The sequence below is a fragment of the Giraffa tippelskirchi genome, chromosome 9 (genome assembly GCF_054371585.1).
Source record: "Giraffa tippelskirchi isolate mGirTip1 chromosome 9, T2T-mGirTip1v1.2.pri, whole genome shotgun sequence".
In the NCBI taxonomy this organism is placed as follows: domain Eukaryota; kingdom Metazoa; phylum Chordata; class Mammalia; order Artiodactyla; family Giraffidae; genus Giraffa; species Giraffa tippelskirchi.
This window is the reverse complement of record NC_137283.1, coordinates 7,958,963-8,031,051: the sequence shown is the minus strand read 5'-3', so window position 1 is coordinate 8,031,051 and position 72,089 is coordinate 7,958,963.

Genomic DNA, 72,089 nt, shown 5'->3' with positions numbered 1-72,089 from the left:
GCTCTGGAGCAGGAATTACATCACAGATGGTCAGTCATTCACCACAGACTGTTCTCCAGTGGCGCAGGGATGAGTGGGTTTTTATGTCTACCAGGGGCGGTGGCCCCAGCGGCGGCAAACAACTCTCTAAAAGCAGGGGCAGCTGTGGGTCATTAGCAGCTGAAGTTCACAGCGGCTGGAAAAGTGTTGTTCTGGGCTCTGGGATCCCCAGTCAAGGGGGTCAGGGTGAGGCACCAACAGACCTGACATACCACCTGCAAGCTGACAACCTCGGGTTCCTATCTCTAGCCACATCTCTCCCAAGAACTCCAGACTCATAAACCCTATGGCCTGCCCAACATCTCCAGGTAACTGAAACTGAAACTGAATTTGCCCCACACCCAGCACCTGATCCAAAACCTGCTCCTTCTGCATCTTCCCTTCTCTGTGAATGCTGGATTCTGCTCATCCAGTTGCTCGACCTTGATCTCTCCTTCACTCCCTCTCCAGTCCATCAGCAAATCCTTTTGGATCTTCCTTCAAAATAGAAGGCAGAATTGGACTACTTCTTACTCTTCGAGAACCACCATCCTGATCCAAACCACAGTATTCTTTTTTTTTTTCCCTTTCTTTTTCTTTTTTTATTGTTTGCTTCCCTCAACTAGACTGGGAGCTCTAAAAAAGTATAGATTTTTTTCTGTTTCATTCACTGCTATGCCCCAGGTGCTGTTATACCTGTCAGTTAATAGTACATGACCTATAGGAGGCAATCAACAAACACTGTTAAACAAATGAATGAATGATACAGCTCAGCTTGGGGATCTATGAAATGAAATGGTTTGAGTCAATGACCTATGAATTTTCTTTCAAATATAACATCCTGAAATTTTAATCTGTTGATGGATTATTCAACTGATACTTAAATGACCTGTGAGGTTATTTCAAAACAAGATGTAAGAAAACCACAATATTCTTGCCTGGAATACTGCGGTGACTTCCCAAGTGGTCTCCTTGAGTTAAACTTTGTCCCCCCAAAGCTACCCGAGAGGTCCTGCTCAGGAGGAGGAACAGTATCCCTCCTCTGTTCCAATGACCCCGTCTCATGCAGAGGGAAGCCAAGGTCCTTAGAAACCATAATGCCCTGAGTAATCTGGGGTCTTACCCTCAACCCCCTCCCTTACTGCTGTAAGGACAGCCACACTGCCCTCGACACTTAGGGAGGCCTGGTCCGCACTCAAGGCCCTTGCACTTGCCATCTCCCCTGCCGGGAAGGCTGTTTCACCAGACGTCCTCATGCCTACACCTTTACTTCCATCCCATCTCAGCTTAAAAAATCACCTTCTCAGTGACAATTTCCCTCATCACCTCAAACCCTCCTACCCCCTCATCTCATACTCCTCTTCCCTGATATAACTTTTTAAAAATTTATTTTATTTAAATATAGTTGATTTACAGTGTTTTGTTAGCTTGTACCATAAAGCAAAGTGATTTTATACATATGTATATATTCTGTTTAGCATTCTTTTCCCTTATGGTTTATTACAGGATATCGACTATCATTCCCCTGAACTGTACAGTGGGATCTTGTTGTTTAATACTTATTCTATATATAATAGTTTGCATCTGGAAGTCCCAAACACTCCCTGATTTAACTTTTTTATCCTTTAGTATTTGTCACCATCTAAAATATTTAACTTAAATTCTTGCATATGGTCTGTTCCTTCCAATAGAATGTAGGCTTCTGGGAGGAGGGGATCTTTTGGGGTTCCCCCTATTACTAAAACTCCAGTTAATAAAACAGTGTCTGGCACAAAGAAGGGACTCAGTATATGTTCAACATATACTACATGAATATTGAATATATACTGAATGCATATATAGTGAATGCATGAATGAACAAATGAATGAAATATATAAATATATTTATACATCAGTTCAGTCACTCAGTTATGTCTATTTGCGACCCCATGGACTGCAGCACTCCAGGTTTCCCTGTCCATCACCAACTCCCAGGCCTTGCTCAAACTCACGTCCTTTGAGTCGGTGATGCCATCCAACCATATCATCCTCTGTTTTCCCCTTCTCCTCCCACCTTCAATCTTTCCCAGCATCAGGGTCTTTTCAAATGAGTCAGCTCTTCGCATGAGGTGGCCAAAGGATTGGTGTTTCAGCTTCAACATCAGTCCTTCCAATGAACAGCCAGGACTGCTTCACTTTGGGATGGACTGGTTTGAACTCCTTGCAGTCCAAGGGACTCTAAAGAGTCTTCTCCAACACCACAGTTCAAAAGAATCAATTCTTCGGCACTCAGCTTTCTTTATGTTCCAACTCTCACATCCATACATGACTACTGGGAAAACCATAGCTTTAACTAGACGGACCTTTGTTGACAAAGTGACGTCTCTGCTTCTTAATATGCTGCCTAGGTTTGTCAAAGCTTTCTTCCAAGGAGTAAGCATCTTTTAATTTCATGGCTGCAATCACCATCTGCAGTGATTTTGGAGCCCAAGAAAACAAAGTCTGTCACTGTTTCTATTGTTTCCCCATCTACTTGCAATGAAGTGATGGGACCGGATGCCATGATCTTAGTTTTCTGAATGTTGCATTTTAAGCCAACTTTTTCACACTCCTCTTTCACTTTTATCATGAGGCTCTTTAGTTCTTCTTCACTTTCTGCCATAAGGGTGGTGTCATCTGCATATCTTAGGTTATTGATATTTCTCCCGGCAATCTTGATTCCAGCTTGTGCTTCATCCAGTCCAGCATTTCGCATGATGAACTCTGCATATAAGTTAAATAAACTGGGTGACAATATACAGCTTTGACGTACTCCTTTCCCAATTTGGAACCAGTCTGTTGTTCCATGTCCAGTTCTAACTGTTGCTTCTTGACCTGAATACAGATTTCTCAGGAGGCAGGTAAGGTGGTCTTGTATTTCCATCTCTTTAAGAATTTTCCACAGTTTGCTGTGATCCACACAGTCAAAGGCTTTGGCACAGTCAATAAAGCAGATGTAGATGTTTTTCTGGAACTCTCTTGCTTTTTTGATGATCCAGCGGATACTGGCAATTTGATCTCTGGTTTCTCTGCCTTTCCTAAATCCAGTTTGAACATCTGGAAGTTCACAGTTCATGTACTGTTTCTGACCTTTATTGTGCCCATTTTACATGAAATGTTACCTTGGTATCTCTGATTATCTTGGAGAGATCTCTAGTCTTTCCTGTTCTATTGTGTTCCTCTATTTCTTTGCATTGATCACTGAGGAAGGCTTTCTTATCTCTCCTTGCTATTCTTTGGAACTCTGCATTCAAATGTGTATATCTTTCCTTTTCTCCTTTGCCTTTAGCTTCTCTTCTTTTCTCCGCTATTTGTAAGGCCTCTTCAGACAACCATTTTGCCTTTTTGCATTTCTTTTTGTTGGGGATGGTCTTAATACACATAACATATTTAGAGAAACTATACCAATGGAGAGGGACTTCCCAAGTGGCACTAGTGGTAAAGAACCTGCTTGCCAATGCAGGACACATAAGAGATGCAGCTTCGACTCCTGGGTCAGGAAGATCCCCTGGGGGAGGTCATGGTAACCCACTCCAGGATTCTTCCCTGGAGAATCCCATGGACAGAGGAGCCTGGCAGGCTACAGTTCATAGGTCGCAAAGAGTCAGACATGACTGAAGCAACTTAGCACACAACATGCATACCAGTGAAAGGGTTTCCCTGGTGGCTCAGATGGTAAAGAATCTGCCTGCAATGAAGAAGACCTGGGTTTGATCCCTGGGTTGGGAAGATCCCCAGGAGAAGGGCATGGCAACCCACTCCAGGGCTGTTGTCCATAGGATCACAAACAGTTGGACACACCTGAGCAACTGACACTTTCACTTCCATACTAATAGAACTGTGAATAATTTTTTAATCTTCTTAGTTTAACTCTCTCTTAGGATTGTTCTAGATTTTCCACATTCAACTTTTATTACATACATAATTTTAATATTTGTTTATACTATTTTTAGAAATAATTCTATCCCAGAAAGACTTGCTTTCTAATGTTTATCACTGTTGTTTCAGCTGCTAAGTTGTGTCTGACTCTTTGTGACCCCATGGACTATAGCCTGAGAGGTTCCTCTGTCCATGGCATTTCCCAGGCAAGAATACTGGAGTGGGTTGCCCCTTCCTTCTCCAGGGGATCTTCCTGACCCAGCAATCGAACCTGCATCACCTACATTGACAGGCGGGTTCTTTACCACTCAGTCACCAGGAACTAATTAGCCAGAAATCCTCATCCCCAAAACAGTGGCCCCTGTGACATGCCAAATATCAGATTAGCCTGTTTCGCCCTCAGCTCTTGGGAATCCAGAGTGATCAGCATGAAGCTGATGGGTGGGAGATGGCGGAGAGGAGATGGCCTTGGGGCAGCAGGGGTAATTCCTCTCCCAGGTCCTTGTAGGAATCCATCACAGAAGATCACTGTCCTCACCAGCATCTTCACCTAAAAACATGTTAGAGGGACGTCCCTGGATGTCCAGTGGTTAAGACTTCACCTTCCCATGCAGGGGTGCAGGTTTGATCCCGGGTCAGGGACCTAAGATCCCACATGTCTGGTGACCAAAAACACCAAAACACAAACAACAGAAACCATGTAGTAACAAACTCAATAAAGACTTTAAAAAATTATCTGCATCAAAAAAAAAAAAACTTAAAAAAAATAAAAATAAAAATATGCTAGAAAAACAAATTATTGGTTCTCACACCAAACCTATGGAATCAAACCCTGGGGAAAGACCCCAGGAGCCAGGGTTGAACAAACGCTACAGGTGGTTCCGATGCAAACTCAGCAGTGAGGTCACCACATCTCACTCACCCAAAACCGGACTACAGGCTGGAACAGGAGGGTGGGAAAGAATGTGGGGTCAACACGGGTGAGGGAAGATGAGGAGAGGAAGCGTCTTCCTTGGTTCCGGCAGGGAAAATATGGCAACTGCTTGAAATGTGATAGATTTGTCAAAAGTACATGAAAACGCCTCAAGGATCAGCCCAAGTCTGTGTTGTGCTCACACAGTGTACACTGTGCCTGGCACAGAGCCTAGAGCCTATTAAATATTTGTGACTGAATTAAAAGTGAATGTATGAATAAATTAGCCCTATAAATTATGTAACATGACATGGTTTCATTTGTGCTATAATGATAAAAATTGCAAATCTGTCTTCAGGATTGGAAATGACAACCCAGAAAACCTCTTGCCACCTTCTTGCCAAGGTGGCTGCCCCTGGGACATCCAAACCTTCAGGGCCTCCTCCATATCTTCAATCCTGAGATGCCTGAAGACCAGGTTGCCAGATAAAACTCAGGGTATCCAGTTAAATCTGAATTTCAGATAAACAATGAGTCATTTTCTAGGGTAAGCAAATCTTGAATACTGCCTAGGACATGCTTATTCTAAAAAAATTATTTGTTGTTCATCTGAAATTCAAATTTAACTGGGCATCCTGTATTTTTATTTGCTCAACTTGGCATCTCTACCATGGACTCAACTGTTTCCCTGGAGCAAGCCAAGGAAAGCTTCTCCATACCCTGTCATTTGTGGGAACAGGGTCCTGCTGCTTCTTTCTTGGAAAGGTCCAGGATATCTCCCAAGGCTCAAAGCTTTGCTCACTTGGATAATAGGCCTATGTCTTTATTCTATTTGCTTTGACTCTTTGTAAAATAGATGGGGGAAAAATGGAAACAGTGACAGACTTTATTTTCTTGGGCTCCAAAATCACTGAGGATGGTGACTGCAGTCACAAAATTAAAAGACGCTTGCTCCTTGGAAGAAATGCTATGATAAACCTAGACAGCATATTAAAAAGCAGAGACAATACTTTGCCAACAAAGGTCTGTATAGCCAAAGCTATGGTTTTTCCAGTAGTCAGGTACAGATGAGAGAGTTGGCCCATAAAGAAGGCTGAGCACTGAAGAACTGATGCTTTCAAACTGTGGTTCTGGAGAAGACTCTTTAGAGTCCCTTGGACAGCAAGGAGGTCAAATCAGTCAATCCTAAAGGAAATCAACCTGAACATTCATTGGAAGGACTCATGCTGAAGCTGAAACTCCAATATTCTGACCACCTGATGCAAGGAGCTGACTCAATGGGCAGGAGTTTAAGCAAACTCAGGGAGATAGTAAAGGACAGGGAAGCCTGGCATGCTGCAGTCCACAGGGTGGCAAAGAGTCGGCCACAAGTTAGTGACTGAACAACAACAACAACAAATATAACATCATCCCTACCTCCAGCTTCCCATCCTCCTTTTTTTAAAAAATCAGAGTATAAATGCTTTTTTAACACTGTTTCAGTTTCTGGTGTGCAGCAATGTGAATCAGCCATATGAATACATATATCCCTCCCTCTTGGAACTCCCTCCCACCACACCATCTCACTCCTCTACAGCATCACAAAGCACCAAGATGAGCTCCTCTGTATACAGCGGCTTCACACTAGCTAGCTATTTCACTCTTGGTAGTGTATACATGTCAATACCACCTTCTCAATTTATCCCCCACCTCAGGGTCCACACGTCCATTCCCTACTTCTGTGTCTCTATTCCTGCTGTGCAAACAGGTTCATCTGCACCACCTTTTTAGATTCCACATACACACATTAATACATGGTATTTGTTTTTCCCTTTCTGACTTACTTCACTCCGTATGACAGTCTAGAGGTCCAGCCACATCTCTACAAAGAGTGAAAGAGCCAATTTCACTCTTTTTTTTATGACTGAGTAATATTCCGTTATATATATATCTACCACATCTTCTTTACCCAATCATCTGTCAATGCACATTTAGGTTGTTTCCAGGTCCCATCTTCCTTTAACTCCCTCTTGCCTTTTGAGACTCATTACCTCTCAGTGGAAACCTTCCCTGGAAAGCACACAGACACACACATGGAGAGTCTGCATAAAACTCTTCCCTTTGCATGTACAAGCCTCCATCCTAGCAACTGCCCTTCTCAGGTGGGAAGCAAGTGCAGATGCCTCTGCCTCTTTCACTGAGCACCTGTGTTTATCACTCCATTCCCAATACTCTGTCCCATACCTGGCTTTCAAAAGGTGTTTGATAAGTAACTGAATAAGTGAAGGTATAGTAACCTCTTTGGGAAAACACATCCAGTTCTTTTGAATGCAATCAGGAAATAGTGGGAAGGGGACTTCCCTGGTAGTCCAGTTGCTAAGACTCGGAGCTCCCAATGCAGGGGGCTTGCGTTCCATCCCTGGTCAGGGAACAGATCCCATATGCTGCAACTAAAACCTGGTGCAGCCAAATAAATAAATATTTTTCTAAACTAATAAAAAAAGAACTTGTGGGAAGAGAGGAGTCCTTACAGGTGTCTTGCCTTGTAAATCTCTCTCCCTCAGGACAAGTCAGTGGCCTCCAAGCCAGGGACTCACCCAGAGGACACACAGGTCCTCGCACGGAGCCCAGGGTCTAGGAAAGCACCTGGCAGACAGATATCCCTGACCAGTCAGACAGTGGACCTGAGACCAGGCCACTAACCTTGGCCATGCTCACGGGCCAGCAGCTTTGCCAAGGCATTCTCAGAACTGGCCTTGAACTTCCTGGGGGTTTTCTCCCCCCTGTTCATAGGTATTGCAACTCACTGTACATTTAGTCTAACCTACTGCCCATTAGACAAGGAGTCAGGTCCTGCTCTTCACTCAGCCTCCTCTCAACCCCCAGCTGGGGAGGGCATCTCTGTTGGATGGTATCCTGAACATTCATTGGAAGGACTGATGCTGAAGCTGAAGCTCCGATACTTTGGCCACCTGATGCAAAGAACTGACTCATTGGAAAAGACCCTGATGCTGGGAAAGATTGAAGGCAGGAGGAGAAGGGGACGACAGAGGATGAGATGGTTGGATGGCATCACTGACTCGATGCACACAAGTTTGAGCAAGCTCCAGGAGTTGGTGATGGACATGGAAGCCTGGTGTGCTGCAGTCTATGGGGTTGCAAAGAGTCAGACACAACTGAGCGGCTAAACAGCAACAAACCTGGGTCTCCCACCTACTTGCTTGGTGGGTCCTGAGAACCTGTGCTTTAAGCCAGTCCATGAAACATTCCCTGGTGAAAGCCTCGGAAAACAGCAAAAAACAAAGCCCATCTGCAAGTGAAGAACTATTCATTTGACAGCAACAGCAATACTAGGTCACAGGACTGGTCGTTAAATCACTGAACATGTACATCCAGTGCCGAAAATAAAAGCGCACTTCTGAAACATTTATGGCTGAGATTTAAAACTCCTGGAACTGAGACATTCAGAGGTGAGTGTCCCAGGACATTCTTCAGCCTGGCTCCGAGGCCTCAGCTTAGAACCAAGGAAGGTAGCTTTCATCTCTCTCCTGGTGATACCCAGGAAAGAAATGTGTCTGGAGGGGTGACAGAGCAATTCATGTGGCTTCAAGATGAGGCTGGAGAATGCAGACACATTTTGCTTCCTCGTCTAAGCTTTGACTATTAATTCTCATCTGCAGAGAAGAGGAAAGGTCTAGTTATCCAGCCGGCTCACCCGCTTCTGTGTCTACACCAGGTTTAGAATGTGGTGTCAGTGACACATGGGCCTCCCAGTGGCTCAGCAGTAAAGAATTTGTCTGCCAAGGCAGGAGACGCAGGTTCGATCTGGGTTGGGAAGATTTCCTGGAGAGGGGAGTGGCTACCCACTCCAGTATTCTTGCCTGGAAAATCCCAAGGACAAGAGCCTGGAGGGCTACAGTCCATGGGGTCCCAAAGAGTCAGGCACAACTTAGCGACTGGGCACACGTGCCCGCACATCAGTGACATGGTCTTGCCACCGAGAGTGGATCCCATTGGAATTGAGGGAAAATACTCTGCACTCTTTTTAGATGAGTTGGCCCCAAGATTAAGCACCATGAGAGCCACTTCCTAGTTGCCATTTCTTCCTCTGGTGGTGGCCCACCATCTCCTTTTCCTTGGCACTGTCTTCCTTTCTCCTTTCACTGGTTGACATATGCAAATCATCTAAGTCCAAAATTCACTTGCTCTGAGATGCAGGACAAGAGAAGATGAACTCGAGTAACACCATTGATGGCAAGATATCCAACAAAGCCTTCCAAGGCTAGCATTGCCAAAAATAGATGGACTCAGGAAGGGGAACCAGAGGGACCTAGACCTCTGACTGCAACTCAAAAGCCTCTGGCCTCTCACAGTCATCCCATGGATTCCTGTGGTTGGACAGGACCTAAAGCTAGTAGAACACAGAGGATTCATCAAGAGATGAATCCTTTTCTTTCTTCCCCAATTCTTGCTCAGAATGTGCAGTAGCGAAACTAGCGGCAGCATATGCCCTACCCTCCATGTATACCATCACCAGGACACCCAAGAAGCTCCTAAGGATCTCCTAGTTGTACGAATCCTTCCTTTCTCTTCTCCATACAATTTTAAGACCTAAAAAGGACATAGCTTCTAAAGACAAGTGCAGGTGGGTTGTGGGTCTGGGGAAAGAAATCTCTCAGGCCACGTCCTGCTCTGAAGGTGGAAATGTCCCATCTTGGAGTCGAAAGCAGACACAGGCCACGTGCCCTCTCATAGAAGCTTCCTCTCCAGCAAGAGCCAGAGGGAAATTCGGTGGCACTTGCTGATGCGTGTAAACCTCCACAAATGACTCAACCCCCAAAAGACAATTTCACTAGAGGCACTTTTTTTTTTTACCCCTAATTAACTATAAAATTGCTTCAAATCTCCATTTCACATTCACTCAAGGATAAGCATTCCTCTTATTCCAGATTTTGGGAACAGAGTGTCAGTCTGCTCACAAATCTAGGCTGTACCTTTCAGATGTCAGAGCTTCAGAGAAGAGAAACACCACCTGTCTCTCATCCCCAGACAGTCCCCTGCATCCCTCTCCCCTTCCTCTTGCTCAGATGAGATGTGCAATGTACCCTCCCGTCCACCAGGGAGATATTCTTTAGCTCCTTCAGAAGATGGGGCAGGGGACTTCCCTGGCAGTCCAGTGGTTAGGACTCTGAGATTTCACTGCAGGGGTCATGGGCTCAATCCTTAGTCAGGGAACTGACCTTAAGATGCCACAAGCCATGTGACCAAAAATATGAGAGGGGAGGTAATATTCAGGGAGCACTGGTGATGCACCAATCACCGTGCTGGTACCATCACTCCCCTATGTCACTCAGTGCCACACAACACCAAGAGGTGTGGCTTATTGTCCCATTTTACAGGTGAGGAAACTGAGACAGACAGGTCCAGTACTGCCAGCTCACAGTGGTCAAGCCAGATGCTGATCTCAGGCTGGGGTGTGAAGAAGTCCTCTCCTGGAAGGCTCACAACTTGTTTGGTGATTTTCAAAAACTCACTTAAACTCCCTGCGGGAACGATTAATATTATCAGTTCTCCTAAATTGGAATAATCTTGTCTGTTCATCCTCTCCCTGTTCCCCGTTTCCTGGTCCTGCAGTGCTACTGAATTAGATAATGTCTACAAAGCTCTCTAAGTTCCTTGAAGGGAAGTTTCGATAAACACAAGTTATTAACCTTCAAAGCACCCAGAGTTTTGAATGAAGAAGTTCTAAAAATTATCATAAAGTCCTGCTGGGGTTGGATAATGAAAGGCAGCTTTATTGAATTTTCAAACACTTCCTTTTCTGCCAGAGAGCAAAGGTGAACCCCTCCAGCCAGAGTGGGCTCGAATTCCAACACTCATCCCTGGCTCTTCTCTCTTCTCAAGTAAGGGAAAGTCAAGTGCCTCTTTCCAGAGCCTTCCACAGTGGTTACACGGAGATTCGGAGCAGCAGGTGCCTCAGGCTTCTGAACAATGTGGCTCCATCACTCTCCGGCTCTGCCTCCCCAGGTGCAGCTGAAATGATGCTGTGACAAGGCTTGATGGGAGAGGAGATGCCACCGCTGAGAAGTCAGGACCCAGAAACTCAGTATTCACAAGATGTCTACTCCTCAGCATCCCATCTCTCTCCTGCTGACAGTGTGGTTATCATGGGTCAGAGAAGGACCTAGCGTTGTCCACCCAAGCTGTGGTGAGTGGGGGCCAAGCTGTGCCTGTCCTCTGAGCTTGCACTGTGAGGGGGAGAAGGGGGAGACAGGAGGAGGGCTAACGGAGACTCCTCTAGGGATCCAGACAGCACGGGTGGCTCAGATTATGCAAACGCTGAGCAGGGAGCAGGAATGCAGGTGACGGAGGGGGGCTCCTGGCAAAGTCATCATCTCACATCAGTGATCCCCTACCACTTCCCTTTCCTTAGCCATCAGCTTGGTCCTGAGTTCACAATGCACCCATGTGGACAGTGGCTACTAGACATCTGCAAGAGCAGCCCAGCTCAGGACTGTGGGAGCTACAGAAGAGCCAGGCCACCTCCCCTACCTTCAAGGTCCCATCAAGCCAGCCAAGATCATCTTCTTGCGGTGAAAGTGTAAAGAAGGCAACTTGGATGTTCCTGGTGGTCCAGTAGTTGAGAATCCACCTGCCAATGTAGGGACACAGATTTGATCCCTGGTTCGGGAAGATTCCACATGCCAAAGGACAGCTAAGCCCGTGGGCCACAACTAACTGAACCAGCGCGCCTAGAGCCGTGCTCTGCAACAAGAGAAGCCACTGCCGTGAGAAGCCCATGGACTGCAACTACAGAGGAGCCCCCACTCACTGCAACCAGAGAGAGCTTGCACAGCATCAAAGACCCAGCATGGCCAAAAACAAATAAATAATTGTTTTTAACGGCACTCAATCATCACACCGGACTCAATAGGTCAGACCTACTTGCCCGGGACGCCAAAAATCTTTTTTATAACTAATTTTTATTGGAGTATCGTTCCAAGCATCTTATTTTCACAAAACCTATCTGCCCTCCTAGAAAAAATGGCAAAGGGCAGTTTTGTGGACCCATGTGTGAACGATTCTTGAAAAAACAGAATGAACAAAGACATCTCCTGTCTTTGGGAGAAATATAAATAGGAGAAGGGACTTAGCTGGGGGGAGGGGGAGAACTGAATTCAGTGGTCTGGGCTCTTTCCTGAAACACTGGTTTAAGTTCGGCAGAGATGACCATTTTTTTTTAATAATTTATTTATTTATTTATTATTGGCTACACTGGGTCTTCATCGATGTGCTCAGGGTTTCTCTAGTTGCAGTTAGTGAGGGCTACTCTTCACTGTGGGGCACAAGCTTCTCATGGCAGTGGCTTCTCTTGTTGCAGAGCGTGGCTCTAGACCCTCAGGCTTCAGCGGTTGTGGCTCCCAGTCTCTAGAGCACAGGCTCAATAGTTGTGGCACAGGGCTTAGTTGCTCTGTGGCGTGTGAGATCTTCATGGACCAGATCAAACCCATGCCCTATGCACTGGCAGGCAGATTCCTAACCACTGAGCTATCATGGAAGTCCAGAGATGACCACTTTTGAGGGCAGTATTTGGTCCCAGTTCCTTGAGCAAGACAAAGCTTTAAGAAAGTCTAAGGGTCCAAGGTTTTCCCTTGAGAAGCCATAACACTGCAGAGGTACAAATCCTCTACCAATCACAGCCCAACTAGACCTTCTCTGCTCCCCACCAAATGGGGCCCCCAGGCCCTGACACAGATGCATCCTCAGTGGCTCTAGAAAAGCTTCCTGGTCTCCAGCAAAAGCACAGATGCTTTAGAGACTGTGGCCCGAGAAGAAACTGGGGCCCGAGTCATTCTATCTGGGAAATGATTCTATCCCAAAGTCAAAGACCATTGTGACTAAACGCTTGTTGCTGTTGTTTAGTCGTTAAGTCACGTCTGAGTTGTCATGCAAACAGGACCATGCCATGTGGCTTCTAAAACAAATAACTTAGTTTCATTACCATTGTGATTATTATTCATCCTTGACTGTGCATGTAAAAACCTGAGAATTTTGACATCACACAGCTGTGGATCCAGATGTTTCTACACCTTGAGCAAGGTGCTGAGCCTCAGTTCCCTTCTGGGTAAAATGGGGGTAGTAATAGCACCTCTTTCAGGGTCACACTGTGAGGGTTTGACTTTGTTAACTGCATGGGAACCACCCAGCCCAGGGCACAGGGAGTGCACCCAATAAAGGACAGTCGCTCTTATCAGTGATGAAATAGCAAGCAAGCAATACTAACAGTGTGAGAGGAATCTGGAGGAGGGAGAAAATGCTAGCTGAGAAAGGATACCCATTCTCCTGTGAGAACAGCTTTTTCAGTCAGAAGAAAAGGATGACCAAAAACCAGAAAATGTGGTCACCTGGCTATGTGGAAGAGGAACCAGGCCAGAATGAAAAGGATGAAGAGGCAAGAGAAATGAAGTTGCCTCGCCAAAAGGACCTTGAACTCAGGTGGAAGGGTTGGGCCAGCTACAGGAGGCCACGGGAGGCCCCTGCGGAGGTCCAGACTTTGGGCCACCTGTGTTCATCCATGGAGAGAGACACACATCTTGGGATAAAAGGGCCCACCTCTGGGGCACCATCCCATCCCCCATCCTCTCTTCAACCCTCCTGTCAGGGGGAAGAGCCCAAAGAACTTTGTGCTCCCCAAGACTTATCTGGGGACAGGTAGGATGCTGGGCAGGTCCAAGGCCAGAGCTCCCAGCAGGAGTCTCAGAGATCACAAAACCCTTGAGTCACTGTTTGACCTAGAAATAATTGCCAGACAGCCTTTTCGACAGCACCAGCCCAGGGAGCGAGTGCCAGCTCTTCTCCACTAACTACACAGCTCACCTGGAAACCCTACTCCTGGAGAAGGAGCCCATTTTCCTCCACCTCCAATAAAGAAAAGCCTCTGCATGGGAAGAGAAATGTCCTGCAGACGAGGGTGCTCAGGAGGGGGCTGCCTTGATTAAAGCAGGTTGTTCTGCCAAGCAGCCTTGAATATGCTCTCTTGGTTTGGGGCTGTTAGTGCAGCGTGGAGGCAGCAGGCGACATGAATTGCCTTTTATCTAATTGGAAAACTCCCACCGAGTTTAGAAGTACTCATTTAGACAGGCAGATCAATAAAAGAAATGGGGAGCGGATGACCGTGGAGATGTTTGGGAACGAGCCGGGTCTCTGTACATCTGCTTAATAAAGATAAACTCATCCAGGTTGTGGTGCAAACCTGGGCTCCCCTCTTGGCTCCAAATGCCAGCATGTTCCATTTGTTTTCCACGAGCAGACGTTTCTCAGGAGCAATGGGCAAGAGACCCCTTCCCTCACCTTCTCTTCATCTGAGTTCAAGAGCTCTGTTGAAGGGAGGGCAGAAACAGAACGAGGGGCCTTAGAACTTAGACTAGGATTATTCTAGCATCTTCCCAAAATGGTGAGGGCTTTCCAGGTGGCACCAGTGGTAAAGAACCCACCCGCCAATGCAGGAGATGCAAGAGACCCAGGTTCAATCCCTGGGTTGTGAGGGTCCCCTGGAGGAGGAAATGGCACCCCACTCCAGTATTCTTGCCTGGAAAATTCCATGGACAGAGGAGCCTGGCAAGCTCTACAGTCCATGAGGCTGTAAAGTGTCAGACATGACTAAGCAACTAGGTACCCAAAACATGGTATTCCCTTGACCCAAACTCAAATGGAACAGAATAAAAAGCAGAGATCCACAGGAAAGGGATAGAAAAAAGAAAGGAGAGATGAGTGAGGAGAAAGATGAGGCTCTCTTGCCATTTCATATCATTTTATTGTGTATAAATCCCACTGCACAGTAATGAGTACTGTCTGAGCATCTGTGTTAAGAACTCCCCAGCTGAAACCTTCTTTCCCCTCCTCTCTCTCTTAGTCATCATTGAATTAGGAGCTCTGAAATGTCTTCTTCATTCCCACATCACCACCCTCATGACCTTTTATCCATCCTTGTCCTTGCTGTCAACCCCCTACCCTCATCCCCATTCTATACACAGGAGGCTGAAACCCCCATTTCAAACACAAGCTTTTGTTCCTGGCCACAGTATAGAAGCTGAGTCCCTTCAAAGGGAAAAATGCTGTGTGGCTGAAGGTCCAGAAATAGAAGGTGTGTGTGTGTGTGTGTGTACAGACGCGCATTTGTACGTGTACTGGTCTACAGGTATTTCACATATGCTAGGGGAAATGTGATGAAGCTGGGAACCCTGCTTTGAATTCCTGCATCCCTCCTCTGACTCCTGCAGAAGTTCCTCCCTTGGGCTGGGGCTGCAGGAAGGAACCTGCTGCCTCTCGGCTTTAACAAAGGACTTTCTCTTGCACTATCCCACTGCGAAGGCTCAGGCTCATACCTGGGCCACCGGTTGGTTGCCATGGAAATGACTGCAGAGTCACAAATAAGGCAGTATTATGTTCTCTCAGCAGGACCAGACGAAAGCTAGAAGCAAGAGAGAGAAAGAGGAAGAGGGAGACAGAGCTGGAGAGAAAGAAAGAATAAAAATACCTTCTATCAACAGCAAGCCAGAAGGGAAACACAAAGTGATGGAGTGAAAGGATGCTGCTTGAGAGAAAGCAGCCTTCAGACAGGACAGGGGGATGGTACTGCTTCCTTTAAGGGAGGGCTCTCATGTCACGAACAAGGGAGGAAACCCCATTCCAAAGGAGCTCATGCACCCCTCTCTCTTCTACTGGCTTTTTCTCTCCCTCTTCATTGGGTAATGTTGCAAAAAGCTAGAAAGGAAGGGTTAAGGGGAGACATACAGAATGAGGTAGGAGGTAAAAGGGGGTCTCAGGAGGTGAATCAAATCATTTCTCTTTTCCTCTCTCCCCACAAAGCAGAAAGACCCCACTCTGATTCTCAACAGAAAACTTCAAGGCTCTAGATCTGTGACCCTCTTATCCATACACCCTTCAGGATCTCAGCACTCTTATTAAGATTTTTCTCCTGAGCCCAGTGCCTCTGAAGAGAGAGGGATCCCATTGTCCTCCCAAGGTCACTTGTTCATTCAAATCTTCATCAGTTTCCTTGCTGTGGATGCAAGTGTGAGCATCAAGGCCTAGATTCAGACTCAAGGAGCTAATAAGAAGCACCAAGCTTATTCCAGCTAAACTACAAGACTTTGAATAAGGCAAGGAACTTTCAAATTCTCCCTTAGCCACTCTTTTTTTTTTTTTTAATGGATGTGTAAGTATACATTTCAACAGCACGATGCTTTCGACAAAACATAAAGAGGTTTCCTGTGATCTCTCAATCCATTATCAAACGAAGCAGATTTTCAACATTATTGCAATCTTAACACACTTTCTCCGAGCCTCATTCTTTTTGTGGTGGCCAGGACAGTTAGCTCTGCCTTAGTCGGGAGTCTAGAAAGACTGAGCAACTTCCTCTGTAATATTGTTTGAGTAGCAGTAAAAGTCTTGCCATCTAAAATGTTCTCCCCTATCAACTAATATAAGTGCCTAAAACCCCGCATTTGTGTAATCCCCGTCTGTCTTCAAAAGGTCTATTCAAAAAGCCAGAGGTTAGGACAATCTTCCCTAACTTTTCAGTAGGAACGTGTTTTCAGATTAGCTTCCCGAGTGGTGCTAGTGGTAAAGAACCAGCCTGCCAATGCAGGGGACTGTAAGAGATTCAGGTTCAATCCCTGAGTCAGGAAGATCCCCCAGAGGGGTGCATGGCAACCCACCACAGTATTCTTGCCTGGAGAATCAGAGGAGCCAGGCGGGCTACAGTCCATAGGGTCACAAAGAGTCAGACGTGATTGAAACAATTTAGCACAAGGAAATGGGGCATGGGATGCATAAATTCTGCTGCATACAACAGCTGACAGATAGGAGTATTTCTGTCCCCCATTATACGCATCAGAATTTATTCATCAGAATGCTCACATCTGCCCCTTGAGAGTCAAGGAAATGATAATATTTGTCCCTAAGGTATCAAGCTGCTCACTCCTGGGTCCTGCCAGGATGGGACCAGGAGCAGTTTCAGTCAACGTGGAAGCACCAAGAGTTTCCAAACAGCTGAAAGATCGTGAAGTTCTTTGCTCCTCTCTCTAAAGTTTCCCCGGCTTGACACAGTGACTCCAGACTCATTCAGGATCCCCACCCTAGTCTACTTATTTCCCTCCATTGTGGAGTGGGAGATAAAGTGGTGAGCGTTGATCTAACTCAAAAGGTCAACAGCAGGGTCTCAGGGAGGATCTGAGGCAGGCAGTCAGCAGCCAGCTTTACTAAGCCCTCGGTTAAGGTCTTAACTGAGCAACAGAAGCATAGAGAAATTACCTTTCTGATTGGAACTGGTAATAATTCGGTCAATCAAAAACTTAGCTAGGGACTTCCCTGGTGGTCCAGTGGTTAAGATTCCACACTCTCAATGCAGGGGGCCCAGGTTTGATCCCTGGTCAGGGAACTAGATCTTATATGCTGCAACCAAAGCTCACGAGTCACAGTGAAAGATCCCTTAGGCCACAACAAAGATCAAATATCCTGTGTGCTGCAACTAAGACCCAGCACAGCCAAATAAATAATTTTTTTTTTAAATCTTAGCTAAAAAAGGAATTGCTAAGAAGTGATACATAACACCCTAAATAGTTCATTGTAACTTAAAATATAAATGTGCTTTTTTCCTGCTAACTTTTAATGTGGAGCCAGGATGTTTTCTTTGAATATTAGAACACTGATAAAAGTTCTCCATCAATTTCTTCAAAAGCCACATTCACAATTCACAATTCTACAATTTCCAGTTTCCATTACTTTCAAGCAAAGTAAAATTTTAAGGACAATTATGAGGTAATCTGAACACACAATCCTTCCAAATTGCTTTGTATTTCTGCAGTCATTTATAGTTGTTTCACCCACACCCAATTCAATAGCAATTTTTTATCAACTCACATTTACTGAGTCTTTTCAAAGCATGCAGTTTTGTTTTCATAAAAATAGCTCTCTTTTCATACTCAATGTTCATTGGTTTACATAATATTTAATTAAATTATGGATTGATGTAGTGAATTGGTTGAGTCGAGGTTTGTTAAAACAGGCCCTACTGCTATTTTTTCTCTGAAGGCAAATTCTCCTCCTAAGAAGTTTGCCTGAAATTGACCTTTAAGGAAAATCACATTTTAAATATCAGAGGTCTATTATTATACATCGAGAACTCTTTGTGCAACAAATAAGAAAATAGTTTCTCAGGATACAAAAATAATTGAAGTAAGGTAGACCTCTGGCATGAGAAGAGATCACCAAAGCCTCTCCCTGAAAGCAACTAAAATACAGAACGCTAGTAACAGCTATTTCCGGACCCTGGACAGCAACTGAAAGCAAACAACAGGGATTGATTCATCAAAAATCAGTGCTTTTGGAGAACAGTTGGAATCTACAGCGTGTTTTCCCAGGGCTGATCCCATCAAGCTCCCTCACCCTCTTAGATCCGTTAGCATAATTAGTTCTAACAGGCGGAACAGACTGGATGACCAGCAGTTTCACTGCCAGAAAGGGATGGTTTAGTTTGGAGCTAAAGGTGAAAATCTGGTGCTTAGTGAATAACAGGCAGCAATCTCAGTGGTGACCAAACAAGAAAGGTCAGTCATTACAACAGCCTTTGGGGTGGTGATTCTATTTGGTGCAAACATCAGCCTAGGGGACTAGCCAGAAATTTAATAGGGAAATGCAAGAAGTGAGCACTCTCAGAGGTACCTTATAACCGTTCCACCTATCTCTGGCTGACCTGGAGTTGTGCAGGGGGGTGGGGGGGTGGGGGGGACCAGAGCGAGGCTTATGAAGAACAAAAGCCAGAGCATCCTTAACACAGCACACAGATACATCAGCATCAGGTAGAAACCTGTCTGGCTAAAAGTGTGTAAACACAGTCTCGGAAGAAGCACTTGCTGGCCACTAAATCATGCAGACACAAAAACAAGACCTGGGAAACCAAGCTTAAAAATAATATAGTAATATGTTAATTTATTGTTATACTCATACACGTTTTTTTAAGTGAGACAATACAGCCACATACCACAAATGAGACAGATTTCATAAGAAAGTTACTAAACAAACAAAAACCCTGAGGGGGAAAATTCAGAACCCAGTTTTCCTACTATATAGTACCTAAAATTTCAAGGTTTCAACAAAAAATGGTAAGACATAAAAAGAAATAGATAAGTGTGACCCACATGTAAGGAAAAAGCAGATAAAGATAAGGTATCTTTATTAATTTATATATATAATTAATTCACTATAAGTTATTAAATTATGGATTATGTGCTGTGGTGAGTGCTGCTGCTGCTGCTAAGTCACTTCAGTCGTGTCCGACTCTGTGTGACCCCATAGATGGCAGCCCATCAGGCTCCCCCATCCCTGGGATTCTCCAGGCGAGAACACTGGAGTGGGTTGCCATTTCCTTCTCCAATGCATTAAAGTGAAAAGTGAAAGTGATGTCACTCAGTCGTGTCCAACTCCTAGTGACCCCATGAACTGCAGCCTACCAGGCTCCTTCGTCCATGGGATTTTCCAGGCAAGAGTACTGGAGTGGGGTGCCATCACCTTCTCCCATGGTGAGTGAGGTGTCACCAAATAATAAAATGTAAACTTTTACTTGAAATTTAATTTTCAGCTTTATGTGAAATAGAATGGTGTGGATTCCTATAGTCGTACACATAATGTGAAGAATACTTTGAGCTGGATATCTGGAACTCTATAAACCCTGCAAGAAAATTAGAACAAAACCAACACTTTCTTTCCTTGTGAGTTTGTTATCCTGGTTTTTTTCAAGTATTTTTATTTCTGTACTTTCAAACTCTAGACCTAGATTTTTTTTATAACCTGACTGAAAGTCAAAGATATATACACACTCCTACAACGAGCCTCCCTTGGAAAACACAAGAAGATTAAACAGATTGTGAAATAAAAGCCCCATGTGTGCCAAACATGTGGGTGTATTCACTTCTTAATTTGGCATAACCAACACGATTTTGTCTAAGGCACAGTTTCAGTGTGGGGAAAATACCAACGAGAACGTCAAAGATACTCAGTACATTCTCATCAGTTGACTAATAGTATTTCTTATGCTTTCTGCTGCCTTCAATAGGAAGACTTCAACTTTCTTTAGAGCGTGTGTTGGCAAAGAAGAGAATATATTCTAATCACATCGATCAGAAGCTTTGAGACTGGAAGTGGGCATGCAGATAGTGCTTCAAGATCCAGTGCAAAGCTCAGGCCTCATCCACCCTGAAAGTCTCCCCAAGAGGCACAGTGGCTGACCAGTCTCTAGTTAGTTTCTCTCATTTTTTTTATTGGAGGATAATCTCCAATAACTATAAGCAGCTCATATAACTCAATATCAGAAAAACAAACATCCCAATTTTAAAAATGGGCAGAATACCTAAGCAGACATTTCTCCAAAGAAGACATACAGATAGTCAATAAACACGTGAAAAGCTGCTCAACATTTCTCATTATTAGAGAAACACATATCAAAACTACAATGAGGTATCACCTTGCACCATCAGTTTCTCTTTACTAACAGCCCCTGATGATGCCCTGTGGACCTGGCCCCACCCTGTCCCCTTCTACAGCATTCCTGCAGAGAATGACTCCCTACTCCTTCCAGAGTCTTGGGCACATGCACCAGTCCCCAGGCTGACTTCCTCACAAGCCTACCAGTTGTAGCATCCATCTACAACTGCTGAAAATTGAACTACAGTAGAGAAAAAGTTTCTCTTCTGTGATCTATGATGATTGATGAAGACTGTTCTAAAACACAAAACTGCCAAGCAAATGGTTAAGAACACACTCATTTGTAAGCAGATCAGGAACATCCATTTGAATTCCAAAAGTCAAAGTACTCACGTCAAATAAGTCCCATGGAACCGTTAAAGGAAGTCTGGCAGCTCTCTATCAGCCATCAGGAATGCCTGCAAGTTGGAAAATTCAACTTTTTAACAGATATCTCGTAGTTCAGAGTGTTGACCCAGGTGGGCCCTACCCACAGCTCTAGGAACCAGCTATGTGCCTCTGTACAGCCCCTAATATTCGGTGAAACAACCACCCCTCTGGGTAGAGAGCCACTAGGGCTAATAAAATAACTACACTGGTGGATGAGAGCCTACCCCCCGCCCTCCACACATGGGCTACCCAGTCTTCCACTTGCCAGCCTCATGAACCATTTAAGTCCAGCAAAGTGAAAAGTGAAAGTGAAAGCCGCGCGATCATGTCCGACTCCTTGCAACCCCAAGGACTATACAGTTCATGGAATTCTCCAGGCCATAATACTAGAATGGATAGCCTTTCCCTTCTCCAGGGGATTGTCCCAACCCAGGGATCGAACCCTGGTCTCCCGCATTGCAGGCGGATTCTTTACCAGCTGAGCCACAAGGGAAGCCCAAGGATACTGGAGTGGGTAGCCTATCCCTTCTTCAGCAGATCTTCCCAACCTAGGAATAGAACCAGGGTCTCCTGCATTGCAGGCGGATTCTTTACCATCTGAGCTATCAGGGAAGCCCTTAAGTCCAGGAAGCTCTCGGAAATCTCTTGAGCCGTCAGGCAAGCAGTCATCTCCAAGTGAAGAAAGTTTAAATATGCAACCTAGATCCATATTTTACTGAAATCTCCAGGTTCCACTCAGAGCCCTCCCGGTTCCCCGAAACCACTAAAGCAAATCCTAACAAACCCCAGGGCAATGACGCCTGGGTCACTTCATCCAAGTTTCTACCTTTGCTCCGCAAACCTTTGTGGTAGGGTGAATTTACATGGGCATTTTTAAAAGCAAATGTTTCATAATTTTCAGATGTCTTTACAATTCTCATTTCAAATATTCTGAGAAGAATAAATTGCATTCATTTGCAGATGGAAATTGTAAAAAGCTCTAACTGCTTGTTTATAGGATTCCCAGGAAGAAAGAGGTATGTCTGGGAGACAACCAGGCAGGAGGCCCATCCCTAGCCTCCTCCACTCCTGCCATGAGTTCGTTGATCAGGGATTGAACCAGGGACCCCTGCAATGGGAGCAAAGAGTCTTAGCCACAGGACCACCAGGGAATCACAGATTTTAATAGCCACAAAAAATTTCATTCTATGGACATCCTGTAGTAATTGACTTCATTTCATTACACAAGCAATATTTGGAGTACATATTTAAAAAGAGAAAAAAAGAAATAAGAATCACGCATTCTGCCAACACCAAGTTAGCATATTGGTAATTGCCTCTCTAGATTTTTTTAAGAACACAAAAGTACAAATAAAGATAAATGTGGATTCTACTGTATTTCTTACTTTGTCATCTTAACAACCACAACAATGTTGATCAGCTATACTCCAATATGAAATAAAAAGTTTAAAGGTAAAAAAATTAAAAATAATGTATACTAAATGCTTTTTGTTTCTGATACTTGTTTTTCTTTGCTATTATTTTAGTTAATTATCATATTTCATTGCATGGATAGACTATAATATCCTTTTTGAGATATTTAACTGGCTTCAATTAATAGCCACTATTAACAATGCTCCATCTTTATACATAAATCTTTATATGCATACTCGATTCATTTACCAATAAAAAATCCTAGAAATGATAGTGTCAAAGAATACTTTTCATTTGTTAAGTATTCTAGGTCATATTGCCCAACTGTCCTTCCAAAAAATGACTCTCAGACCTGCCATCAACAGTACTCAGGTGCTCACTTCCTCACCTCTTAAACAACTCTTAACATTATGTTCAAACATTTTTTCAATCTGATAGCCAAAATAAGGTCTTTCACTATTTGAAAGTGCATGTGTTTACCACAAAGATTGAGTTTTTTCAAACTTTTCTTATTATTAAAATCATCCAATTTGTTGTTAGGTTGTCCATCTTTTTCTTGTTAGATTATAGATCTCTTTTTAATTGAAAGACATTACCATTCTATCTTGTATATCATACTCTTTTGTCATTTGCCTGCTAAATTTTTATGGCTTCTTTTTTAGTATTTCTGTAATAAAAAATAAATTTCAGGACTTTGGGTTCTGGAAACTGGGTAGACTAAGGCCTTCTCCCAGCTCCACTCAATACAACCCGCATAGAAATTATAGCTCAAAAGAATAAAATTAAATATACAGCTTAAGTTAAAAGACAAGAGAAATTCCCTGGTGCCAAAAACAAAGGAGTAGGATAAAACCATGTGCCAATGTCATGACACTTGAGAGGCATGTCAAACTGAACACAGGCCTTAAGGATCTTGTGTTTTAATAGTTACATAAGAATGGGTGATAAGCTTTAAATCCACAGAAAGCAGAGAGCAAACCAGACCAGACCATGGAAAAACCGTTAACTTCATAAAACAGAAGACTGGCTCTTAAATGAAAATGCACTCTGTAGCAACTCTTTCACAATCGATCATCCATGGAACTGCCACAAGAAGGAAGAAAGAAAAAGTTTTGCTGAAAATATGCTCACAATCCAAAATTACAAACCACACTCACTATTCACTGTTACAGTATACAGAAAAAATGGGCGCAACTGAACTGGTGATAAAGAACAGTCTTAAAAGACTCCTGGATGATGATCTTTTAAATGATTAAAAAGATAGAAGAAATACAAATCTACAAAAATAGAAAAATATGAAAAAACTTATTGGCAAATGAACTTTTTGAAACTAAAATTTTACTGTACAAGATCAACATAAGATTAAACATAACCAAAAAGTTAATTAACTGGAGGAGAGAGAGATGAAGAAATTAATGAGACAAAGAGGCAGAAAATGTCTAATAGAACTTTTTAAAAGGAGAGTGGAAAATAAAAGTAGGGACTTCCCTGGCAGTCCAGTGGTTAAGACACTGAACTTCCACCGCAGGGCCTATGGGTTTGATTCCTGGTTGGAGAACTAAGATCTGACATGCCAGGTGGCAAAGCCAAAAAAGGAGAAAAAGTAATATGTGAAGAGATAATAGATGAGACTCTTCTAGAATTAATGGAAGACATGAATCTTCAGTTAAAATATAATGAGCTCTAAAAATGATACATTTTTAAAACCCTACCCATAGGCCCATATAATGATACTAGAACATCACAGTCAAAATGAAACACCATAAAAGAGACTTGAGGGGAAAAACAGATGATCTATAAGAACAAAGAACAATAATTAAACTGACAGCAGACTTCTCACCAGTGATAACTGAAGTGAGAACACAATAAACTAAAACTTTTAAATGACTAAGTGAAATTATCTATCACCCCAGAATTCCATATGCAGCTTATACATGCCTCAAGGAGGAGGGAGAAATAGTCACTTTCAGATAAAGACTGAGATTTACATATCATAACAGAAAAGTAAAAAAAGTAAAGTGAAAGTGTTAGTCGCTCGGTTGCATCTGACTCTTTGTGACTCCATGGACTAGACCGCCAGGCTCTTCTGTCCATGGAATTCTCCAGGCAAGAATACTGGTGCGATGCCTACTTCCACGGACATTATGGCTTAGTTTCTGTTGGCTGAGTTTACGCTGTGGTCCCACTATCTAGTCCTATCCAGTTCCATCTTTTAGGGAGCGGTCTTCATCACCTTCACTGACCCATTCCAGAATCTCTGGAGTTGTCCTTGAAATAGTCACTCAGTCGTGCCCAACTCTTTGTGACCCCATGGACTATAGCCCTCCAGGCTCTTCTGTTCATGGAATTCTCCAGGCAAGAATACTGGAGTGGGTAGCCATATCTATCAAAGGGAATAATACAGGGGGGAAAAATGAACCCTAAGACAAGAGTAGGAGGAAAGAAGCAAGGATAAGTAAGGAAACAGGTAAATAAATGAGTAAAATTATGCAAGCATTGAATGAAAAAATAAAAGGAGTAACAATAGTAAGGACTTATTTGGAGGACTGAAAACAAGTAGAACTAAAATTCTATAACAAAGAAACATGGGCATGGGGAAAGGAAAGATCAGAATTAAAATGTTCTAAAGTCCTTGAATTATTCAGGATAAGGTTATTGTTGTAGTTGTTTTAATTAACTATGCATGTTAAAAATTAAAGTGTAACCAATAAAAGAATAGAAATAGAATGAATAAATTTCAAAAACAGTTGAAGCTAAAAAGGGCAATAAAGAATATTTTATTAACCTAAAAGAAAACAGGGAAGAAAAACAGCAGAGAAAAAGCATGGTAAATAGAAAACAGAAAATAAGATGGTTGGTAAAACTTCAAATAGATTCATAACCTTATAAATTAATCAGATTAAATGTATTAAACAGAAATCTGCTGATTGAATTCTTATCCATTTGGCCATATGCTATTTACCAAAGACTCATCTGAAACATAATGACATATAAATGTTAGAAGTCTGTGAATGGGAAAAGATATGCCGGGCATATTTAACTAAAAGATGCTGGTGTAACAGCACGGGTATCATAAAAGGAAGACTAAACAAAAAAATACAGATATAGAGATATACTTATTTAGACACAGTCATCATTTACATAAGGATAAAAGGGGCAACTCACAAATAAGAATAATAACTCACACTTATGGAGCACTTACGATGTGCCAGCCTCTAAGTGTTTTTTAATTTCTTTTTAATTTATTTATTGATCTGGGCCAGGTCTTAGGATCTTCAGTCTTTGTTATGGCATACGGGATCTCTTTAGTTGCTGCATGCAGGATCTAGTGGCTAGACCAGGGATTGAACCTGAACCCCCTGCATCGGGAGTGTGGAGTTGTAGCGACTGGATGAGCGGAGTTCCTCTAAGCGCTTTTTATATGTATTAACTTATTTTATCTTCACAATGATCCCCAAAGCATTGCCCGTTATGCAGATGAGAATACTGAATTACAGGAAAAATCCAGAGCTAGTCAACAATATAGTCACCATTCAAACCCAGCCAGTCTGGCTCCAGGGTCTAAACTCTGCATTTTTTGCTAACAGCATGACTTCAAAACATATGAAGCACCCATTTACAGAACTGCAAAGAAAATTAGCAAATCCACAATCATAATAGAAAATTTAATATGCATGCCTCAGTATCTAATTAAGCTAATAAAAAATTAGTGAAGATATAGAACACAATTAAAATACTTGACTTACTGGCTCTATATAAGGCATCATTCCCAACAATTAGAGAATACATATTCTTTTCAAGCAGCATGAAACATTTATAAAAATAGATCACATGAAGGGTTGCAAAGCCATTCGCTCTATAAATCCCAGACAATGAAAAGCACAGAGGCCATGATCTCTAACTACAGTGAATTAAATTACAAATCAATACCAAAAAGATAACCCCAAATAACCCATATATCTGGAAATTCTGAAACACACGTTAAAGTATATTAATGGTAAAAGGACAAATTGCAATGTACATAATAAAATCTTTAGAAAAAATGATGACCAAAATACCGCATATCCAAAGTTACAGAAGTACTAAGAAAATGGTGATTTTATATTCTTAAAAGTCTATATTAGAAATAAAGGAAGGTTAGAAATTAATGAGCTTCATTGTGCAACTGGTTCCAAATTGGAAAAGGAGTATATCAAAGCTGTATATTGTCACCCTGCTTATATAACTTATGTGTAGAGTACATCATGCGAAATGCTGGACTGGATGAAGCACAAGCTGGAATCAAGATTGCCAGGAGAAATATCAATAACCTCAGATATGCAGATGACACCCCTTATGGCAAAAAGTAAAGAAAAACTAAAGAGCCTCTTAATGAAAGTGAAAGAGGAGAATGAAAAAGTTGGCTTAAAACTCAACATTCAGAAAACTAAGATCATGGCATCCGGTCCCATCACTTCATGGCAAATAGATGGGAAACACTGGAAACAGTGAGAGACTTTATTTTGGGGGGGTCCAAAATCACTGCAGATGGTGACTGCAACCATGAAATTAAAAGATGCCTGCTCCTTGGAAGAAAAGTTATGACCAACCTAGACAGCATATTAAAAAGCAGAGACATTACTTTGCCAACAAAGGTCCGTCTAGTCAAAGCTATGGTTTTCCCAGTAGTCATGTATGGATGTGAGGGTTGGACTATAAGGAAAGCTGAGAGCTGAAGAATTGATGCTTTTGAACTATGGTGTTGGAGAAGACTCTTGAGAGTCCCTTGGACTGCAAGGAGATCCAACCAGTCAATCCTAAAGGAAATCAGTCCTGAATATTCATTGGAAGGACTGATGCTGAAACTCCAATACTTTGACCACCTGATCCAAAGAACTGACTCATTTGAAAAGACCCTGATGCTGGGAAAGATTGAAGGCGGGAGGAGAAAGGGACAACAGAGGATGAGATGGTTGGATGGCATCACTGACTCAAAGGACCTGAGTTTGAGTAAACTCCAGGAGTTGATGACGGACAGGGAGGCGTGGCGTGCTGCAGTCCATGGGATCACAAAGAGTCGGACACGACTGAGCAACTGAACTGAACTGATTGTGCAACTGAAGATAGAAAAATTCAAGAAGCTATAAAGGAGGGCGAAATGATACAGTAAGAGTAACTGCTGCTGCTGCTGCTGCTAAGTCACTTCAGTTGTGTCCGACTCCGTGCGACCCCATAGATGGCAGCCCACCAGGCTCCCCCGTCCCTGGGATTCTCCAGGCAAGAATACTGGAATGGATTGCCATTTCTTTCTTCAGTGCATGAAAGTGAAAAGGGAAAGTGAAGTCGGTCAGTCGTGTCCGACTCTTAGCGACTCCATGGACTGCAGCCTACCAGGCTCCTCCATCCATGGGATTTTCCAGGCAAGAGTACTGGAGTAGGGTGCCATTGCCTTCTCCGTAAGAGTAACTAATACAATACAGAAAAAAAAAAAAAAAAAAAAAACCTCTCATAAGTTGTTTCTAGAAAGTTTTATAAAATTTGTCCTGAGGAAGAAGAGTACAATTCACTTCAAACCCAAAGCTGGGAGATCACTCACCACTGTGTGACCCATTGCCAGGTTCCTTAATCTCTCTGGGAGCAGTTTGTGCATCTATAAAATCAGTCAGTTAGGGACTTCTCTGGGGGTACAGTGGTTAAGACTCCACAACCCCAATGCAGGGGCCCTGGTTCAATCCCTGGTCAGGGAACTAGACCCCACATGCTGCTACTAAAGATCCCACATGCTGCAACTAAGACCCGGTGCAGTCAAATAAATAAAATAAATAACACAAATAAGAAAATAAAATTAGATCAACCCGGAAACTTTGCTCTTCCAATACTCACAGAGATTATTTACTAAGAAGAATATATATGGAGTTGCAAAGCAAATGGCTGTTGTAAGAGAAAAGTCTTTGGTCCTGATGCAAACGATCTGAAAAATATAACCAGAAAGTGAAGAAACACATCCTGTGGGCAGCTTCTCCCTTGGCGCCACCTGAGACTGAGCTAGGAAAATGTTAACAAATTCCCAACTGAGTGAGGAAACCACGTTTATTCAAAAAGCCTGCTCCTGGAGAATTCATAACTCCCAGCTGTAGAGGTTCTAAGACTATTGGGTCCATGTGAGTGTGAAATCTCAAATATATGGCAAGTTTAGGACATGCACAGTAAAGAATAAACACTCAAAAATATTATTCAATAAATGAACTAAGATGAATATGCAAGGTAATGCATGGAAGGAAGTGCTGATCCAGATTTCAGGATAAAGACAGTTTAATTAATCACTCAGTTCATTTGTTTAAAAAAAAAAAAAAGAAAGAAAAAGTTGGACTAAATACCTAAGAGCCTACGGCTTTAAATTAGATTAAATCGTAGCTGACAATGATGGATACATATCCTGATTAACTAGAAAAATGGACTTTGGTCTTTCCCATGTGCCTGTGGGTATTAGGGCAGGAAGGGGCCACAGACATCACAGGTAGTGCAAAAGTTTCTATGACCTCTCTGCCTAGAGAATGACAGATTAAGTAGAATCCACACTTTGAGAAAAAGACCCTGATCATGTGGACAGGTTATTTGAAAAGTGGAATGTGCTCTCTCTCTCTTATTTTTCAGTTGCAAGGATCTCTTCTTTATTTTATTTGAGTATGGTAGATTTATAATGTTGTGTTAGCTTCAGGTGTACAGCATACTGAATCCCAGTTACACATATATCCACTCTATTTTAGATTATTTTCCCATGTAGGCCATTATATAATATTAAGTAGGGTCCCCTGTGCTATACGTGCATACTCAATCACTAAGTCATGTCCAACTCTTTGCAACCCCATGGACTGTAGCCCGCCAGGCTCCTCTGTCCACGGGATTTTCCAGGCAAGAATATAGGTCCCCATTATGAGCACATCATAGCATCTAATTTGATCTGTGTTAAGTCAGGTTTGTGATAGGTCTTGTTTTTAAAGGAATGAGAAGGTAAATGTGTTCTAGTGGCACTGAAGTTAATCAATGCCCTGTTACACAGATTGGTGCACAGGTGTGCAAAAAGCTCCAAAATGGTCCATCTATAATCTTAAACTCATAGAATAATAACAACCATCAAAAAATGTAGGAACCTTGTAACTTCCCTGGTGGCCCAGTGGTAAAGACTCCATGCTTCCAATGTAGGAGGGCACAGGACAATCCCTGGTTGGGGAACTGAGATACCACATACCATGCAGTAAGGTCAAAATTTTTTTTTACTTTTTTTAAATAAATAAATACAGGAACCTATACAGAGCGAAAAGTGGGCTTCCTTCCCTTTGCAAAAACATGGGGAAGCCCAAGTCAACCCACAAAACTTCAGCTAAGGGGGCTCGTCTTCTGCATGACTCACACGCATGTCTTTCCAGGCGAGACCACTCCCCAGCTGTCAGTACTAACCACAGGGAGAGAAGCCCAGTTCCTTGTACCCTTAATATTTTCCCTATGTCAGCACTCCCCTCATTACGTGTGAGCTAATGTTAGAATGGAACATTTGGGGCAGATTGAGAAGAATAAATTTGACAGTTTTCAGTTTCCTGTCTAAGATCAGAACTGGAAAGTCAGAAAAAGTCTTCAGGGAAGAAGGCTCTGTAATTGTTTTAGAGATGGTGTGGCAGCCTCCTAGAGACTTAACTATTTAAGAGAACATCTCCTATCACTTCTATGAGGAATCTAAAATAAGACACAAGTGAACATATCTAAGAAACAGATTCAATGGACATAGAGAACAGATTCGTGGTTGCCAAAGGGGATTGGGGGGGAGGGATGGAGTCGAAGTTTAGCATTCGCAGAGGTAAACTAATATATATATATACACATATATATATTAATAGAATGGATAAACAACAAGGTCCTACTGTATAGCACAGGGAACTATATTCAATATCTTATAATAAACCATAATGAAAAAGAATGCATATAAATGCATATAACTAGTCACTTTGTTATGTGCCAGAAATTAACTTGTAAATTTAATGCAATAAAATTTTAAAACATAAATAAAACAGGCCTTGGTCGTGCCAAGCTTTCCTGAGCATTCAATCTACAAATGGGTCAGTTCATTTGGAACATTAAGCAGGGGCCAAAGCTTTGGGCATGCCACCCACCGCCCCTTCCAGAAGCCTGAGGACCAGCTGCTTCTTAGTGACATGGATCTTGGTTGAGAAATGGGTCCCTCTTTTCCTTTATGAGCTTGTCTCTCTCTTGCTTCCTGCCAGCTTTGCCAGCTCCTCGAGAGGAGGGCTCCCCTCTGTCCAGTGATATACCATCTCCTCTGAAATTCAGCCAGGCCAGCCAGAGAAAACAAGATCCAGGATTTCCTCATCCAAGGGAGAGAGAAGATAAGAACTTGAAATTTTTCTCCTTCAATAAAGCCCATAAGTCAACATTTGCCCTCAGTTCCCTTAACATCCCTTCAAAATGCTGGAAACTAACTTGAATTCATTTTTACAAGGCTCATCTTCTTACGCTAAGAAAAAAATTCAAGTGTGAAAACACAAAAGAAGGATGCTTGTTTGTGTCTCTGAGGCTCTCACTCAACCTTCCTCCCTCCCCACCCCTTTTATCTCCAGATGTGTGCTGGGCAGCCAGCGCAGCTCCAAATTCCACGGAGTCATGTATTTTTTAAATGTCGATTTTTAAAGGGCATCACTGCCAATGGTTTAGTCGCATTGTGGGCATTTAATTACGTAAATGAAGTACACTCAAAGAAATGCATGTTGGGCTTTTTTTGTTTGTTTCTTTCCACAACTCCACTTCAATCTGTATTTTTCCCCTTCTAATTGAAATTAATTTCCCTTGCTGTTTTGTGTTACAAAACACCTGGATGGGGTTATTATTCTGGAAAGGTAATTATAAAATCAGAAGGCTAAGCATGAGGCAGATTTCCTAAATTGCAGGTGGCAGTGGCAGCAAGTGCCGATGGAAGGGAAAACGTTCACAAATGCAGGTGAAATACTCTTGCAAAAAAGCCCCCATGGGCCTAGCAATGCCCCCAAATCAGTTGATCTCTGAAGGCTTCCATTGTGGACACACTGTCTCCCTGTAGGACTGATGTACGCATTCCCCCAACTGCGTGGAGGAGAGCTCCCAGCAGGCCACGCTCAGCTCTCAGGCCCCTGTGGTGACTGCTTTGCCCACGGTCACATATACTTTTGAGAGCAGCTGACTCCACTGGCCGATCCTTCTGAACCTTCTCATCCGATCTTGGGACAACTCTGAGGGGCTATCCCAGCTTCAGAGCTACCTGAGGCACCATCCTGAGGATCACTGATACTTCATCACAGCTCAGCTTCCCCCTCTGCCCACTTCTGCTCCTGCCCTTCCACAGGTGTGGATCCCAAGAGCACTTCCTAGAAATCCCCCTGCATCAGTCAGCAGCAGGGCAAGCTTCCCAGGGAGCCCTCTTTCCCCTGCAAAGAGGGGAGACAGAGATGGATTAAAAAAAACTGACCTGACATTCATGGCATCTTCCAATCAAGTCAGTCCACATTAATTCACTTATTCCATGGCTAAGAGTTTTTTAAGACCCATTAGTACCAGCTCACTAATGGCTGCTTACATTAGCCCCAGCCTAAAGTCCAAGAAAGAAACAGATGACAGCCCTGGGAAGTCATCAGGAAAAGGAAAGCTAATTGGTAGCATGTAAGAACAGCCTCAAAAGCATTCGCATCTTTTGACCCAATAAATCACACTTTTTATGGGACATGCTTGGATTCCATCTAGTTTCCCAAATTACTGGAGGCGGCTTACAAGAGTGCTTATTATTCAGCAAATCAAACTAAATAAATCAACAATTTGAGACAAAATAAAGACAACGTAAAGGCAGGAATAAGGTGAGTTTGCAAGAGTCGCTGTAAGAAGAGGCCAGATAAAGGTCTTTAGAGTCCCCCATCCCCATGCAGGCAATTCACACAGACAATACTAGACCAAACACAAAATGTACATCCTGCACTGAGATGAAAATAGCTCCTTCTCTAGATATCCTGCTATTAAATTCTCCATGGGTATACAGAAAATGAAAAAGCAACAAGTCTTTGGGAAACCTGATTGTGTATGAAGGACCTGGTGGATAACCAAGTCTGCTGAGGTTTTATGTTGTTGTTCCATCGCCCAGTCACATTCAACTCTTTGCAACTCCATGGACTGCAGCATGCCAGGCCTCTCTGTTCCTCACCATCTCCCGAAGTTTGCCCAAATCCATGTCCATGTCCCCGTTCACGGATCACTGCCTTATCGTGGTGAAGGGGCTTGCATAACTCGATGAAGCTATGAGCCATGCCATGAAGGGCCACCCGAGACACATGGGTCTTAGCAGAGAGCTCTGACACAGTGTGGTCTACTGGAGGAGGGAATGGCAAACCACTCCGGTATACTTGCCGTGAGATCCTCATGCACTGTATAAAAAGGACAAAAAGATACGAGGTTTTATGCCACTGCTAAAGACGATTTGACTGTGGGAAGAACTCTGGCTGGTTAAGCAACACCGTGTTGTGTATCATCAATGAAAACAAGATGGTGGCTGAGAGTGGCAGAGCTGCTCCAGAGACCGTGGCCTGAGGAAGGAAAGCTAGGAAAGCTAGGAAAAGGTGGAGCCCTCCTCTCCCCAGGGGGCTAAGAGCAACACGCCAAACACAACTCAGAGTCATTTTAAAGGAACCAGAACATAAACAATAAGGTCCTACTGCATAGCACAGGAACTAGATTCAATGATATCTCTTCAGTGATTATCCTATGATAAACCAGAACAGAAAGGAATATAAAAGAAAGAATGCATATATGTGTATCACTTTGCTGTACAGCACAGGGGTTGGCACAACATTGTAAATCAACTATTCTTCAATGAAATTTTTTCAAAAAAAAAATAAATAAATAGAGAGACCCAGAACAAGTTGGTCTAAGCTGTGGTGGCCCCACTCCATCCAAGAATAAAATGGAGAAATTCTAAAGGAGTGGAAGATCTGAACACATGTCTTAGCTCAGGCTGCTCTGACAAAATACCACACACTGGGTGCTTAAACAACAAACCTTTATTCTCACTGTTCTGAAGGCTGAAAAGTCTGAGATTTGGTTCCTGATGAGGGTCCCTTCCCTGGCTTGCACTGTATCCTCACGTGGAAGAGAAAACAGGCTGCCTTCTCTTCCCACAAGGGCACCAAACCCGTCATGAGGGCTCCACTCCCATGACCTGACATACACATAACCACCTCCCAAAGGCCTCACCTCCACATACCATCATACTGGCCGCTAGAGCTTCGACATGAGTTTTGGAGGGACACACGCATCGAGTCCATGATAACATCCTTCGAGCAATCCTAAAACACCAGGCCTTTGATAAGATTTGGGCGGCCGAGTTTCCAGTTACGTTTTCCGCCAAATAATTGGAGAGCAAATGCCATCTGTCTGGGCAGAGCCCTGGGCACTGACATCAGGAGACATGCGGGTGAGCTTGGAGATTCCAAGGAGAAGAGCATCTGGCTAAGAAAGGGCTCTCCCTTCTCCCAGTTTTCCCAGCATGAGAACGAATGGGCAAGCAGGGTCTTAATATATTCGGTCATGGAGTTCTATGTCACAGTGATTCTTGGTCTCAAAAAAGCTTTGTAAGCCAGAATTACAAATTGTTAAACATGGACTTTAATGTTATTTATTTAGTGCTATTGATTAAGAACTTTAAGGTTATTGATGTATCCTTTAAGAAATCCTCCTAATGTTATTTAATGTTATTGATTCAGAACTTTAATGTTATTGATGTTAAACATCAGCAAAGCACCTATAACCCATAGAATATTGAATTTTTACCTCTAGGAATATATCTTTTAAGAAATCGTCCTAAATGTCACAAAATAATGTACACAAAGACATTCATTACGGGTTATAATAATGATAATTTGGAAACAACTTGAATAACCTTCAACTGAGGAACACTTAAGTAAATAAAGTATTAGTAAGCAAGAATAGTCAATAACAAATATTAGTTACCAAGTATGCTATACTGTTTAGTAAAAAAAAAAAACTTACAATGAAAATTGCATTTACTGTAGAGATAAAATTGTTTTAAAAGTTAACAAAATCCATGCACATAACAATGATTAGAAGGAGGACTTCCCTCGTGGTCCAGCGGTTAGGACTCCACCCTCCCAATGCACAAGGCCAGGGTTCAATCTCTGGTCAAGAACTAATATCCTGCACGCCTCTCAATGTGGTCAAAAAAAAAGACTTAAAAAAATAAAATAAAATAATATCTATTCACAAAAGTCACCAAAAAATCATTTTAAAAAATGACTACAGGGATATATCTAAAAATGATGACAATGTTCAGAAACAATAATTATATATTTTTTAATTTCACATTATCTTTCTTAAACTTTTATTGCAAGAATATTTATATAATAAATTTTCAAGGAAAAAAAACAAAACCAGGAGTCCTGATGGATTCACATACTTTCCAAAACGGCATCCAGAATGGGGTATAAGGAGGAATTCGGGAATGACCCACTGATAGATTAGGGTCAGCTGCAGTGCCTCGCAAGGCCCACCCGCCTCAGTGAGAGGACCCACACTCAAGTGAGACCCGACCTCCTGACCAAGGGAAGGATTTTCCTTCCCAAAGAAACAACCCCAGGATTGGATTCGAGATTAACTGGTACTGGAGTCTCCATTTATTTCCTAAGCTAACGTCTGAATTGAACCACTGCTGCATTTCAATCTCACGAAAGCCTCTGTCTTCAGAGGGAAAAAAAAAAAATGCAGTCACTATAGAAGAAAAAATAATAAATGAAAAGGGCAAGTCCCACTTCCCCTGCATGAAATCTCACAGCAATTTCTGGGATGGAAGTGGCAATGTCTAATTCCCCCTGGGGAGCCTGAAACAGGGATGAAGTCCTTGTCCCTACAAAACACGAACTGCCTCCAGCTATGAGGATATATTTTCAAAACCAAATTTCAGAACCTATGCATTTGACGGTCAGGATGGAATATATGAAGCTGGAGCTATTCCAGGACTTCTGAACAACCAGGACTTCTGATTCATACAGCAAATAGCCCTTCCTTGGTGGTGATCCAAGCGCTGCCCTGTGGTGCTATATATGAAAAATCCAATAGCTGTATTTCTCTAAACTCTATAGAACATAAACAGACAAAACAGTTTTCCATTATTTCTAGGTATGAGACAATGAGTGGAAGGACTTAGATGCCAAAATGGCAGCACTTCTAAAATATTTTCATGATTGTGTAGATGATGCAACAGAAAGTTTGAGAGTTGTTAAAGGAAATCCTAGCTGAGGAGTTGTATTAGTCATAGCTATCATTACAGCGCTGTAAAGGGAATGGGGAACTTAGGAGATGCTTGAAATGCTTCCTTAGGGCTGAATTTCTGAGGCAAAGAGTTCTTTATGAACAAAATCTATCCCCCAGGCCTCCACCTTTTACATCCAGGGTTCCCCCGTGCATGCTTGCATACTCAGTCTCGTCCAACTCTTTGCAACCCTGTGGACTGTAGCCCACCAGTCTCCTCTGGATATGGAATTTTCCAGGCAATAATACTGGAGTGGGTTGCCATTTCTTCCTCCTGAGGATCTTCCCAACCCAGGTATTGAACCCATGTTCTTGCATTTCCTGCACTGGCAGGAAGATGCTTCACCACTGAGCCACCTGGAAAGGGTTCTCCTTCAATCAAACTATTGGCTCCAAAATCCTCTCCTAACCACTGAGAAGCCAGCCTTGGTTTTTGGATCTTTCTTGTGATGTCAATCCTCTGGGTAGGATATCAGTTTAAACTGCCACTATCCCCTTCGCATTCAAGATTTCTAAGAGGAAAAGAGGAGATATAATGAGAACACCAACTGTCTGCGAGGCTTGTGGACAGAGAATCACTGAGGCCACATAAAGGGTCCCATGGTGGGCAGGACTGGGACACTAACCAGGCTGGGTCTCACTCGTCACAAGCAGGGAAAGGATCTCTGGGCTTGCATTCATTACCCATCTCCACCAAGACTCTGTGTTGCTTCCTTCAAATCTGCCTCTGGGGCAAAGTAAATACAGGATGACTAACGGCTCAAATGGTAAAGAATCTGCCTGCAATGCAGGAGACGCAGGTTCAATCCTTGGGTCGAGAAGATCCCCTGGAGAAGGGAATGGCAATCCACTCCAGTATTCTTGCCTGGAGAAGTCCATGGACAGAGGAGCCGTGTGGGCTACAGTCCACGGGGTTGCAAAGAGTTGGAAACGACTGAGTGACCATTTCAAGAACAACTCCAAAGATTCTGGAATGGGTCAATGAAGGTGACGAGGACCCCGTTCTAAAAGATGGAGCTGGACAGGACTAGATGGTGGGACTAGCAGCATAAAAACTCAGCCAACAGAAACTAAACTGTAATGCCCGTGGAAGCAGGCATCACGCCTATTCACGCACCACTGTATCCAGAGCTCAGGGCCTGCTATGGAGAAGGGCCCCTGTGGAGCTACTGCATGAAAGGATAAGTCCTCTTGGCCTTCAGGGTCGGTTACAGCTTCCTTGTTGTCCCTGTGATCCCTGCACACCCTCAAGCAGTTCCTGCTGTTGCAGAATATAGATGCTCTTTGCAGAACACCAGTCTGCTTTGTTGCCCCAGTATTCTTTGGGGGATTGTAGAAACTCAAGTACTGTGACTCAGAGTTACAGGGAAAGGGTGAGAGTCCAGACCCTTCCCAAGCCCAACGGAGGACCTACAGACCCCAGAAGATAGAGGTGGTCCTGCCACAGCCCACCTCTCAAGGTTGCCCTCAAAATGTCCCCAAGGTTCTGATCTCCCATGGTCTCAAGTATCATCCCCGCAGCCACCATCCAGCAACCTGCCTGCACTCCACCAAAGTTCACACGACAAGACTTTGTCTTTCCTGTGTTTTTTCCAAATTTTTATAATAGGCTTGCACTGATTTCATAATGGGAAAACCCACTCTATTTTAAATTGTTTAAAATAAATTCAAGTTTTCTAAGGTGAAAGAGAAACTTTGCTCTAGCCTTACTGCTTCTGGCTGTGAATCCAGGGAGTTTATTTTGGTCCCATCAACACCCACTCCAAAGTCCCATATGGTCTGTGCATAAGTAAATACGTTCTACTTTTTTAAAGGGCCATACACAGTTTCACTCTGCATTTCAAATAGAAATATAAACTTCTCAGTTGTTGTAAGGGAAAGAAAAAAAAAAAAAAAACTACCCAGGATCCATAGAACTAACCCTTCCTTTCTTCCATGTTTCCTCCCAAGGACACTGAAATCATTTTTTCAAGGATTTGGCCATCCATTTATCGGAACTGCTTCACTCTGACCTCTGAAGTGCATACTCAGTCACTCGGTCATGTCCTACTCTTTGCAACCGCCTGCACTGTAGCCCACCAGGCTCCTCTGTCCATGGGATTCTCCAGCCAAGAATACTAGAGTGGATTGCCATTCCCCTCTCCATGGAATCTTCCCAACCCAGGGATCAAACCCGAGTCTCTTACGTCTCCTGCATTGGCAGGTGGATTCTTCACCATAGGCCTGGGAAGCCTGAGACAGCCACCCCCTATAGAAGCTGCCAAAACCTGTGAAATGTCCAGTATTTGCTCCCAGAGCTCCCCTTCCACACCTAGCCCCCTTGTGATGCCCCTTCATTATTTTTTGTGTTTGTTTTTTTTTTAAAGAAACTCCTCTCCTCTTTATTTTTTTTCCAGTGTTGAATCTTTTATGTTATTTTAATTTGGGGGGGCCTCATCGTGTGGCATGTGGGATCTCAGTACCCCAACTCGGGATTCAAACCTGCGCCCCCTGCTTTGGAAGCGTGCAGTCCTAACCACTGGGCCACAGGGAAGTCCCTCCCTCTTCATTCTTACATTCATGCAACAAATGATCCACTGCCAGCTCCTGGCCAGCCTCTGGGGATACAGTAAGGAACAAACTCATCAAAAAATTCTCCACCATGAAAAAGCCTGTGTCAGAGACAAAGGGAATTTCCCAGGGATAAATCCTCAGGGATATTCAAACAGGACAGCAGGCAGCTAGGCAAGACCCAGGTCTGTCTAAGGTGGCTGGGTGTTGGGAGGAACCCTTATCCAATAAGCTGAGTCTGTGAGGGAGAAATTTCAGGACCAGTGTCTCCCACCAGGGCCAGCATTCAGGACACAGGGTTTTGCCCACCGCGCCAGGCTGCCCTCCAGGCTAGCCAAGTCCAGGCTTAAGGCTCACACGAAGCAAGGATACCAACGCTTCATTCTTTAAAACATTCACAGTTTCTCTTCTAAAAGAATCATTAAGGGTCATGTGGAAAAGCAGAACTTGGCTTGAGTTCTTAACATTATCTTTATGATTTAATTGTTTTTCTTTTTATTCAATTAAGTAGAAGAAAAATCATACACATTTTAGCTCTTAGGGTATCCAAAATTACATTTGATATGGCCTTCGTTTCATATTAACTCTTAAGAGTGGAGGATTGTATGTCACCCTCCACTTTTAGGTATAAAATTGACGTCCCCAACTACTGACTATGTTATTTTAATTTTTTGGCCTCGCCAAGTGGCATGTGCGATCTTAGTTCCCCAACGGGGGATCGAACCCATGCCCCCTGCTTCCAAAAACAAAAAGCTTAATACTTCTCTGTTTGCCCTAACACATGCCCTCCCAGCTGAAGCTTTGCCTTTAGCCTGGCCCAGACAGCTGCCTATCTACCAGCCTGAAGTGAGAATTGTAAACCCTTCTTCTGCTCAGACTCCCTCCTCTCAGGAGCTTATATCCTGGCTGTTTTCATTTGCATGCAAATCTTAAATAAATAGCTTGCCTAGAATAAACTTGGCCTTTAAAACACACAGATATTCACACTTTTTCTCAGTCCCTCTGCCTCTCCCCTCTTCCTCTTCCTTCTCCTTCTCATCCTCCCCACATGCGTGCCTCCCACTCTGTGCCACCCTGTCCGTGAGCCATGGAAGAAGCATCCTCCAGACGCCTTGCCACCCTGCCCCTGCTCATCCACAGCAACTCTCCAGTTTCTCTCCGCCCTTCCGCAATTCAACTTCTCAACCCATGTGCTGCCTTTCTGGAGTTGCCACCAACTCACTCCTTACCACCCGCACGGTGGCCACCCCCCACTCCCACCACATCCAAGAAAGCAAGGCCATCTTGCTCCTTCAGTGGCCTCCTGGTCATTGAATCCAGCACCTCTACTCAACCCTGAAACTCTCTGATAATCCTGACACTACCTCCAGTCATGACAATAGCCACTGTTTACTGAGCTCTTACGTTCTCCATGGGATGTTAAGCCTTCTGTGTTCATTATCTTATTTACTCTTCAACAATTAAAGAGGACCTCAGGACACTCCTGGTGGTCCAGTGGTTAAGAATCTGCCTGCCAACGCAGGGGACACAAGTTCGATCCCCAGTCCAGGAACTAAGCCCATGCACCACAACTACTGAGCCTGCACTCTACAGCCCGTGCTCCACAACAAGAGAAGCCCATGCACCACAACTACTGAGCCTGCACTCTACAGCCCGTGCTCCACAACAAGAGAAGCCCATGCACCACAACTACTGAGCCTGCACTCTACAGCCCGTGCTCCACAACAAGAGAAGCCCAAGCACCATAACTAGAGAGTAACCTCCGCTTGCCACAAGTCCCACGTGCAACAGTGAAGACCCGGTGCAGCCAAAAATTTAAAAAAAAAAACTACAAAAGAGGGTCACTCCGTTGAGAGGTGAGGGTGTGTCTCCTTCCCCTGAATCGAGAGCTACTTTGGCCGATTGAACCCAGTGGGAGTACAGCTATGCCAGCTCTCAGCCCTTGACCTTGATAGACCGGCAGCCTCCGCTTTCTGTCTCCTGGAACTCTCACTCTTGGACCTCAGTGAGTCCACGAGGGAGCGAGCACACAGGCAGGGCCTCAGACCCCATGCCGAGGGGTGCCCAACCCACCCAGCCTCTCCAGCCAACCGGACACAGGACTCAAGTCTTCTGGAGCAGAGACACGTTGTCCCCACCTGACCCAGCCCAAACTGCAGATTCACAAACACAACAAATGACCATCAGCCTTTTAAGACATTAAGCTGTGAGTAACGTATGCCATGATAGATACAGAGCATAGAGGTTACTATCATATTACTTCTATTTTTTATGATTTTACCATTATTTACCACTGGAAGTGGAAGTGCTAGTCACTCAGTTGTATCTGACTCTTTGCGACCACGGACTGTAGCCTGCCAGGTTCCTCTGTTCGTGGGAATCTCCAAGCAAGAATACTGGAATGAGTAGCCATTCCCTTCTCCAGGGGATCTTCCCAACTGAGGGATAGAACCCAGATCTCCTGCATTGCAGGCAGATTCTTTACCATCTGAGCCACCAGGGAACTCCTTATTTATCACTACTCTTATTTATTTTATGCCGAGCAAACAGAACCTCAGAGATGTTCTGGTGGCTGCCCCAGGTTACAGAGCTGCCCCTCTCAACCGTTCAACCCCATCCTTGCACGAGCATGCTCCACTTTGAAGCTTTCCCTCTCTTCACCCGTCTTTCTTTGCTGGTATGCTGCTCTGTAGGGTGGGGATAGAGATGAATAGTGCCTGCCAGCTATTCCACACCAGGTACCACATAATCAGCAATGAACAAAAAGAGTTGCAGATAAACGTGTCTTCATCCTTGTTGATTGCATTCCATCATCTGGCCGTCTAATTCTAGGAAGAGACGATCCAGGTGCCAGTCCACTTGCCTCTGCTGACCAGTCAGGGAGCTCTCTCCACTTCCATTCTCAGCTTCATCCCCACCCTCCACTGCCAACCACCCACTGAACAGATCCCGTGAGGATGGTCAGGTCTCAATGCACAGACAAGAGTCTCTAAACTAAAGACATCGGTCCCAATCCTCGTCAGACTGGAGCCCGCCTCTCTGGCCCATTTCTCTCATTGGCAGTGCCAATCTTCCCATTTCCATGCATGAAAAGAAGGCAAGTTGGTCCTTATTAGTCATCTATTTTATAAGGACCTACTGTAGAGCACAGCAAACTGTACTTAATACTCTGTAATGGCCTATATGGGGAAAGAATCTAAAAGAGAGTGGATATATGTTTATGTGTAACTGATTCACTTTGCTGTACAGCAGAAGCTAACACAGCATTGTAAACCAAGTGTACTCCAACAGAAAGCAAAACAAAAACAAAATAAGAACAAACCAAAAGACAGAAGGCAAGTTGAGCTCTTACACCTTTTTAAGCCCTGATGTCCAGACACCAGGTCTGTTTTGCAGCTTTCTTTGCAAAGTCTATCCCTCTTCATCTCTCCATCTCATAAAAATGCCATGCTGCCTGGGCCATCATCACCCCCACCTGCAGTACCTAGGTCTCTGTCCCCCTCCTTCGGCCCCACTCGATTCTAGTTCTTTCACACAGTCACACAACTAGTCTCACTAAAATATAAGGTTCTTAGATTGCAGCTGTCTTCTAAAATCCCACAGGTTCAGGTTCAAAGTCCTCAGCTTAGTGCTGAAGTGACTCCACTCTGTGGGTCCATCTTACCTCCCCTGCCCGTGCTGGCCCTCACTACTGTTCAGCAGGTCCCTTCTGTATCCACCCACCCCCCCCAGCCACCAGCCCTGCAGAAGTCCCTCGTTCTTTGGCAGGATGCCCTCTCCCACCAAGACAAAGTTATGTTGGGGAGAAGGTAAGAGCTAGGGTGTAGCCCAAGATCCAGGACACCTGTCTGCCTCATTCATGAGGCTACCATCCACTCTGCACCTCCCTGATCAACCTGCCCTTGGACCTAGGGAATGTGGAGCGCCCAGGAGAATTCATTTTGCCATTTGGCTTATACCTCTTGTGTTGTTAACTACCTGGGCATCTACCTGGGCCACATGCACACATCTTATCTCTAATATCCAGAACACTAGAACTAGGCAAACAGCAGGTAGTCTATGTGAAATGAAATGAGACTTGAAATAGTCCATCCTAGTCTGCTGTCACCTCTATTCTTTCTTATCTGGAAATGTGAAATAAATCAATGGATATATATGCACCTGATTCAGACATAGATAACCGAGCAGGAATGAAGAGTTCTCTCTCCTACAAGGAAGAGGGAGTCAGTAATTAAGAACACTGACTCAACATCCTTAAATTTGCTGCTGTTGTACCCTCAGCATATATTTCTACCTCAATTTCCAATATGGTTGCCCTATGCCAGCTGACACATCTGCATCCCGTCCGACAGGAATGAGGGAAGGAAACACAAAGCATGCCCCTTCTCTTTCACTTACATCCCACTGGCCAGAACTTAGTCATATAGATATCTGTGATAGAGGCCAGAAAATGTAATCTTTATTTAAGGAAGTCATATGCCTAACTGAAAACTAAGGGCCTAGCACTAAGAAAGGAGGAGCAGATGTTATGCAAAAACTAGCATCTCTGCTACAGAATCCATTCCTCTCCTATAGAAATCACACAGTTTGTGAGGGAAATGAACAGCCCTCTATCTGTGCCACTAGAAAGACCTCCAATCCAGGAAATCCAACTAATCACATTGTATTCATAAATTTAATGAACATTTAATTATAGAATGCAAGAAGCACATAATAACTAGAGAATCAGACATGAGTCTTTCCCTCAAAAAGCTCACTTTCTTGTGGTTCTATCTGTACCAGCTAGCTATCACTGGACAACAAAATATCCCAGAACTAAGTTGTTTAAAACAATGCATATTTACTATTGTTCATGAGTCTACAGGTTAATGGTTCTGCAGATCTGAGTCAGGCTTATCTGAACTTGGCTACACTCACTTATGTATCTATAGTTGGCCGCTGAGGAAAGTTTTGTTGATCTTTGGTGGCCTCATCTGAAATGTTCAGACTGACTTGGTTCTAGTCCAAATTCTTCTGCATCCTCCAGCAAGCTAGTCTGGGCTTGACCACATGGGTGGAAGATAGAATCCAAAGAGGAACAGCTGACAGTACAAGAACTCTTGAGACCTAATGGTTCAAAACTGGCAGCCATTATTTCTACCAAACTGTACAGGCAAAGCATGTCATGAGGCCAGTCCAAATTCAGAGATGGGAAAATGGACTTTATCTCTCAATGAGAGGAGTTGCAAAATCACTTTACAAGGGGCGAAGACACAGAGAGAGGTGAGTAATAGGGAGCCTTTTTGCAATCTACCCCCAGAACTGTATTTCTTCATTGTAAAGGTCCTCCACCATAATAATGGAATTGAATCAAAAGACTTGTCTGCCCCTCTAGGAACCAACCCAACATCTGATTTTGTTTTTGTTTTAATCCATTCTGTCCTGTCCTGGAGTAGGAAATGACAACCCACTTCAGTATTCTTGCTTGGAAAACCCCATGGACAGAGGAGCCTGGCAGGCTACAGTCCAAGGGGTTGCAAAGAGTCGGACATGACTGAGCAACTAAGCACATATTCTGTCCTGTACATAAGAGTCACTAGAATTCTCAAGGGACTTGTAAAACAACAACGACAAAAAATTAAGAATCATTATTATATAGAATATGAACTCTTACACAGGAACAAAGTACACTAGAGTGGAACTAATGATTTCTTATGGAAGTCACTTAGATATTTCAACCAAGACACTAATGTTCCACCAGGGAACAGTTTTCAAGCTCATATATTTAATGCAAGCTTATTAAACATATTTTATTCATGTATACATATATATAAGTAACCATATTGGTACAACAGGACAAATGTACAATCAATATAAAAGCCAAAGGGATAAGCAGAAAATCAATCTTTTGTGCTAAACCTTGGCCTAAATAACCATGGATAAGATTCTGGAATAAAGAGGAACAAATGCCTAGTTTCAAGATATACTTTGTTACTTGACAAATACCATTGAAGTTGGCATCCATACTAAAACACCCATTCCAGTTTCAAGGCTGTTTCCAGTTTTCCCATTATCCATTCTAGTTTTCAAGGGATAATCATTTTTCCAAACAAACGATGCATAAACACTAAGATTAGAAGGCCCAGGACAACGCTCAGAGGAAATTTTTTCCCTGTTTCATTTATCATTTTTGATAAATACTCTACTATGAAAAAAAAAGTTGTTATTGTTTAGTCACTCAGTCACATCTGACCCTTTTGCAACCCCATGGACTGTAACCCACCAGGCTCCTCTAGTCCATGGGATTTTCTGAGCAAGAATACTGGAGTAGGTTGCCATTTCCATCTCTCCTGCATTGCAGGCAGATGTTTTGCTGCTGAGCCACCTGGGAAGCACCTCCTCACACAAATAAAAAGACAATATACAAATCTTTAACTTGGAAAGTGGCTTCCCTTGTAGCTCAGTCGGTAAACAATCTGCCTGCAATGTGGGAGACCTGTGTTCAATTTCTGGGTCGGAAAGATCCCCTGGAGAAGGAAATGGCAACCCACTCCAGTATTCTTCCCTGGAGAGTCCCCATGGACAGAGGATCCTGGCGGGCTACAGTCCATGGGGTCACAAGAGTCGGACACGACTTAGTGACTAAACCACCACCAAACTTGGAAAGGATGAAGTCTGCTCAGAGAAGTGAGTGGCTTCTGAACACAATAAATATTCAGAGAATGAATTCTAAGAGGAAGAACATACACCAGAGGAAGTAGAAGGGACAATAGTATTTGCAGGCTGACCTCCAAAACAAGGCCCAATGTGCCAAAAATCAAGAGTTGGCTAAACTAGAGAGGAGTGAAAGTTTCTGGAACGACTTTGAAGTCATTTACATTAATCACAACTAGACACTTGTTTAGATCCTTTCTCCCCAACTTTCTGGTAAGAGTGGAGTAATATAGCAGTTAAAAATAATGAAATAATGCCATTTGCAGCAACATGGATGGACCTAGAAATGATCATACTAAGCGAAGTAAGTCAGAAAGAGAAAGACAAATACTATTTGATGCCACTTACATATGGAATCTAAAATATGACACAAATGAACCTATCTATAAAACAGAATAGAAGCAGAATCAGGGACATACGAAATAGACTTGTGGTTGCCAAGAGGGAAGGAATTGGAGGATGGATGGACTGGGAGTTTGGGATTAGCAGATGCAAACTATTATATAGTTTGAGAATTGATAAGTAACCAGGTCCTAGGGAGTTCCCTGGTGTTCTAGTTGTTAGGACTCAGCGCTTTCATGCTTAAGCCCAGTTTCAACCCCTGGTTGGGGAACGGAATGAGATCCTTCAAGCCCCATAGCACACAAAAAAACAAGGTCCTACTGTATAGCACAAGGAATTATATTCAATATCTGGTGATAAACCATAATGGAAAATAATATTAAAATATATATATATATTTAAGTATAACTGAATCACTTTCTCAAGAGACAGGTCAGATGGTCTGGTATTCCCATCTCTTTCAGAATTTTCCACAGTTTATTGTGAACCACACAGTCAAAGGCTTGGGCATAGTCAATAAAGCAGAAACAGATGTTTTTCTGGAACTCTCTTGCTTTTTCGATGATCCAGTGGATATTGGCAATTTGATCTCTGGTTCCTCTGCCTTTTCTAAAACCAGCTTGAACATCTGGAAGTTCACGGTTCACATATTGCTGAAGCCTGGCTTGGAGAATTTTGAGAATTACTTTATGAGCATGTGAAATGAGTGCAATTGCGCGGTAGTTTGAGCATTCCTTGGCATTGCCTTTCTTTGGGATTGGAACGAAAACTGACCTTTTCCAGTCCTGTGGCCACTGCTGAGTTTTCCAAATTTGCTGGCATATCGAGTGCAGCACTTTCACAGCATCACCTTTGAGGATTTGAAATAGCTCAACTGGAATTCCATCACCTCCACTAGCTTTGTTCGTAGTGATGCTTTCTAACGCCCACTTGACTTCACATTCCAGGATGTCTGGCTCTAGGTGAGTGATCACACCATCGTGATTACCTGGGTCATGAAGACCTTTTTTGTACAGTTCTTCTGTGTATTCTTGCCACCTCTTCTTAATATATTCTGCTTCTGTTAGGTCCATACCATGTCTGTCCTTTATCGAGCCTATCTTTGCATGAAATGTTCCCTTGGTATCTCTAATTTTCTTGAAGAGATCTCTAGTCTTTCCCAATCTGTTGTTTTCCTCTATTTCTTTGCACTGATCGCTGAGGAAGGCTTTCTTATCTCTCCTTGCTATTCTCTGGAACTCTGCATTCAGATGGGAATATCTTTCCTTTTCTCCTTTGCTTTTCGCTTCTCTTCTCTTCCCAGCTATCTGTAAGGCCTCCTCAGACAGCCATTTTGCTTTTTTGCATTTCTTTTCCATGGGGATTTTCTTGATCCCTGTCTCCTGTACAATGTCACGAACCTCTGTCCATAGTTCATCAGGCACTCTGTCTATCAGGTCTAGTCCCTTAAACCTATTTGTCACTTCCACTGTATACTCATAAGGGATTTCATCTAGGTCATACCTGAATGGTCTAGTGGTTTTCCCTTTCTTCAATTTAAGTCTCAATTTGGCAATAAGCAGTTCATGATCTGAGCCACAGTCTGCTCCTGGTCTTGTTCTTGCTGACTGTATAGAGCTTCTCCATCTTTGGCTGCAAAGAATATAATCAATCTGATTTCAGTGTTGACCATCTGGTGATGTCCACGTGTAGAGTCTTCTCTTGTGTTGTTGGAATAGGGTGTTTGCTATTACCAGTGCGTTCTGGTGGCAAAACTTTATTAGCCTTTGCCCTGCTACATTCTGTACTCCAAGGCCAAACTTGCCTGTTATGCCAGGTGTTTCTTGACTTCCTACTTTTGCATTCCAGTCCCCTATAATGAAAAGGACATCTTTTTTGGGTGTTAGTTCTAGAAGGTCTTGTAGGTCTTCATAGAACCGTTCAACTTCAGCTTCTTCGGCGTTACTGGTCGGGGCATAGACTTGGATTACCGTGATATTGAATGGTTTGCCTTGGAAACGAATAGAGATCATTCTGCCGTTTTTGAGATTGCATCCAAGTACTGCATTTTGGACTCTTTTGTTGACCATGATGGCTACTCCATTTCTTCTAAGGGATTCTTGCCCACAGTAGTAGATATAATGGTCTACTATTCACCCATTCTAGTCCATCTTAGTTCGCTGATTCCCAGAATGTCGACGTTCACTCTTGCCATCTCCTGTTTCTAGTCCATCTTAGTTCGCTGATTCCCAGAATGTCGACGTTCACTCTTGCCATCTCCTGTTTGATCACTTCCAGTTTGCCTTGATTCATGGACCTAACATTCTGTCTCTTGAGAAACCTGTATGCAGGTCAGGAAGCAACAGTTAGAACTGGACATGGAACAACAGACTGGTTCCAAATAGGAAAAGGAGTACGTCAAGGCTGTATATTGTCACCCTGCTTATTTAACTTATATGCAGAGTACATCATGAGAAACGCTGGGCTGGAAGAAACACAAGCTGGAATCAAGATTGCCGGGAGAAATATCAATAACCTCAGATATGCGGATGACACCACCCTTATGGCAGAGAGTGAAGAAGAACTAAAGAGCCTCTTGATGAAGGTGAAGGAGGAGAGTGAAAAAGTTGGCTTAAAGCTCAACGTTCAGAAAACTAAGATCATGGCATCTGGTCCCATCACTCCATGGGAAATAGATGGGGAAACAGTGGAAACAGTGTCAGACTTTATTTTGGGGGGCTCCAGAATCACTGCTGATGGTGACTGCAGCCATGAAATTAAAAGACGCTTACTCCTTGGAAGGAAGGTTATGGCCAACCTAGATAGCATATTTAAAAGCAGAGACATTGCTTTGCCAAAAAAAGTCCGTCTAGTCAAGGCTATGGTTTTTCCAGTGGTCATGTATGGATGTGAGAGTTGGACGGTGAAGAAAGCTGAGCACCGAAGAACTGATGCTTTTGAACTGTGGAGCTGGAGAAGACTCTTGAGAGTCCCTTGGACTGCAAGGAGATCCAATCAATCCATCCTAAAAGAGATCAATCCTGGGTATTCACTGGAAGGTCTGATGTTGAAGCTGAAACTCCAATACTTTGGCCACCTCATGCGAAGGGTTGACTCATTGGAAAAGACCCTAATGCTGGGTAGGATTGGGGGTGGGAGGAGAAGGGGACGACAGAGGATGAGATGGTTGGATGGCATCACCGACTCGATGAACATGGGTTTGGGTAGACTCCGGGAGTTGGTGATGGACAGAGAGGCCTGGCGTGCTGCAATTCATGGGGTCGCAGAGAGTCGGACACGACTGAGCGACTGAACTGAACTGAACTGAATCACTTTGCTATATGGCAGAAAGTAACACAACATTGTAAATCAACTATACCTCAATAAAATTTTTTTAATTACAAAAAAATAAAATCATTGTACTTATTTGTTTCCATACCTAGGGTTTGTCTCTCCCCACTAGAATGCAAGTTCTGTGAAGGCAGAGATCTTCATGCTTTACCAGTGACTATTTCCCAGCACTTGAAATAGAGTGGGCTCATAGTAGGCCCTACAATGAATAGATGCTGAGTGAATGAATGAATATCATTTAATATAAACATGGACCCAGCACAGGGAACTCTACTCAGTGCTCTGTCATGATCTAAATGGAAAGAAAATCTAAAAAAGAGGGGATATATGTATACATGTAACTGATTCACTTTGCAGTATAGCAGTAACTAACACATTATAAAGCAACTATATTCCAATAGAAGTTAATAATAGGAAAAAAAAAGAAACATGGATCCAGTAAGAGCTCTGGAAATTTCCAGTTTGCAGGAAGTTTGTGTGTCTCTCAAAAGAACTTGATATGATCCCGTTTTACTTAATATATACATACTGTATGGATGAACGAGTGAATTTGCATATCCACACCCAAAGGGAAATTGTCAAAGATTGTAAATGCCAAAGTCCAAATGCTTTCTGGTGCCAGGTACTCAATTTCATCCCCTTGGTAATAAAGGACCAAAGAATTTCTCACCAGGGACTTCCCTGGTGGTCCAGTGGCTAAGACTCAGAGCTCTCAATGCAGGGGACTGGATCAGGAAACTAGATCCCACATGCCAAAACGAAAACCCAGCATGGCCAGATAAATATATAAAAATAAATATTTTTTTTGAAAAAAGAATTTCTGACCAGGACCATCAACCCAGTGGTGGTCCAATCAATGGCCTTGGCAAAGAGCTCTACTGAGAACCAGAGAGACTGGCCAACAGCTGTTTTGGAACTTCAGGCAAGTTGCCTCTCTGCGAGGTTCCCACTCCTCCCTGCAAAACTAGCACGTTGGAACTAGATTCTTTCTGAAATTCTTTACACCACTAAGAAGCAATTTGGTGATTCCAGCCACTCATAAAATCCCACACTTTGACTGAAAGCTGCTCACTGCTCCTGAAGAAGCATCCCTTCAGCCACCAGCCCCTCCCACAGCTGGAGTCTCAAGCCCCAGCCTCCCTGCTCACCCCTGCAGTGGGGGCATCCCAGGCGTGCAGAGCCCCCCTACCCTTCTGGAGCTCCACCTCAACATACATTCATGCCTTTGTTTGGCTTTGTAGCTCCTTTGTGTGGCTCAAAACAGCACTTAAAAGAGTCAAACTCGATGACAAAGTTTTCTTTCTCTCTGTTTGAGGAAAAGGTTGGCACCTTGTTTTTCAGCTGACCTAGAATTGCTAATTTTGCTGATTTTCTCCTGTAACTGCCTCCTCATTTACCACACAGTGGAGATCGGATTCCTTCCTATTGAGACAAGTAGTTTTGGCTGTTCCTTTGGGTTTTTAGTATTCTTTCAAATTATTCTGATTGATATAGACCTCTATCCACGCTAATTATGCAGAGCTTCTCTTATAGAGTGTGGTTTCCATGGCAACAGCGGAGGGAGAACAGGTGTGCGGAAAGCTGTGATATATTAAATGACAGTTACCCTCTGCCTCAGCGATGCAGATTGCTTTTCTCTGCGTTTATTTATAGCAGGCAGTAATTAATCTGTGTGAATCGCGTCACTGGGGGGTGGGGGTGGGGAAGGGGATCCAGAATGATTAACAAGAGTCCTAATTATCCTCATACCTGTGAATCTGAGAATCCGGTCACCCTCGGATAGTTCCAAAGCTGAACTGTTGGACTTTCACTTGCACAGAGAGGCTGCTGCCTCCACTCCATCGCCTGGAAAAGGAAGTGTTCTTCCAGCGGCCCTAGGGCTGAGGTGGGCGCCTGTGTCATGGCATTTGGCAGAGGGCTCACAGAGTGGACCCTCAGGCTCTCTCAAATGACCAGTCGGGGCAGAAAAGTACAGCAGGTCAGTGACCCAGAATCCGGGAAGAGTCTGGCCTGACACATTCTGCAGCAGAAATACCACCAGGAAGCAGACAGCGAACGTAGGAAAGCATCCTGCAAGGCAGCCTCCTTCTGGGCCCAGGGTGCTGTGAACAGGGGAGAATGTCCAGGGAGTCAGCCAACCTCAGCTCCAGCCACTCGCCAAGACCCACTCATTATGACCTAGGTCATTTCCCCTGTCAGGTGGAACGGTGTTAATGGTGTTAAATCAGAGAATCTCCCTTTTTTTTTTCCAGTAAGTGACCTCTAAAAATGGTTCGCAATTCACTTTGCCCAGGAACCCCCCAAAATCATGAAAATCAAGAGGTTCAAATCTTCATGTTTACTTTAAGAACACGCATGAAACTACCCAGGCCTGTAAGGGTATGCATATCCAAAATGCCACCAATCATGTCGTCGTACAACAGAAACTAACACGACATGGTAAAGCAATTATGTGCTGTGTGTGTGCTTGATGGCTCAGTCAGGTCCAACTCTTCATGACCCCATGAACTGTAGCCCTCCAGGCTCTTCTGTCCGTGGGGATCCTCCAATTTAAAAGGGGAAAAACAAATGAAAAGCCACCAAATAAGTGCAGGATGTCCCTTTAAGAAGCAAAGGGTGCCATTCCGTTGCTGCAATGGTGGTGGTGGAGTAGTCGCTCAGTCACGTCCGACTCTTGCGACCCCATGGACTGTAGCCCACCAGGCTCCTCTGTCTATGGGATTCTCCAGGCAAGAATACTGGAATGGGCTGCCATTTCCTTCTCCAGAGGATCTTTCTGACCCAGGAATCAAACCCGGGTCTCCTGCATTGCAGGCAGATTCTTTACCTACTGAGATATGAGGGAAGCCTTCATACAATGGTGGAGTTGACCAAACAGTAGGGCTGGATGCAGTGTCAGTGGCCTAAACAGAGTGCTGAGTTTTTCCTGCACACCTACTCAAAAATGCAGAGAGTGATGCTGAACTGAAGGGCTTAGATGTAGATTCTCTGGTCACTGAACATATTCAGGTGAACAAAGCCCCTAAGATGCAGAGGAGGACTTACAGAGCTCATGGTCGGATCAACCCGGCCACATTGAAATGATCCTTACTGAAAAAGAGTAGATCTTCCCTAAACCAGAAGAAGAGGCTGCATAGAAGAAAAAGATATCCCAGGAGAAACTGAAAAAACAAAAACTTGTGTCCTGGGAATAAATGCCACAAAAAAAAAAAAAAAAAAATCAATGCAAATGAAAGTAAAAAAATAAAAAATAAATCAGAGACTCTCCCAGAAATAGCAATCTACATCTCCAATCAAGTTAAAGTTTGCTGCAGAAACAGATAGACCCAAAATGTTAACAGCTGAAAATAAAGCTTTTTTCCTCCTATTTCATGGCCGTCATGGGTCACTTGGGGGCTTCTCTGCGTCATGATGTCACCTGAAGACCAAGGGTGATGGAAGAGCCATGGAAAGGATGTTCTGAGGGATCAACAATTAAATGATCATCAGCCAGTTCTGGTCACATATCCTCACTTAACCTCCGGGAACTGGGAAGTACAATCCCACCAGGAAGGCAGAGCGCTGGAAAAATGTTGTGAGCACCATTAATGATCAGGATTCAGCCCTTGCTAAGCAACTCTGTCCTCTGGGTGGACCACTGGGGTAACAATAAAAACTTTGTCAACCTCATCCAAAAATAGCAGTGGGGAAATGCATGACAGAATACACCAGTGACTGGAACAGTGTGCTGGGGTGGTCAATTTATGAGTGATTCTTTTCCTTTCTCCTATTGATATTTATCAAAGCTTAGGACAACGCAGTCCAACTGTGCCTGTCATTTAAAAGATCAATTTCTTTGAGCTCAACATATATGCATCAAAGGCCTATTTACCCTGAGCACAATGCTAGGGCACTGTGGGAAATGCAAAAATGATTAAGTCAGGCTCATTAATGACTATTTTCTACATGTGAGTGTGTGGAGCTGACAGACTGGTGGAGAAAAGTTAGGATGCTGGAAGAAACAGTCAAGAAACAGACAGTGGGGCAAGAATTGTGGAAATGCTACAGAGGCAGACCCAGAGGCAAAAAAGGTAAAGAGGACCATCGAAAGGGGAAGTGAAAGGAAGAGAAGGTGATTTGGGCAGCGACAGTCTTGGTTTGGGTCCTACTGATACACCAAAGCCAGAGTGAGTCTCGCCGGGAGTACACATTACCGCCGGATGTGCAGATATTCACAAATAGTAGATGTGCAAGGCTCCCAAGGGGAGGAGGACGGAAGAGGATGTCCATGGGCAGGACTCAGGCAGGGATGGAAAGAAAAGTCAATGACATGGCCAGGAGAGATGGAGCCAGGAGAGCTCTCCACCATGGAAGAAGATAGACAGGAAAGGTACAAGTGCCCTGGCATGGTTTTATTGCTTAAATTCTTGATTCCATAAAAACCCTCCTGGGAGCATGCGCAGTTGGGACAAATTCTGGACAAAAGATACGAAGAGACCAAAATCCCAACTGCCACTTTTGAAGAGCCTGGAGCAAAAGCAGGATGTTGGGAGCAAAAGCTAGGTACTGAGCATGCCCCCTGTACTCAACACCACCAGAGAGGTGGGCAGGCCACCTCAGCCAGCCCTCCAGCCCTGGACGCACCTGTGCCCTCACCTCATGTAAGGAAAAACCTCGCCACCCCCTCCCTCTCCCTGCTCGGGGAGTGAGCGTGTTTGTTTCGATCCTCTCTGCTGCAGCAGGGGCCCCCATAAAGCCTTGCCTGAAATGAAGGGAAAAAAAAAAAACACCCTTTATTTCTATAGCTTCTTTAATTTGGTTCCATAAATATAAGTAACGTTTATACATACTCTGAATTAGATTATAAAGAATCTTGTCTTTGAACTTCAAATTTGGGAGGCTCATGTCTAGATGTTCTGCATATATTCTCTCCAGTTTTCAAATAATACACATGTGGTTATCTATTAATGGTATAGAACTGATCAACTACATTTACTTTACCAGGATATGTGTCACGATATCTTGTAGTAACTTCTGTGTTGTAGGCAATGGAAGGGCAAGATGGGTTTTCGTTTTATCCTTCAACTTTAAATGGAGTGAATATGAGATAAATTAGCAGGGTTTGAAAAAAGTCAGGCCATGGAAGTCACAGAAGGTGAGAGTTTCAAAAGGGGGTCACCCCAGTCTTTTCATCCTTCGAGAAAGTGCAAGAGGGTGAAAAACAGGATCAACCTGCGGGCGGAGCAATTTTAGTGCTGCTTAAACACCCAAAGCAGCTTCAGGAGGAGAGAGGGAGGGTTAGACGGCAAAAGACTGAAGCAGCAATGGCTGGTGCAGACATGCAAACAGTGAATGTAACCAACTCTTTCTGAAAGTTTAGCAATCAGTGTTAGAAAAAGGAAAAGATGAGTTTAGGATATGCAGGGGAACCTTGGTGTACAGAAGCAGAAGGGGAGGAACCGAGGGGAGGAACAGATTGAAAATGCTCATGGGACTAGAAAAATACACATCTGAAATGCCGGTATTCAAGCAATTTTAACTTATGAAAAGAGCAATTTCATGTGATTCAATCTAATAAAACAGCAATAAAAGCTAACTATTCACTTGGAAAAGAGGACATTATCCAGGTTTGGCTGGCATTGGCAATGTGCCAAATGTGTATCAGCGATCTTCCTGCCAGACTCTGAAGATGCTAGATGAATGGTACCCAGTCTGGGTTCTACAGAAGTTTAGGAAACAGACATGAAACAGATCATTTGGATTTGCCATCATAAAAGCCACATGGGTGTCACTTTTGACAGAGAGCAAGGACTTCCTGGGAACCGGGAAAAATCTAGAAGAATGTTAACAGAGTGCCCAGGTTGGGCATCTGGTCAGTCTGAAGGGACAGAGAACATTGCCAGTGAATGATGAGGAAGGAGCCTGCATCCCATGCAGTCAGAGGGCATGGGGAACTCCAGAACTATGTGTTTTTTGATATGGCTGACGTTAAAAGTCTAAGGGAAGGTAGTTAAGAAATCAATGTGGAGATGAGACAGGAGCAGACACGGAGGTCCAGTAGGTAATACGAAGGAGGTCCAGTAGGTAATACGAAGGAAGCGCTATGATCTACTTGCTCTAACAGCATATTCTCAGGGGGCCCTCTGAAGATCCTGCTCTCCAAACATGTCTGCAGCTCTGACGCAGGCACTGAAAGGGGCTTAGACTAGTGGCAGAACTATGAACCAGTGGGCAGTGTTTGAATCCCCGGGATCCTGGTGTTCAGACACAGATGATCATACGTGTGTGTGGACACAGCACAGCCCGACGCTTCAGAGGAATATTCTCGAGGCTACCTGGCTCATTTTGAGTCACATCTCTACTCCCAACCATCTGGGTGAAAAAGACAAAAGAAGTCTGGTGCTTTGGTTTCCACATTGGCCAAATGAGGACAGTAATGCTACCTATACAGTAGCTTCCCTGGTGGCTCAGACGGTAAAGAATCTGCCTGCAATGTAGAAGACCTGGGTTCAATCCCTGGGTTGAGAAGATCCCCTGGAGTAGGAAATGGCAACCCACTTCAGTATTCTTGCCTGGGAAATCCCATGGACAGAGGAGCCTGGTTGACTACAGTCCATGGGGTCACAAAGAGTTGGACACATCCGAGCGACTAACGCACAGTAAAGGGATGTTTTCAGTATTAACTGAGATGACAGATGTAGATGTACTTTGCCTGAGCCCTAGCAAATACTTAACAAATGCGGGTTAACAGTAATAGGTATGGTTTGAGTCATATCAGCAGAAAGGGTGAGAGCATGGGACATTGTGTCTCCTGGACTTTGGGGCCCAAGATCCAGCCTCCCTCCAGGATAGTAACCCATAAACAGCCCAAGAGATCCCAATAGTGTAAGGAGGGTGTGAGATCCAGTCACAAAAAGCATTCCAGCTCACGGGCATCTTTTGAAATTGTCCCAGAAATGTGCTAATGGTGTTCCTCCCTCTCCAGACAGATAAAAGTAACAATAATTAGTTGCTTGATTCCTCTGTTCCATACCTCATAGATTCCATCTGTCACTCATGTTTTGGACTAGGGCAAAATAAAAATAGACTGAGGAGTGGAAATGAGTTGTCTCACCCCGAAACTCCCGGGAAGCACCCCTAAATGACGGGTGATGCCACGTGTGTGGTCAACAGGAACATCGGAGAACATGGACCCGAGGAAAAATGAGTCTACTACTATAGCCAGCAGACACATTCTGACCCACATCATCAGTTTAAAGGCTGCCAAGGCTGAAAGGCTTGGAACTTTACTCTCTCCCCTTCATCCAGCCCCTGCAACCTGGATCTCTCACTGCTTCTGTGAGGTCCATCACAGTCATCCTTCCTTAGATGAGTGAGGGCCAAGCCAGATCTCAGCAGTTATCAGTCCAAGATCCCAGTACCTAGAGTTCATCAAAGGAGGAAGTGGGCTTCACGGAGGGGAGACGACACGCAAGACTTCCAACATTTTCAAAACCTCTGTATCACTGATATTAATATTTATGATAAAACCCCACAGAGCCCTAAATAAGTCTTAACCTAAGATCCATGAACCAAGTCATGAGAGATTCCTCTTTAGATCTGAAATGAAAACATTTTACAGTAACTTCTGGAAGCAGCTTCATCTTTAGGGTGCAGGGAGCAAGGCCCAGAGAGGTGAAGCAGGTTTCCCCAGGTCACCCAGCGCCTTAGGTGTGCAACTGGGCCTTACATCCAGACACATTCACGCTCTTTCCAAAAAAATTCCACTCCTTCGCACTGCCTCCTTTGAAGATGAAGTTGGAGCTTCTGTGACATGATAAGAGCCCTACTTGCAATTCCTCTGTTACTCTCAAGCTTCTGAGAGTCAGTGCAATAGAGCTGATAAAGTTTTGATGACCTAGTAATCAAATAACACCAGGTAAAGAAACACTAGCATCCTGCTCCAGCCAAGAGAGTAATTCTCATGGGGAGACAACGCTTAGATTGTCTGAATCTCTGACTCTAGTGGTTTTATTCCCCCATCTTTTTTATTTCTAAAATGACTTGGAAAAAAGTAATAAAGAACACGGTAGCAATAAAAACAAAAGGAGAAAATAAGGACCCGGTACACACACTTGACTAAAAAGGAAACTTGACTTCAAAGTTAGCTTGCTTTGTGCTTTAAGAAAAAAAAAAGAAAGAAAGAAAAGGAGAAAATAAAATTCATGCAGAGTTTTTAGCACAGAGGTTTAGCACAGAATGGGGAAACACTGAAAATATATAGACCATTCTCAGTGGATTTTCCAAGCACCACAAGAAACATCAAAAAATTATTAAATTCCCAATTACTGCCATCCATATAGATGTTTTTCACAGCTGGAAAACAAAGTTGAAAACCAGCCAGGACAAGTGAGCCAAATATAGATGCACTGGAAGCCCTTCCCAACCCATGGGCCCCAAAGGGGTCAAGCAATTCAAGAGCTGGGCTAACAAGAGCAGGTTTCCGATGGGGAAATGCCTGCCGGAGGTACAGGAAGCATTGCTTGCCTGCCAGGCCTCGATGCCTTCAGGGAAGCAAGGGTCCAGGCTCAAAGCTGCCCTAGACAGCCCACGAGCAAACCAGACGACCCTTTATTGGCGGAAGTGGCCGGTACCAGGGTCCCTCTCTCCCCAATCACTGACACACGCAGTTGCAGAAACTCACAAGGGTCACCTCATTTTTCTTGTCTCTGACTCCAGTACCCAGAATAGAACAGATTTAATACAGGTTTTAGGGAAACTTAGGATAAAAAAAACTGAGGTTCTGACAGGTTAAGTATTTTGTCCAAGGTCACACAGTGATTAAGTTGTGATTCCTTGTGTTCTGTTCTTATTGTTTGTACCTGTCTCTGCTCCTGGCTAAAGTCACAACTCAGGCAGATCACACACCCAAACCACCACATTATTAATCACTCATCTTCCCTGAAGATCCCAGAATGAGCACTAACCCAGTGTAGACGGCTTGTGATCGCTCTCCGCTCGCTTCCCTCACCTTTTCACAAAGTTATTTTGCTGCTCCTCGCATTGGGCTGCCCTTGCGTTAGGCTTTTACCAACAGAAAGTGAGAGAAGAGGTGTTGAGACCTGGCTGCTTCCACTCCCTGTTGCGGAACCCTATGCCTGCCATGTGAACAAGCCCAGTTTAGCCTGAATGCCTACCCCTTCCACCAAACTCAGATTTGGTGACTCAATGTCCAGAATCAGAGAGGGCCGGTGACTTGCCCAAAGGCACACAGCAAGTTTTGATAAAAGCAACACTCAGTATGGGAAGCTTTTCTTGACTCCTCTGTACTGCTTCTTCTGCTGTGACCTACAAAAAATGCCATTTAACAAGGCTAAGCAAAGACCATTAGATTTAAAATAATGGATCCCCAAACAGAAGACCCTCACAATTTTATCTGTACTCTGTACTTGTCACTTACCTACAGGAAATGGGCCTGAATTTCCAATCAGTAAAATAACAACCCTGCAATGACCCTCCTTTCCTCAAATCCAAGTCAAATCATAGATCCAAAAATCCAGCATCTTGGTTTGGTCTTTGTTATTCTTGTTTCATGGTTGTTTTTTTTTTTCAATTTCCTTTTATTTCCCAGAATGTATGGTACTGGGAAGAGAAGGAAAAGTTAGTTGCTCAGTCATGTCCGACTCTTTTCGACCCCATGGACTATAGCTCGCCAGGCTCCTCTGCCCATGGAATTTTCCAGATAAGAATATCAGAGAAGGGATCTTCCCAACCCAGGGATCAAATCTCAACTCAAGTCACTTAAGGGGTTGTGATAACTTTCCTAAGCCAAGGGCAGAATTTGCTGCAAAGAAATACAAATCTCTTTGACCTTAACTTCCCTACACTTAATTTGCTGCCTAGAAATAGTTTCCACTGAGGGGGAAAAAAAAAGAGGGTGTTGGCCTAACCTACATCTCTGGAGAAACAGCCACTGCGACTTCAGGGAGACAGTACCTAAAAATGTATCTGCAAGTTACAGGATGTAGCTTTTTCAGATGTGACATGCCACAGGAAAAGCACTGAGAGTTGTTGTGTTTCTGCAACTTATTATACTGTTTAATTAGAATTTGTCTGTCAAAGAAGCAGCTTAAGCAGCAGTTATCAAAAGGGCATAAGTATCTCAGCATCAATGCTTCTGCCCCAGAATTTAAATAGAGCCTTAAAAAAAGGCAAGGAAAATGCCAGGGTGCAGTGGTTACCTTATCATATGAGCTGGTGGGGTGGGGGGTCAAACAACCGGACTCACAGACCAGCCCAGGGTACAGGCATGTTGACAGATGTCAGTCTGGTGACATTCACCGACTCCCTAACTCCAGGGCAATCAGTTAACTGTTTCACTGAATAGGCCCCTACTTTTCATTAAAATTCATTATGTGATGTATTCACACTTCCCACAATTTCTCTGGCCAAGAAAATCCACAGGTGACAATAGCAGATGATCTTTTGCCTGTGTGACAACTGTTTACCTTTAGTGGCTAAAGCAACCCTAAAAGAACAGAGCCGGGGATGGTTTGGTGATACGGTATTACCGCAGCTGCTCCTTAAATGAGGAAGTGGATCTTCTTTGCTCCACAGGGCATCACTGCAAGGGCTGTCTAACAACATTTTGTGCTTTGGGGTTTTTTTAATATTTTAATTTTATGGAGTATGGGGCAGTGGTAAAGAATCTGGCTGCCAATGCAGGAGATATAAGAGATGTGTGTTCAATAGACTGGGTTGGGAAGATCCCCTGGAGTAGGAAATAGCAAGCCACTCCAGTATTCTTGCCTGGAAAATTCCATGGACAGAGGAGCCTAGTGGGCTACAGTCCATGGGGTTGCAAAGAGCCGGAAATGACTGAGCAGCTGAGCACATACTCACACAGTTGATGTACAATGTTGTGTTAGCTTCAGGTGTACTGCAAAGTGGTTCAGTTATACATATAACTACACTCATTCTTTTTTATATTCTTTTCCCCTATAGGTTATCACAGAATACTGAGTAGAGTTCCCTGGGCTACCCACACAGTAGGTCCTTGTTGGTTATCTATTTTGTTATGGTAGTGTGTGCGTTTATCCCATGCTCCTGATTTATACTTCCACACCACATTTCCCTTTAGGTAACCAAACATTTGTTTTCTATAAGTCTGTTTCTATTTTGTAAGTAAGTTCATTTGTATCTTTTCTAAAATTAGATTCCACAAATAAGTGAAATCATACAGTATTCATCTTTCTCTGTCTTCTCTGTCTCTGTCATCTCTAGGTCCATCTATGTTACTGCAAATGACATTATTTCATTCTTTTTGTGGCTGAGTAATATCCCATTGTCTATATACACCCCTCTTCTTTATCCATTCATCTGTTGAGGGACATTTTTGTTGCTTCCATGTTTTGGCTATCGTAAATAGTGCTGCTATGAAATTGGCATGTATGTATATTTTCAAATTATGGTTTTCTCAAGATATATGCCCAGAAGTGGGATTTCTGGATCATACAGTAGCTCTATTTTTAGTTTTTTCAGGAAGCTCCATACTGTTATCCACAGTGGCTGTTACCGACTTACATTCCTACCAACAACAGAGGAAGGTTCCCTTTTCTCCACACCCTCTCCAGCATTTACTGCTTGTAAACTAACAACATCTTGTTTTTAGAGTAGCTTAGCAAAAGCTGAGGTTTGCAGAGCTGGACACTAAAGAACAAGTTTAAATAAGAAGACTGGGGCATTTCTCAGTCCCAATCCCAAGACCCCAGTCCACGATGCTCCAGATTCAAAGACAGGACAATTCATTAGGATAACTTCAGGGGCTCCAAACAAGACCCATAGCAGGGCAAATCAATAAGACCTGAGATTTAAAAAAAATGTTGTCTGGGATGGAAGATGATGGTGTAACACTGGGGCCAGAGTGCGACTGGGACACACTGGTCCTAGCACAGTTAGATCCAGTACTGGACACACTTCCCCACACAGAGAGATGGCCATTCTTTTTGCTTGTTATCTGTGGATGCTTCTGCTCTACAAAGACAGAATTGGACATCTGCAGCAGAGACACTGTGGCCTGCAAAGCCTGGAATATTTACTACCTGGCCCCTTCCAGGAAGAGTGTGTTGACCTCTGCCTTACAGTGTGGTGGCTAAACCTCTGATATGATGGGAGAGCTGTAACTTTGCAGTACCATTAGGCACACACCGGTGTCTGAACTACCAAGGGCATCACTACTGCAGAGTATCACCATCGTATGGCTGGTGAGTGGCAGAACGGGGTTTCCAGCCCATGTCCTTGTGATCTGAAGTCTGCAAACCAAATGGATATGAACTCCTTTCCAGCAGGAAAGGACTAAGTACAAGTGATTGCTGCCGACCCAAGCCTGCATCCCAGAGCTTCCTCTTGGAAGGACTGACAAGGTTGTCATTCTCTTTGAAGGAACCTTTTGTGCATCTTTCTAGCTTCACAGCCCATGAAGCCTCTTTGAGGAAGGTTGTGAAAGACAAATATTTTCAACGATTTTACAAGATAAACCACAACCCAGATGGTGGGCCATTGCTGAAATATCGTTTCTAAGCTTCAAATGCACCCTTTAATACCTGCCCTCTGATAACGGAAGCAGCTCTCCTCCACAGTGAGCACAATGCTGAGGTTTGTCAGTAGAAGGCGCTGGCAGGACATTGCAGGAGGCAGGGACTGCTCTTCCTGATTCAACTTGCTCAGTTTTGCTTTTTCTAGCTCCATTTGTACCTTCTGACCTATCTGCATGTCCAAAGTAGGCCATCCCCCAGCAACCTGCCACCCCCCACTCCCACCAAGGCCCAGAGACCACCTTCCTGCAGCCCTCTGGTGGTAGACCCTGCAGGCTGCCAGACTCCACCCACAGTGGCACCTCCCCAACTCTGTCTGGGCTCTGAACTCGCAGCCTCAGCTCACCCATGCCCCATAGGATTGCTGCTGTTTGTCCAGTCACCATGGATGAGCTCTGGCTCCTACAACCTAGCAAACTCTCCCATCATCCAGAGTGCTGCAACCAGACCTTCAGTTCTCTGAGAACTGGACTCCTCCCTTCCATGTCCATCAGTCCATGGGTACATTTTAGTGCTCTTTTTTTCTCCATCTTTACACATGCTATCTTATCATAGCCTTAAAATTCTTTACATTAAATTTGCCCAGCGTTGAAATCACTGAATACAAGGACTGAATGGAGTTGAATTCAGAGAGGAAAGTCAGCCAGTGGCCAAGACGTACTTCTGCGCTCATGAAATCTTGCGGACAGACTGTATGTTTTACTTCTTTGAATAGCCCTCAGAATGTGGACACGTATGCTACCTAAAGCTGTTTACTGATGTATGGATGAATGAATGAACAAATAAACTATCTCAACTATGATTAAGAAAAAAAATATAATGGGGATTAAAATGGGTAACCTAGAAAACAGAGGCCAGTCTGACACAGAAACTCAGGAAGTTTTACTGACACCATCAAACACTCTCCACAACATCGCAGTATTTTTTCCTAAGTGTGTATAAGCTGTGCCTGTCCACATTAGAATATCCACTTCAACCCTCTTCTAAGTCAGCATGCTTGTGTCGCCATAGCAACCCACAGTCCATTTAATAAACAATCAGCTTTTATTACAAAAATTATGAAAGGAAAGCTTTTGATGTTTTTCTCTAATACTCTTATTTTTCCCATTATGAAAATCTGGTATTTTATAAGGTACACTTTCATGCATTAGGCTATGTGAGCTCTACATGCAGCCAAGAGTCCAGTATTGTGATGCTGGAGTTTTCAACTTCAACTCAATTTCACCCTATACCAACATCAAAACGGACCATCAGGGACTTCCCTGGTGGCCCAGTGGCTAAGACTCCATACTCCCAATGCAGGGAGCCCAGGTTCAATCCCTTGTCAGGGAACAAGATTCCACACACTGCAACTAAGACCTGACACAGCCAAATAAATAAATAATTTTTTTAAAAAAAATTACACTTCAAAAGTCTCACTCACATGAATGTTACACAGCAAATAACGGCATGTGTAGAATGCATCTTGCCCTCATCATATGTTCATTACAATCTCCAGAGGCCATCATCATAAGAACCTTCTTCCAGGTTTTAGATAAGGAAGCATAATGTCGAGGGAAAGTTAAAGGGTTCCCAGACACAGAGCTCACACCAGCAAACCAGCCACATTGCCCATTAGCACCAAGACTCCACAATGGCAAAAGCGTTTTATTTTCTTCCTTTGAGATGAAGAAACCTGATGTTTGTAGGGCTCTTACTAGATCACAGGCCCTGTGCTTGGTATTTTACATGATTAGCTCTCATCTTCCATATCGTTCTTCAAAATAGGCATTGTCATTCCCATCTTACAGACAGAAAACAGATTCAGAGAGATTCAAGAACTCTCCTGAAGAAGAGCAAATTTGAACAGCCCTGAGACTCATTTTCTCTGCTCTTGTGATTCAACAAAGAGCCAGGTGAGCAGGACTGAGTTCTTTCAACAGAACAGGTCACTACCAACCCAATTCCAGGCTCCCCATTCTCCCTTCCTGGTAACACCAAAGAGCACTTATTGCCATGTAGATGTGTATAAACTGTTGAGCAGTTTCTGATAAAGTTGAAGATATGCCTACCCCAGACTCCACCATCTCATTTCTAAGTATTGTTTCAAGAAAGGTGAAAACTTAAGTCTACAAAAAGATGTGTACCAGAATAGCTATAGCACTATTTACAATAGCCAAGATATGAAAACAACCTAAATGTTCAGTAACAGATGACTGGTTTAAGAGGACATGGTACAAATACGCAATGGGCTATGACTCAGCCATTAGAAAAAAAAAATGAAGTAGTACCATTTGCAGCAACATGGATAGACCTAGAGATTATCATTCTAAACAAAGCAAGTCAGACAGAGAAAAGACAAATATTATATGATATTACTTACATGTGGAATCTAAAAAATAACACAAATGAATCTATGTACAAAACATAAACGACTCACAGACATAGGAAACAAATTTACGGTTACCAAAGGAAAGAGGGAGGTAGAGAGAGGTAAATCAGAAGTATGAGATTAACAGGTACACACTGCTGTATATAAAATAGATAAGCAACCAGGATTTACTGTATAGCACAGGGGGAAATATTGAATATCCTGTAACAGCCTGTAATGGAAAAGAATCAGAAATATATATATATACTGAATCACTTTGATGTTTACCTGAAACTAACACAACATTGTAAATCAACTATACTTCAATTAAAATTTTAAATTAAAAAATATCTATAGAAATTGTACTCACAATAACCAAAGTTTCAAAACAGACCAGGTGTCTGTGAACAGGAGAATGGATAAACAAGCTGCGGCACACCCATACAATGGAATACTGCTCAGCAATTAAAAGGAACATACTACTGATAACACAACACCTTGGAGAAATTTCACAGACATTTTGCTGAGCAAGAGAGCTGACACAAAAAGGTACATGTCTTGAGGGAGAATGGATACATGTGTATGTATGGCTAAGTCCCTTTGCTGTCCACCTGCTATCACAATATTGTTAATCAGCTATACTCTAACATAAAATACAGTTTTTTGTAAAGGGTACATGTCCTTTGATGGCTTTTTTGTGGGGCTTCCCTAGTGGCTCAGAAGGTAATTAATCTGACTGCAATGCGGGAGACCCGAGTTCAACTCCTGGGTCGGGAAGATCCCCTGGAGAAGGGAATGGCTCTCCACTTCAGTATTCTTGCCTGGAGAATTCCATGGACAGAAGAGCCTGGCGGGCTATAGTCCATGAGGTCACAAAGAGTCAGACACGACTGAGCAACTAACACTTTCACTTTTCACATGTCATTTGATTGTTTTTATGTGAAATTCTAGAATAGACATAACTAATTCAGGGTGTCAGAGGTCAGAATAGGGGTAACTTTGAGGGGTTATTGATTAGGAAGGGGCAGGAGGGAGGTTTGTGGGGTGGGGAAAATGTTCCATGTCTTGATCTGGATGGTGCTCACTTGGAGCATAAATTTGTAAAATTTCATCAAGCTGGACACTCAAGATAATCCATTTTCCTGAATAAATAAATAAATGTTGTATGGCTCAGTGGGTAAAGAATCTGCCTGCAGTGCAGGAGACACAGAAGACACAGGTTCAATCTCTGGGTTAGGAAGATCCCTTGTAGTAAAAAATGTAACCCACTCCAGTATTCTTGCTGGCAGAATCCCATGGACAGAGAAGCCTGGCAGGCTATAGTCCAAAGGATCACAAAGAGTCAGACATGACTGAGTGGCTAAGTGTGTGTGTGCATTCGTGCGCATGTGCGCGCGTGCGCACACACACCCACACACATCAATTACAGGAAAGGCTGTGAAGAACAAATGAAATGACAGCCCACAACCAGTGGTAGAGATGAGATAGGAGCCCAGGTCTCATGTTCTCTCCACACCAGCACCAACCAGGTGTTTCTCAACCCACAGAGCAAGGCAGTGGCGAGGTGGGCTTGCTTCCCTCCTGTCGTCCAGAGTCCCTGGCTCAGCAGGCCAGGTGGAATTTGGGGTATTCATTTGGAGAGTGAATCATAGCTCCAGGGAATGAGAGTCCCCAGCAGCTCCAGAAATAATGATGTGTCAACATCTGCCTCCAATGACTCAGATTTAATCTCAACAGTGACCTTGTAAGCTTGTGGGATTATTAGAGCCGGCAAATAGACACAAAGAATATTAAAGTTATTTGTCAAAAACTGCTCTGCTTCTGTCAAGAAAAACTTCCGGAACAGAGGAACACACATGCTCCAAACAGAAGGAAAATGGGAGGAAGAAGATGCTACTTAAGTCTATTTTGCCAAGAACCATCACTTGGAAAGAGTAAATTTCTAGTGTTTCCAACTTTTAAAAAATTCAGTATTTTTCATGTTCAAAGAATCACTGCTTGCCAGTGCTTTAAGATTAAAATGACACAACTCTCAGATACCCTTGTATCTTCTCCATCTTGTGTTGAGGTCACAAATTCCAAGTGATTGCCTCCAGTCATATCAAACTTGCTGTCCAGGAACCTGATTTCTTACCCTGGCTCCTTAGGTAAGCTACCTCAATTCTCTGAGCCTCTGTTTCCCCATCTATAAAATGGCAATAAGTGTTAAGGGAATAACATAGAGGTTACAGAGAGGTCTGACACATGTAGTAGGCACTAAGGAATCATAAGCTGCATTTGACGCCTTTCCACTTCTCATCCTGAAAGCCAGACACAAATACAGCAACCTCCAGCTGACATTTGGTTTCCCAATAACGCTGTTTTGAAGAGCCCCACTTACATAGTGCCTTAGACCTGCTTTCCACCCCTCATAAGTGAGCCCTTGGGTCTCCTTGGTAATAAGGGAGAGTGGTCAAAAGGTTGGAAGACCTTACCTTGAGATCTGCGATTCGCAAGGAACCTGTCCCCTCTTGCAAATGAATGAAGAAGGAAACATACACTCTCCTTGTTAGGCACACAGTTATTTTAATACCTAAGTGTGCACTTCAACAGTTCAAGGTTGAACATACCCGTGAAACCAGAACCCATGAGGAAAGACACCAGTGTGCACTGGTATGTGGACCACTAAGCATCCTCCAAACATCGTTCATTATATTTTTATTTTATGAATTTTGTTGTCTGACATCTCTCTCCACCCAGATTATAATGTGCACAAAGGCATAGCCCACATCTCTCTTGTTCAGCCCTATATGCCTAACACCTAGCACAAGGACTGTCAAATATCAGGCACCACAGGAATGTTTATTGAACAAACAAATGAATGAGGAATTTCTCAGCTCATACCACTTCAACACCGAGTAGATACGGACCATACCTGTCTTGTTTATCTGTATATCCCAGCTGCTGCATAGCAGATGCTCAATAAATGTTTGAGGAATAAATGAGGAAGGGCAGGGAGGGAGAGACTAACGACCTCGGACTAAGAAGAAAGAATTGCGCTCACATTGATAATGTTTTGCCATAGTCATTCACTCATGCTCTGAAATTTCCTCGATTTTGAGAAACCCAACTGTCCCCAGCACTTGAGCAAGCCGCCTATTTGATACCTTTAGTGGCAAGATGATCATAGCCACTGAGAAATAGTTGACTAGAGAATTAAGTCTTGTTAGCAAAATTTCTCAGCAAGGACCAATAGCCAAGGAAACAGTGACAATCAGAAATTTGTAAATTTCAAATAAAATGTGGTTTTAATAAAAAGTCACAAAGCTACCTGCATGTTATTCTGACCTTAATGACTATGTCTACGGACTTCTCTGGTGGTCCAGCGGTTAAGAATCCACTTGCCAATGCAGGGGACACTGGTTCGATCCCTGGTCCAGGAAGATCCCACATGCTGCAACTAAGCCCGTGCCCCACAAATACTGAGCCAGCACTCTAGAGCCCAGGGCTGCAACCACTGAAGCCTGAGCACCGAGAGCCCATGCTCCACAACAAGAGAAGCCACAGCAATGAGAAGCCCGTGCACTGCAACTGGAGAGTAGCCGTGATTCACTGCAACTAGAGAAAGCCCACCCACAGCAACCAAAATTCAGCACAGCCATAAATAAACCTTTTTTTTAAAAAATGACTGCATCTCTGCCTCTGGGTCCCTTCCCAGGGTCTCATCTTGCTCCTTCCTCTCCTCTGCCCTCCTCCACCCCCACCCCAACAAGTCAAGTGAAATCTGGAATTCTCTCTCTTGTGTTTTATCTTGGAGCTGCCTCTCCTGGCCATGTCTGTAGGATCACTGCAGCCTATCCACATCACTCACCTCCCACCTTTGCTCACGGCCTCCTGGGCCAAGATGCAATGATTCAGCTAAAGCTTCCCACAACGCTGAGCATGAGGAAAGAGCATCCAGGGCAACAACAAAGCCTGTTCTCAGTGAGTCACCGCTCCCCCGAGATCCTGCCCCACTACCGAGGAAGCTGACCAACTCTAAGCAGCAAGTCGTCTGCCTCCCTGCACAGAGCTCCAGCCACCGGCCAGCACACAGTGGGTGTCACTGCCTGGGTGCTGAGTTAAGATCAGGGTGGAGGGGCCCCCGTGAAGCCGCCCAATCTGGGACACTACTCAAAACTTGGGGGGACCCAGCAGGTTAGTCATTCTAGATACTTAACTTTGTTTTGAGCTTGGTCTGAATCACCAACCAGCAGCTTCTTTAAATAAATGCCATTATTTTAAGCCACTGAGTTTTGGCTTGGTTTGTCCCATGCTATTTTCACAGCAGTAGATAACTGATGCACTGAGGAAGCTGCATTTGGATCAATTACCCCACAAAGAACGAAGAAGAACTAAAGAGCCTCTTGATGAAAGTGAAAGAGGAGAGTGAAAAAGTTGGCTTAAAGCTCAACGTTCAGAAAACTAAGATCATGGCATCTGGTCCCATCACTTCATGCATGAGAAGTAGATGGGGAAACAGTGGAAACAGTGTCAGACTTTATTTTTGGGGGCTCCAAAATCACTGCAGATGGTGACTGCAACCATGAAATTAAAAGACACTTACTCCTTGGAAGGAAGGTTATGACCAACCTAGATAGCATATTTAAAAGCAGGGACATTACTTTGCCAACAAAGGCCCGTCTAGTCAAGGCTATCGTTTTTCCAGTGGTCATGTATGGATGTGAGAGTTGGACGGTGAAGAAAGCTGAACGCCAAAGAATTGATGTTTTTGAACTGTGGTGTTGGAGAAGACTCTTGAGAGTCCCTTGGACTGCAAGGAGATCCAACCAGTCCATCCTAAAGGAGATCAATCCTGGGTGTTCATTGGAGGACTGATGTTGAAGCTGAAACTCCAATACTTTGGCCACCTCATGCAAAGAGTTTACTCATTGGAAAAGACCCTGATGCTGGGAAGGATTGGGGGCAAGAGGAGAAGGGGACGACAGAGGATGAGATGTTTGCATGGCATCACCGACTCGATGGACATGGGTTTGGGTAAACTCCGGGAGTTGGTGATGGACAGGGAGGCCTGGCGTGCTGTGATTCATGGGGTCGCAAAGAGTCAGACACGACTGAGCGACTGAACTGAACCCCACAATTTATTATGAAGCTCATCAGAAACCCCACAGCCCTGCCCTCACCAAGCTTCTCACACCCTGCGTTGAATGGTGGTCGCCTGTGGCAGGTGGGGGGTGCTGGTCTCTACCCTTCTAGAACACATAGGAGCCTCTGGAGGATGGAGACCCACTTGGGGTGTTTATTTGTGTATCCTCCAGAGCTCTTCCGTGGAGAATAGACTGGAACAGAGAGAAAACAGAAGTGCTAACTTGTACTGAGCCCTGATCAGGGAGCAGCTCTGAACAATGCACTAGAGAAAAAGCGAGGAGGGGACTCATAGACAGAGAGAAATTAAAATGAAAAATTTTAAGAGAATTTCCCCCCTTTTCTTGGCAGCACAGTTAGCCAGAGGAACCCCAACTGATGCTGTTTCAACACTCTGATAGGAAGGTGCAATTGATTGGAGGAGAATCAGATGGAAAACAACAGTTAGCATTTATACGACTTTTTACAGGTAGCACTTTTTGTTCCTTTTGTACCTCACAAACATGAACTAATTAGTTGTCAGAGCACCCCAGACTAGATGGTCAAATTTCCTGCCTATATCTTACAAGGAGTGAAAACCAGCACTTGTAGACCCCAGTGCAGCTCCAGGTATTCTTCTTGCACCTCTGCATCTTTCCACCACCCTCCGGGCTCACGGTTTTTTATGTCTTTCAATCTGGAGTTTTGGATTCCTATTTATAGACTTAAAATACTAGGATATTTGAACCAGAAGGGACATTAGGGAAGTGCTGATCCAAATCTCTTATCTTACACATGCTGAAAAGAGGCTTATTTCAGCCAAGGACTATCTAAGGTCACAAAACAATTCAGAGAAGAAGCAAGATCAGATCTGTTTTTCTCAGGGTAGGTCAACTCTCCACATCGCCAACTTCCAGGAGATAATAGTTATTAATGTCAGATTCACAAATGACTTTGCCCCAATCTGTGTTCACAAATGATTTGATGTGTACAAGTCATTCAGTCATCAAACCTTTATGGAGCGTGTGTCCTGGGATTCCTGAGCATGAGGGATTCAAGAATGAATTCAGCCTGTTTGAAGCTGGGTGTGATGGGCAGTTGGTGCTGGTGATAAGCAGAACTCAGGGGAACTCTGTCCCACTAAAGCCACAGTAGCCCACAAGTTGGGGCACCACAGAATTTCTCAGCCATACATATTGTTCTGAGCACATAGTAGGTGCTCAGTGAATATATAGTGACTAGTCACAGTGGGTATATTCCAGGTTAGCTCAGAAGAGCCGAAAGCAGGAGCCAGGGAAACTTTCTTGCCCAGGAGAAAACTCACCCACTGCTGCTTTGAATCCTACAATCCCACCATTGGGTATTTTAATTCATCATCATCCCCACTCCCAGCAGTTACAATTGCGATGACAATGGAGAAACATCACACTTCAGTCTCATTGCACCTTCACCCCTTCATAAGGCTGATCTTCTTAAGGCCTTTATGGCAGGGTCTCGGTCAAGCTCCTCAGCCATCTCTCTAACCTCAAGTCAACTCCCTACACCCTGACTTCACTCTCCAGCGTATTAAACTGCTCGTACAACCCTGGACCTGACATTGTTCAGACCCCCAGTCTCTGCACAGACTGTTCCGCCTGCCTAGAAAGCCTTCACCCAACTTGTTTTGCCTGTCAAACCCCCCAGACTCTCCTGGCTCTAAGCCTGGCCCCAGCACAGCAAAAAGCACCTTCCTCCTGACATCTGGTGTCACGTGCCCACACCTACTCATATCCAGCCTGCCTCGTTTATACAACTGTGATCCCTGAGTCCTCAGCAGCGAGCCAAGGGCTCTGCACATAGCAGTGTTTCACACATCGGAACTTTATTTTAAAACTGAATCCTGGACTTCCCTGGTGGTACAGTGGGTAAGAATCCACCCGCCAAGGCAGGGAACCGGGGTCAGATCCCAGGTCCAGGAAGATCCCACATGCCAAGGAGTAACTAAAGTCCATAGGCCACAACTACTGTGCCTGTGCTCTGCAGCCTGTGAGCCACAACAAGATTAGCCACGGCAACGAGAGAAAACCTGCACCGAAGACCCAGCACAACCAAAAATAATAAACAAGTTAAAAAAAATAAATAAAATTGAATCCTACTGTTAAAACAATCTTTAAGATGGAGGGATTGAAGCATGGATAAGTATAGTCAATAGCTTGTAATAACCTAATGGAAAAGATCTGAAAAAGAGTGTATATATAATGTATATATATATGTGTGTGTGTGTATGTGTATGTATGTATATATATATGTATACACACACATGCGTACACACACAGATACAAACACATAGCATTGGCCAAAAAGTTTGTCCATATGGGAAACCCCAAATGAACTTTTTGACCAACTCAATCTATCTGAATCATGCTATACACCGGAAACATTATAAATCTACTATACTTCAATTTTTTAAAAAGATGAAAGGATTGAGTGTAGAGAGAAGACCCCTACAAGTGTTAACAAAGAAGGAAGAATACAGGCAAGCCCAGAGTCCCTGCAGGACTCACCATACCTCCTCCCTCTTTACCCTGAGCATCCCTGAGATCCCCCAGACCCTCGCCTGGCTGTTTTCTGGGCAGACTCATTCCTTTATTAATACTACCTTGCAGCCACAGAGCCCTAAAAGGTGGCAAGGAGACGTTTATGGAAGTCCCCGAGTTGCTTCTCTTACAGACAAGAGATGTTCAACCATCACTCAGCACAGGAAGTGATCACAGTGTGTCCCCAAAAGCTGATACCTCCTGGGTCTTGCTGGCTTCTCCATGGCTCAGAAGCCTAGTGGGGAAGGTGAGCAGTTCTCAATGGACTCTGAAATCTCTCTCCTAAGTATCACCCATTCCCCAGTCTTCTGAGACGCTGTCCTGTCCCTCCTTTCTCTCCACTGACCTCTCTTCCAGTCCCTAACTCCCAACCTGATCCTCCCAGCCCTGAATACATGCAAATGGCATTTCAAGGAAATTAAACAGTCAGGCTTTGCCAGTACCTGTTCAGTTCACACAAAGAGTACTGATTTCCTGCTGATGGAAGTAATTACTCAGCTTTAAGATTTCCTCGTTTCTCTCCCTCCAAGAAGGGCACAGCAAAACTGTCTTCCACTGAGCCATTTGGGGGGTAGGGAGAAGAAATCTACCATATAATTTGTTTTAAATAAGCTTTTTAAAGGCATATATAACCAAAAAACAAGAACACTGAAGGCTTTCCCTTCCATGATTACCTGATTCTCACATTTGTCTCATCAAAGTCTCCCAAGGATGTTCTTTAGTCAATGAACTTGACTTGAGGCCATGGAGTGAGCACAGACAACTAGGGTCACTGAGGCGGGGGAACCCAGGGCACTCAGGGAATGTTGTACTTACCTCTTCCATGCCAAGGATGGTGCCACCCCGTGGGACTGAGAAGGACAACAGGTGGAAAAGCCCAGGTTCCTGCCTCAAGGAGTAGGTGGAGGAGATAAGCAAGTAAAGAGTCAATGATAGGGACATCCCTAGTGGTCCAGGGGTTAAAACTCCATGCTTCCACTGCAGAAGGAACAGGTTCCATCCCTGGTTGGGGAACAAAGATTCCACATGCCACACAGTGTGGCCAATAAAATAAAATAAAATAATAAATGTAAATATCTTAAATTAAAATATTAATTAAAACAGACTTGTGGTTGCCAAGGAAGGGACAAAGA